The 72089-nt window shown below is 39.8% G+C and overlaps 1 protein-coding gene across 1 annotated transcript; it reads right to left on the reverse strand.

Moving 5' to 3' along the window:
* Positions 1 to 1149: 1149 nt before the first annotated feature.
* Positions 1150 to 19287, reverse strand: nkain1 (sodium/potassium transporting ATPase interacting 1). Its single transcript, XM_088933392.1, has 6 exons — positions 19156 to 19287; positions 16251 to 16331; positions 7181 to 7378; positions 5789 to 5849; positions 2942 to 3023; positions 1150 to 1267 (listed from the first exon to the last, which is right to left on the reverse strand). The coding sequence occupies exons 1-6, from the start codon at positions 19213 to 19215 to the stop codon at positions 1150 to 1152; spliced, it is 600 nt and encodes a 199-aa protein (XP_088789518.1). The 5' UTR covers positions 19216 to 19287.
* Between the last annotated feature and the right edge of the window lie 52802 nt (positions 19288 to 72089).

Below are 72089 nucleotides of genomic sequence, written 5' to 3' on the forward strand. Positions count from 1 at the left end.
AAGAATTATAATGTAGGTAATAGTGACTAAGCACTTGGAAAAGGCTGGCAGCAATAAGTTTTCTTAATGAAATTGTCTAGTCTAACGTTCTAAGAAAGACTGCTTGCAACAGTTGGACAGACTTGTGAAAGTCATTATACAAAGTGAATCATCAAAGGCCATGTGTGAAGAACTCTTTTTCCCAGTTAGAAAACACTGAACTACCCTTGGTTTGCTAACGGAGATCCCCCAGAAATGCCAGTGATAAAGCAACTACCAATTCTCTTCTGTAAAAGTTCCCATGGTTTCTAAAGTTTTTCATAAACATTCAGATGAATATAAACAAACATCTGACATAATTCTTGGAAACTGGTTAAAGTTACTGATTGACAGCACTTATACACCCAAAAGAGCTTCCAAGCTAGCTCTCAAGACCGCCATTAAAGGCCTTAGGACATACTTTGAAATTGATGTGCAAATTGATTTTAAAACGGTTTTATTCTGGATGAGAGACACTTTTGCAAATCTTGGTAAGACTAACAGATCTCAGGTTTCACAATGTCTGAGTACAGCTGATACTGAAGCATCTTCTAGACCTGAACAGGTCACTGTGAATATGACAGGACTCTGAGTATATCTTTGTGACCTGTGAGTGATGGCGACAGGAGACTGGATTCTAATTTGTGTAGGTCAGTGTCCTGGTTTACACCCATACTCTTACAAACAGCTTCATCTTTCATGACCAAGGAGTCAGAACCTTGACTTCATGTCTCCTCTGAAGGACATCCTGTATATCACCGAGGGCTGTGCATTGGAAATTATAGTCTGGGAAGAGGTTCGCTACCTACCGGTCCTTGCTGTCCTCAGAGGTCTGCTATCCCAGCCTTCCTTAGCTTGTGAGATATGATTAGATGAGATTACTAGGCAGTAGTGCTGCAGTCCAACATATAGGCTGCCTTGCAGTCTTAAAGATGCAGATATGCTTTACTACTGTATGTGACTGGCGATGATGTTTCTCTCTAAACCTCTGAAAGCCTCCTTTTGTAATTAAGTTCCTACAAAACATGTTAATAAAGCATCAGCTGCCCTGATATGTGTTCTCCCTACCTGCTTTTCTCCTGGTGCCAAATGGCTCATCTGTTCCCCGCTTGTTTCATTGTTTTAGGAGAGTCACACAAACACATCAGGCTTTGCATTGCCTGTGGGCTCCTCTCTCGACAGCAGCCTTTCCAAACCCATGGGGCTTTCGTTTAGCAGGTCTGGGGAGCACAGGAAATGTCGCTGCTGTCTGAGGACATGGGGTCCTCAGGGAGGAGTTTCAAAGCGCTGCTCATTTTGACTCCCAAAATCAGTCAGTGTTTCCCGCTGGGGAGCTAACTGCCGGAGGCTTCTTCCCATTAAAAGTCTTTTTTCACAACAAAAAAAAACGTGGGATCACATCATGTACAAATTTCCATTTTTCAGAAATATAAATGGGTATGATTGCTTAAACATATGCTAGGGATGCAAAGTGAATATCTAACTAGGACCTAAACGCAACTTATAAAAGGCCTTTTAAGCATCTGGGAAATGGACAAGGACTAGTTTTGTCATTCCTGACACAACAGAAAACCTCACAGGCTGATCTAATATCAGAGTTCTGGTTCATTTTTTTTTTTCGCTGTTACTGCAATTGTTAAAGAGTCAGATGCCCTCAGGATGCTTTTATCTCCTTCTGTCATTGAGATGTACTGCCATCACTGCCCTACAGACCCACTCAGTGTGTAGGAGAATGACGTAAGCTCATAAGGACATACAAAAGGTTACAAAATGAGAGGGGGCCATTGGCCCCTCTTGCTTGTTGTGTTGCTAGGAGATTAACGTTCAAAGAATTGTATCTAACTCTTTCCCAAAGGATCCCAAGGAGACAGTTTCTACCACAAGACAGGGGAGCTGCTTATAGAATTTCACAGTCCTATGTGGGCTTAATGGCCCATCACTATCATTAACTTATCTTAGAGTCTTACACACTCCTTTCTCCTCAATCGTGGTTTTTCATTCTCACTGCGTCAGGCGAAGCCTGGCTTGAGAGGCATTCTGAAAGCTTCTAGAAGATTCTCCAAGCTTCTTGAACGTTCTCAAAGTTCTCTCCAAGGCTAAATTCAAAAATCACGCGTGCGTTTTGCTCCATATTACCCATCACCTCTCTCCCATTTCCCAGAATCCTCCATCTCTTACCCATCATTTATTTTTTCTTCCTCGGCACAGTCGCGTGCAGTCCTCTGCTGTCTTTAGTTGGATTCGCCTATTGCTAACCCTCACCCATCATTATACACCTTGATGGACAGTGCTATAGTTTTCTCACATCTTCCTGACAATAACAAAGTAACTTTAAAATTTAAAGTGCTTTATGTTTTTTATATTATTATTATAACAGAAATATATTTATATATTATATTATAACAGAAAATGGTACAGTACTGTTTTTTTATCTTGTCACGTTCTTTTGTAATTTGCCATATTGATATCGATGCACATAGTGTATTAGGTAAACCCATGGTAAATTTTTATTTTTGTTACCTACAGACAGCTCAGGAATATATCCCCTGCAAATAAGGAGGACTGTCTGTACTCTGTTTTACCTCACCTGCCAGACACATCTCAGTGTGCAGGCTCCCTGTCACCACTGAGGTCTCTTAAATAGAGCATTTAATAAAACAGCAGGACTCCAACGATCCTTCAAATTCATACATGCTCCATCTTTTTTCCATTTTTTTCTTTTTTATGCTCACACAGTGGCAAGCATAAACACTGCCCCTCTTATTTCTGGAAAGAGATCAGTCCTCAGTTTATTAAAATGAATCCAGCCCGGACTGTTCAAATATTTGTCAGTAACAACTGTTAGAAACTGCTTAGACAGTCATTCATCCCAGGAGTCATGTGGTAAAGAGACTCAATGGCCAGAGAATAGGGAGGAACTCACGTATAGAGAGGCTGCAGCTGAAGGTGAGATGTCTTCTGAGGGGGGTGGTAGCTGTAGGAGTCGAACCCGCCAATGAAATCGACTGACAGAGGAAGAAGAAACAACAGGGGACAAGAGGTAGAGTGAATTAAGAAAAAGTCAGAAAATGTCAATCCGTACTTATTTTTGTTAACATCTTAAATGCATACAAAAAAACGAATTCCCCTCTGTTTGAAAAAGCTTTCGCTGCGTACAGAAATGTTTTTTGAAATGGTTTTCAAGTCAGTGCATCACCAGATGATGAACAGAAAGCTAGTGTGAACATTTTTTTTCTCACTTTGAAAACCACAAAATGTGTGATTATTTTCCCCTTGATGGATCTGAGTGATAATCAAGTGACCAAGCACATTCAGTTTTACAATGGGAACTCCAGCTTGAAGAGAATTGAGAAGATCAGTCCACACATGGCATCATTCAAGTCAATTGTAATGCCATGTGAAGATGATTAAATCTTAATTGGGGGAGGGCTGGCTCTCTTTACCGCTCAGTGTAACAGCAGTACTGTACAGCTGACTTGGACCTGTTCAGTTTATACCCCAATAACACCAAAATATTCAAAAATAGATATCTGTTGGGCTGGGGATTGGGAGAAATTGTCTGCATATGACAACATATCATGAGTGTAGATCATTAGGCTATTTGACAATTATTAAGAGAAATAGCATTAGAAACACTAATTGACACACATCTTGAGATAGTAACACCAAATTCAAAGCAAACCAAAGTGGGCCTCCCTGATTAATACAAATAGCAAACTGGAAATAACTGTCCATTGACATCTCTGCTGAATGGTGAGCTGACATTTTTAACTACATTATTGAAGCCTGATCCCAAACCCAGAATATCTAGAAACCACAGACAGAATAAGTCTTCTCAGTATCTCGTAGAAGAAGGGGTATGCATTGTGTGTAGCATCATATATAATAGTGAGGAGGTGTGTTTGATTATAACGCCCTTTAATATAACCCATCTGATTGTGGGGTAGGCATCTGGTAACATGGTTCTCCAGCCGATGTGACAGCACCTAGCAAAGGTAACAACTTGCTGTCAGAGGATATCAGAGAGATGGGATGATAGCTCTATTCAATAAAAAGTATATAACAGTATTAGCATCCCTCTGAAGTGAACCTTTATCAATGATAGTATCATTTCAAGCTGTAGGAAACCTTGTTGGGATTCAAAGTCAGATCACATTCTGAAGGAATGACACAGTGCTGTCCAACTAGAGTTTTCTTTTATTTAGATTTTTGTTTTGAACTGTCAGAACTGAGAAGCCTTTTTATTCACTTCTCTGGAATGTGTTGTCTGAATGATATAAGCTGTAGGCAACAAAGAGAAAATATCCATGCACAACACACTTAGCATATGCAACAAGGAAATAATTATTTAACAAAAAAGGAAAAAAATAGGCAGTAGTGTTACAAAAACTTTTAACCTTTTTTAGCTTGAATATTCAATATTGATATTCAATATGAGCATTCTATGAACAACAAAGGGGCAAGTTCTATTCTCTATTTATGTTGCCTTCAAGAGTGGGTCTGTGCTAGCTGAACACTCAAAGGCGCATGGATTTCTATGAAAATGACTTCCCAGAGCTCAGGGTGGAGTGAATGAAGGTACAGTATGTTGGAAACGATTGAAAAATGAGAAGGATAGTGCTTTAGGAGGTCTGCTGCAGAGTGAGCTAGTTTGCAGAGCAATAGGTGGTGGAATACAGAAGGAGCTCAAGCTGTTCAGGTGCAAGCAGATGGCTATCAAAACTGGTTACAGGGAGCTGGTACAGTTGATGCATATCATGAAGCCGGACATACTGTGAAATACAGTAGTTGCAATATAGGCTGAAGCAAGAAAGCAGCAGAAAAACAAAAGTTAGGACATCTCTATAACAAAAGAATCACAACAGATGTGAGAAATGTGAATCAAGTGTGGACCTACAGTACATGATGCATAAGAAATAACCTGCAGCTTTGAAATGGGCAATGAGGAGTCCAGATGTAAGCTTGATGATTGAGGAGTAATATGCAAAGGTCGAGACATTATCTTGGGATGTGTGAGGAATGCTTACAAATTGAGCTGGTGCTGAGTTATCAGCTGTAAAGTTGAAGGCAGGAGGAGGACATACATGGGCTATCCCAGCTATGTTTAACTTTGTCTAGTCCCCAAGAACTGGCACACTGCAGTCATAATACTGTTATGCACCTCAAATAAAGTACTACAGAGAAATAAGTCTGTTATTCAGGGTCTCTCAATAATTTTCACAGAGTGAGTCATTAAGACATGGAATGTATAGTGGGGCTTCATGCCTGATTATGGATCACACTGCATGAGACCTGTGAATTTCTTTTAGAAGCTTAAAGTGTTCATATTGTTCATGAATTATGAGAAAGCTTATGACAGAGTAATGGTTTATGGGAAACTCTGTCTATGCATGATGTCGATAGTTTTCTATTAGATGAGGACCATTTCTTGTGTTAGAGAAAAGAGTTTTGCCAAGTGTCCGTGAGGTCTGAATGTATTCATCAAGCAGGCTTCTTGTGTACATGACTGTCTTTGTGAAGCCCATCTGCAAAGAAGGATGTGCTTATAGGAAAAAGTGTCCTGAACTCCCTTGGCATCCATCTACAGTATGTCTGCTAAATTAGGAGGGTTGTGGGTTCAAATCATGGATTACATACTGCTGCTATACCCTAAAGCAAGGTAGTTCATTGAAACTCTTGCTGTCCTCTGCTGAAGAAATGTGCCCTCAATCTGCCCCTCTGTGTAACCCAGTTCTCCCACAGACCCCCATTCCAGAGCCAGGAAACTCACAGCTGTCCTCATCGTCCAGCAGCACTTTGCTGACGTAACATGCGTACACAAAGCCGAAGAGCTGAAGAGGGACAGAAAGAGAGGGAGAAAAACAAAAACGTTTAGAGCTTGGAAACTGGACTACTGCACAATACCATATTGCTCACTCAGAGCTTTCATAATACACATCAACCAAGAGCACTTTGCAAAAGATAGCAGAAACACACGGTTTCAAAAAATATAAAAAATAGAATTGATAAAAATGAAAGCTTGGACCAACATTTCAGAGCCAGGCTGTGCTCATAACCTACGGCATTTCTCCCTTGGGCAATTCAGGTCTTTTGCGAGACCGCTAATGTGATCCTTGCAAGAGAGCACACAGTGAAAAACAAATCCCCAAATTCCGGAAAAGCAGCTACATCACCAGCATAGAAAATGTGAAAGATGAAGTAAAATTCAGCATGATCTTAAAAAGTTGCAAGGCACCTATGACTGGATTGCTCCAAGTCATACATTTCCCTGGGACAGAAATATCTACTGTATGTAGGCGGGACTGGATAGTATTTGAAATCTTCTGAGGTAGCAGACTGGGCATGCTAAGTGTAAATCAATTTCAAGCAAATCTATGACAGCACCAGAAGGGCCAGGCTGCGTTTCCAAGCACTCTGCGAGGCTCACATATTTCAGGATGTCAGAGGCTGCACACAGCTCTCACAGACTGTACTGCTAAATTAAATTATGTAGCACAATTCTAATTACACAGAACTGCACAATGCTTCCAAAACAGTAAATATTACGCTCATAGACAGACCAGGCAACACAAGCAAAAATCCACATTTAAAAAATGTGGAAAAAACAACAGAATTAAAAACAAAGGTCTAAAGCTGTCTGGAACTAAAAGCTGCCCTGCCAGTTATTGAAGCAATTCCCTGGGAACAGTCAAGCAAAGGCTAGGTCCGTGGATTAAAAATGTATTTACAGTAAATGTTATATTTCTGTTAGCAGTAATTGTATTGTTGCTGTGTTTCTTTGCACGTGTTGTTTTAAATTGTTATAATAATTCTGTGAGATCACCTTGCATAGAGATATCTACCTAGTGCAGAAATGTTCCCTTTGTTATTAATAAAAGCACTGAAAAACTGACCAGTGGTCACAAGCATTATTTGATGCACAGGGGCATTTAGAACAGAGGCAATAGGGCTTTTCTTTACTCATAGGGTTTTGGGTGTCTGGAACAATCTACCCAGCCAAGGTGTAGAAACAAGTGGCTGGATGAGACACTCAGGTCAATTAGATATTAGAAATCAAACAAGCAAGATGGGCAAAATGGTTCTGTATTGTTTGACAGCTGCCAGATATTCTGTGTTATTAGTATATTCATTATGAATGCCCAAAGAACTGGGTGTTACTCACAGCCAGGAAGACCTGCAGAGCACTGCTGACCACCTCAATGTACTGATAGTCCAGCAGGCAGCCTGACACTGTGATCACATGGTGGTCATCTGGTGCCAAGTTGGAGTTGAGCACTGGGGTGACCAGGCAGCCTGGTCCATTCTCCATCCACCAGGACCGGTGCAATGAGGTGTTGAAGGTCATCAGGAAATCCCGATCCTGAGCAATGCAGAGAAAAAAAAGAACATGCCATTATCCACCTACAGTAGGGAGCTCCTAGAGCACTATGATTTGCCTCTACAGCGTAATCTGGGACTCACTTTGTCTTTGTCATTTTTAATTTGCAGTTTGTACCACCATCTTGAAGCCTGATATGATGAGATGTCAGAGATGCCAATCAACACTGGATGCACTCGATGCCTGGATTTTACCCATCTTCAGCCAATCATTTGTGCACAGGAGTGGTGCTTCTTGGAATGGGCTGCGTGTTCCCCAGGCATCGTTTTTCATAAGTGAATTAAATATGCTGCATAGATAGCTAATCAGATTGACAGTCCTAACCTACTGTAAGGCGTATACTGCACATACAGTAACTGTCAAAGGACCTCAGCCTTCCATTTGCAAGCATAGAGTTGACCTTGTATTACTTCCATAAATACCCAGCTGTAAGAGTGAGTGGTCATGTTTTATGCTGCTTGTTCTGGAAGAAGATCTATGGTACATATTACACAGTAGGTCAGGTTTTCAATCATAACGCCCTGGTAGCAGTGTGCTAAATTTAAATTATCATCCCTTCGAGATCCTTAAGGTGGATGGTAACAATGACAGAAGTACAGCAGAGGGTAGTGTCTGTGTGTGAGGGGATATTTTTGTTGATGCGTTCCTACAGTACATCGCAATGGGATTAGGATTTCTTACAGTTCAGTGTTTGAAGCTACAGGAGCTGATGTGGGTTAATTTGAAAGTTACTTATTCAGCATCAGGCGAAACTGCAGTATGGGACCAAAGAGGATTTCCGAGCAATAATCAAAACGAATAAATATACCCCTTTGCAGTGTATTTATTGCACAATTATTGCACCAGTTCTGTTGCCTTTTCTAGCCTGGTCTTCCTTTTTCATTAGCTGGACTCCCATGGAGCGGGGGGTGGGGCTGCTCATTTCCAAGCTAATCATAGTCTCTGGACCCCAGGCTGAGACCCAGAGAGCACAAGGGATCATCCTGCCTAGATCTTCTGCCATCTGTAATCTAGCATGCACATGGCTGCTCTCTAATCTGCCTGCACAACCGCGATAACAGAGCCAGCCGGCAGACAGGAAACCTGCCATCCCTCAAAAGAGCAGGGAGAGGCTGGGCCCCCTGCCAGGCCACGCGCACACACAGACATGCTTCAAGACGACTTCTTAGTGCCACTAAAACTGCATTACGTGGGATTTAAAAACTGAAGATTGTAACTGGAAATCCAATTCTGAAGCACAGCTACAAAGAGTTTGCTTCACTGTTAAAATAACAGCTTGGTTGGTTTTTTCTTGCGTAGGTTTTTTCTTGCTACAATCGTCGGATTCCTGCAATTTTCATTAAAAAATCGCTTCCACTGCCTGTTCCCCAGTATTAGAAGATTTGCTGGGAAAAACTTAATTCTTGTCCATTAAGAAAAAGCAAACAATGTCAGTTTCAGATTGACCCCTTCTTATCTAATTTTTGCAAAATGTGCACTGTTAAACATCCACGAGTTACTTTAAAACAGTATGATGCAAAAGACAAGTGTAGCAAAGATTCCATCGATCCAGTTCAGGGTGACGGGGGAGCTGGAGCTATTCTGGCAAGCAATGGGCATACCGCAGGGTACACCCTGGATGGGATGCCAGTCCATCTCAGGGCACACAAACACAGAAACGCACAGCCTCACACCACGGCCAGTTTTCCCAGAAGCCAGTTTATCTACCAGCATGTCTTTGGACTGTGGGAGGAAAGCCAGGGCCTCAGCACTGTGAGGCAGCAATGCTAAGCACTGCAACACCATGACTTTCATAGCAAAGATTCGTCCCATTTATTTCTCCTTTTCCTCTTTAACTCTTGTAAAAAGGCTCGGGTACATCAAAACAGCAGATTCATGAGCTTTTGCTTTTCTGCTCCAAGTAACAACTCTTCCAAATCATAAATCATCCTGAATCATCCTGATCAGTTTTCTGTCAGACGTCAGGAGCCAATGAATGACATTTTATAGCATTAAACGTTTTCCGGATGTTCATTTGTCATAATCTTGAAATGTTTCTGAGGTCTCCTTCTATGATGCCTTGATACTTCATACTCATTGTAAGTATGGAAAGTGTGGTAATGGAGCATTGTCTTTATCTGTAGCCACGTGTGCCAAAAGCAGCTCACTCTTTTTTCACCTTTTGAAATTTGTCAAATTAATTTTCTTTTTTTTCCCTTTCCCAATATGAAAATGTCACTTTTATTCAGCTCAGCTCATTGGCTGAAGCTATGGATTTGCATGGGGAGAGTGTGGGCTGTTCAAACAGCCCCCAAATCTACAAATGCCAAATGGAACAGAAGTGGCTGATGCAGGATTTGATGGCATTATGAATTTTAACTACAAGACTGCAATAACAGGGGTTAATGGTAGACGTCCTTCACCAGCCTCAATGGCTGCTACAGCATTACTTGAACTGAGAGCTCAAGGCTATTATATGGGATTCTGCGCCACTGCAGAATAACCCCATAGCAATGCTGGTACCCCCTTATGCAGCTGGGTCCTGCAAAGCAACAGTAGTTTGCTGAAGAACACAAAAGTGATGAGATTAAGAGATGTGAGGGAGATGGAGATGAGACACTGTAACCACTCAGGTTTTTAAAGTGTACTTGAATAGTATAAGTACATATCATCTAGTGCTGGCTTGGGGTGTATGAATTGGATGTGTGGAAGTGAAGGTAGAATCTTGGGTCTGACTGAAATTCTGTCTGACTGAGGGACATAGACTCCACTCTCTACCTCATGGTGTATCTGTAAGACTCTAGGAAAAAAAGGCATGATGAAATCTGGACTGTCGGTGAAGTTTGGTGTCACGGACGTCCAAAGGGACTAACCGTGGGGAGCAGGAGAGCGGAAAAAGACCCATATGCATAGAGGCGAGACGGGAAAAAGGCCCGGGCTCATAGTGCAAAGAGTTCAGGAATGCCGTATAGAAACCTATGCCCTCAGGGAGCGGACATGGGGCGCCCTGGTGCTAGGCGGATCTCAGGACATCCGAACGTCAATGCTGAGCGAGGACAGAGTGCAAGACCCGGAAATATATAGCCCAAGGGAAAGAGAGGGACAGGAAGGACAGCAGGCAGGAAACTAGGGACAGGACAGAGAAGGAGCGCCCTTTGGCTGCAGAGGGCGTGACAGTTTGGTACGCTATCCCTGAACTGCAGCTTCTGCATGCCGAACTATCCCACTCCTGCCTGCCAAAACAGAAACCTATGGATCCCTGAACTCTAGCCCAGACAGAAGCAGTACACGGCCTGAGCTCCAGAGGTCAATTTAATGATTCCTGGCCTTATGCACGCTGCTCACTCTACTCTTAAAGAAATTGCAAACCAGCCCTGTAGTTTACAGGCATTAATACGTTCTGCATAGAAAACTCAGCCTAGAGGAACAAGATTTGTGAGAGGCATTACAATAGGACAAAACAAGCTGTTTACAGCACGCTGACAGCTTGCAGCGGAGGGCTTATTTATGAAGGAAGGAGAAGAGGAACTACTCCCCAATTAACGCGTTCAATAGATACTTTGGTACAAGCCAGTGGACCTGCAACTATTTAGAGAAACCGTCGCTCACATGCCTTGTTGTCAGAAAGACAAAAGACCAGATTATAAAGCTGTCAGCGGTGGAGAAATGGCATAGCAGGAGGAAATGCACAGGGGGTCCTTGATCTCCCATGAGAAACATGAATTATTTCATTTCCTCAACACAGAAGAGCAAAGCTTCACATCTAAAGGAAGCATTAGATACCACAGAGTCAGATTTGGTCTGTGTCCTTTTCTAGTTAAGAATAAGGCAGTAATAGTAAAGCACAAATTGGATCACATTTTTATTTGTACTGTATGGCAGTTGTTGGCTGGCTTACAATACCCAGGACACAACAGGAAAGCACTGTTGCACTTTTGCTTTGAATATACTTTCCTTTTGCTGCTGTTTCCAGGTATTTAGCTGTGCTCTACTAAACTGAGCTATGCCGTAGCTTCTCATAGCATGCAACAAACTAAGGGTTCTTTTAAGAAACAGCTTTGTCTGAACCACATTACCCAGAAAGCAATGAGGAATGACCTGCTGTCCACAGTCACCTTTGGTGGGACTGGTGGAAAACGACTAGTCAGGTGACATTTAAAACTAGGAAGCAGATGCTTCCAGAGGGCTGCTGACAATCTCTTCTAGCTGGTAAGCCTCTATTATACTCTGCACCACAGGATAATGGAGCAGAGGGATATGAACCCTGGGACGTTGTAGTGTGAGTTTTGTTTTTGAGAAGTACATTTATTTTGGAGCAAAGAGTCTCAGAGAGAGACTTGTTTTTTTGGGTCCTAATGCCCCAGTGTAGTGATGGGTACACTATACTGTAAAAAGGCGCCATCCTTCGGATGAGACGTAAAACTAAGGGCCTGACTCTCTGTGGTACTTCTCCAAAACAGTACAGGTGTTACCCCGGCGTCCTGGCCAAATTTCCCATTGGCCTTTTCCAGTCATGGCCTCCTAATCCCCATCCATGAATTGGCTTCATTACTCTGTTCTCCTCCCCACTGATAGCTGGTGTGTGGTGAGTGTACTGGTGCATCACCCAGGTGGGGCTGCAGATTGGTGGTGGTGGAGGGGAGTTTTGAGTGGAGTGTCCAGAAAAAGGCCTATATATCTGTAAGGATTTATTATTATTTTGAAGCTGTCTAGGTGTACTTCAGAAAAATGTAGTTAGAAGCTAAAAAAAACGAGTCTTTTGTGGTTTTGGTTGTATCTGAATTTTTGTGTCTGTTTTGTCTGAGATTAAAGATGCCATTGCAGCACCCAGCCCCTGGTTATGCAACATGGTCTTTCTTCCAGGTTCTAGTTTTCTATCTGCTGGATTTAGTGGAGTGATTCTAGTTTTTGGTCTCTGAACCTCCAGTGCATAACAGTCTATTTTTTAGTACAGTCACCGGAAATGGATACATTACAGATATCAAGAGTTTATGCAGGCTTTGCCCCTCTTGAAAATTTACTGTCATTTCTACTGTACATTTCCCATTACCAAGACACTGATTGGTAAAAATAAACTTTATAAAACCAGCACCCAACTTCTTTTCACAGGAAATCTGCGTTTTTATCTTTACACTAGTCTCATGTTCTTCCATTTCAGGTAACATTCTGGAGACTTCTGGAGACTTCTAACATTTGGAGCAAGCAGGTGTTATCAAAGAAGAAGCGGAAAACTGTACCATCTACCCAAGTCTGGAGTTGAGAGACGCCCAGCTCTAAATTTCCAGCTGATACAGTGACAGAACGGGGATAGGTCTCTTCAGAAATGCATGAGAGGCTGTCCAAAGCATAATTAGTGTTGCCATGGAAACTCCTATTACAATGACAGAGGAAAAAAAAGGCAACATATAGACTCTGAAGAGAAATGGACAGGTAAATCTCAAGGGGCTTTACTGCACACCTTCACAAAACTTGAGGTGTATGCTACCAGTACAATAACGCTGTTTGGGTTCATATTTAAATTCTGTTAATACTTGGCCAAACATCATCCAGGTGTTTTTGCAGGATCCGACATTCCATCTTTACAAGGTCAAAAGAGTAAACAATAGTACACAGGTTTATTGTTTCACGTCTTGAATAAGGAGGATGTCCTTTATGGGCGTGCTGATGACAGTCCGTGAACTTCTGAAACTGAACTGCTCAGCACAATGAGCTGTGAAATGGCCTCAGAAACTGTATTAGAAATCGTGTCTTTGGAGAAGGTGTAATAATAAGCACCAAGGTCAGTGGTTGTTATTTTTTTATATTGAAAAATCGGTATTGGCCAATCAACTGCGCAGACCACAGTGGAAATTACTCTGTGTGGAGGAAATGCACTTAAATTTAACACTGTGAGCCTCACAGAGCCTACAGCAGAGCCAACACTGTATAGAGAACTGATGCCTCTCTTGCAAATATTAGTGCAAATTTGCATGTAACCTGGCAAACTACCTGACAGTTTGCCCCAGTAAGCAAATCTATCCCTGGGCAACTCCTGCCCATCCTGCCGCAGCATTACATACAGTACTAACTGAGACACTAAGCAGTGAAACAGCATTGTTATCTGAGAGCTCAATGGATCAGACGCAGTGTAAGTAAAAATATGCAATGCTCCCTGGACCTCCAGTGACTTGGTCACAAACTACACACAGTGTTTGTGGGAACCAAAGACCACAGCAGAAAAACACCAAATGCAATGGGCTCTTTGCAATAGTCTGCTAGTGGTTCTTGAAGAAAAACAAGGTTACATTTCACCTACTAACAAAGCCGATGAAAATCACAAGACATCTACCTACTGTACAGCTCTGGCACACTCCATCTTCTTTCGAAATGGTGTCTGCAGAGGTCACAGGCTTCACTGCGCGGAACAAAATGCAGTTTCCAAGCCTGTCTCTCTGACATGATGTCCCTTCACAAAACAGGGACAGGCAGGCCACACTGGCCTCAGAGCTTCTGTCAGCCCAGGTGAGAAGAGAAAGAGTAACGACCCATGGCTGGCAATGAATGATGCTTAGAATTTCAGCTGTATTTAGCTGATTAATAGCATAATTAACTGCTTCCACGCACCACATAGCTAGTCTGCACATTCCTCACGTCTCCTGAGCCTCAGGCATTGTGATGATAGTTCCCAACGGGCCAAAGGTATTGACGTATTAGTTTCTGTCAAATATTTCACCCGATGCATGGTAATTGTAAATGTTCACTCATCAGGTGCCACTAGCGCTGCAAAAGTTACACTGCTGAGAGCTCAGATGGCATGGAATAATACTAATTTCTTCCTATATATTTTTTTAAATACAACTACTTGAATTGTCCTGAGGATTGGACTTCAAATTATGATCAAATTCAAATTATTTCCTCTCCCCATGGTTTTCAGCAACAGGATTATAGCAGGTGGTTATGAAGTTAAGGGAAAAGTCACATTACTAATTATGATATAATGTTACAAATTACCAAGAGATTTCTAGTTCAAGTCCTGTCTGTGCTACTGACTCATCGTGCACCACCATTTGCAAGTTACTGGACATTCCTCCCACAAAGTGACTTTGAGGTATTTGTTTCTGTTGATATCTCTGTGGGTTCCTTGAGTTGAAATAATAATAAAATTCCAAACTCATTTTAATGATACCTAGCCACGCTCTTGAACTAAACAAAAGACAGCCAAGTTGACATGCCCTCATTCGTAATGTTTCTGTGTTCTGAGGGGCTCCTCCTAATTGTTTTTAAAGCCAGGTGGTTTGAGCTCTAACCCAGTGTGGAGGAAAGGTATGTGAACACTAATTTAGTGCTATCCAGTGCAGAAGGGAAAGGAAAGAGAAGGGTCCTTAAGATAAGTGTAAGAGTTGGCAGAGAGCTGCCAGGTATAAAGCAGGATACAAGTAGTGTCTTTAGCTGAACCTCAGCATTCCTGTGTCAATGAGTCGGCTGCCCACAGCAAGGTGATGCTGAAAAGCAAGTTGGAATTCCAAGAAAAGGTTTAGAGTTTTGCTGACTCTAAATAACAGAATTAACTTTGCTTTTTACCATTTGCGTAAAGGGCACTAAATGAGCTATCTTCTCTTTACCTCCATATTTGTATTACAGTAAACCATTGGTTTAACATCATTGTTTTAATGGGCTTTGGATTTAACAGACAAAATCTGTCAAATTATAAAAATATCAGACTTTCCTCGCAATATTTGGCAAAGCATAGGACAATTGATATTGGGGGCAAATTGCTTGTGATGGGTGTTGTTTGTGTTTCCTGTGGTTTAGTGCATTTAAAAAAACAATAATTAAAAATATGCTAAAATGCTCACAACATGAAAAAAAGCTCTGTAAAATGATCAAATAATAAAACAAGTTTAAAAATAAATACCACTGGCACTGGCACTCAGAGCTTCTTTCAGTCCAGGTGAGAAGGTGAGAAAATTCAGGAATATCAAGGGGGCAAGTCAATTGCTTAAGATGGTTGCTGTTTGTGTTTTGAATGCTTCAGCAAATCTTATACAGCATGTTTATGTTACAAAAGGCATTGACTGTGTCAATTACAACAGTTAAAAAATGAGTCAAAAGTTCCAGAAATCATGTATAGTATATATATTTTCTCCTGTAATTGTGTGCTTTGGGGTTGAAAAAATGTAATTTGTGACTTAATAGACATTCGGCAAAAATGGACACTCCTTCCCCTCTATCAGTCTATTAAACCAAGGGTTAGTCTATAATCTTTCCTCAGTGCAGCCTGCAGCACTGCTGCCAATTTCTAAATCACATCTGTTTATGCTTGGGGACATTCCCATATCCCACCATGGTACTGGAGCACACTATCAAGGTTAAATCAGCTGCAGTGCTTATAAATAGCTTACTATTGTAATTTTAATTTACAAAACCACATGTTTCACTCTGAGATGGGTTTCTGGAACGGCAGTGTACTACAACACACAAAACCTTTTTGGCCTTCCTGTTGGAAATAGTAGGTTGAATACACAGGAACAAATACGAAGACAACCACATACACACATATAGTTTCTAGAAATAATAAATGTAATATATATATTGCCATGATTGTTTAATTATTGTTTTTGTACATATTACACACAGAACCCAGAGACTACAAAGCTGTTCTGTAATTCTCTGAGGGAACTGATCTGAATCACAAACTATAATTATTGGATCACGCTACAGTATTTAATAAACATGCTTCCCATTCATCCATTTTCAGAAAGTATATTATCAAAAGCTCGAAGCCTATACCAGAAGCACAGGGCTCAGGGTGAGCCTGTCACATGTCCTTGCCCAGGATTTGATGGCCACAGAAAAAAACATACATTAATAGAGCTCAAATTGACAGAAGACCTACCTGAGAGAGATGTCCCACCTCCAGATAGAAACAGATGATGAACGAATTCCATCCCACCCACAGCACCAGCCACAACGCATACTACAATACATAACACGACAGACAAAATGGCTGTAATCAATCAAATTCCATTTATACTGTACTGCAAGGGACTGTTCTAAAGTACATTAAAAAAACACTAAAACAAAACAGTGGAAATGGAAAAGACTTGGGATAGTTTAAAAACTATATTTACAGATTAAGAACTTCTAAAGGCCACAGGCACAGAATTCCCCAGCTCAAAACAACCTGGTCTGGCACAAACAGCCTGTGCTAAACATATGGCGTGAGAAAAGAGAGTATAAGATTGCACCCTCAAACACAGCGGAGGAAAGCTATGCAAAGGTTTGCAAATTAAATGTAAGATCTTGAAATCCACTCTATACTACAGGTAACCAGTGAAGTGACTGCAGCAGAGAAGTGACATTAGACCTCAACTTGGTAGGATTTTGTGAGGACATGATCAGCACCTGTTTTGCACAAGCTGGAGTTTTTAATTGATTTATGCGAGATGCTGGCTAGCTGTGAAAACACCAGTCCATCCTTGAAAAAACAAGTTTGTCAGCACCAGACATAGGTAAGCAGGATCTGCTTTGAGCAATACTATGTAAATAAAACTAGGATATTTTAATGGTACTCTGAATATGTGGTTCAAATCTTTAAGCAGAGTCAAAAAGTATCCAAAAATGCTTCCGACTATTGGGTTAGAAATAAATTCAAGATTCTGAACTTTAACCTTTACAAATTGATGTCAAAAACAACCCAACCCCCACTTTATCCCTATTTAACATAAGACAATTTGGATACAGCCACATTACCTGTGCTTAGATAAAATGTGTGACACATTTTATTTGAGCATGGTAACAGAACATGGATTAATTTCTCTTTAATTTAGAATCTCTTCAGAGATGGAAGACTCAGACTTTACTCAGTGAGCCTGTGAAGATTTGTCTGCTCACTATTCCAGGAAAATCCATCAGAGATGAGAGATAAGAGACATATGTCTATTTGAAAATAAAACAATCTTTTTTCAGGTGACAAGCTTAAAGCTACCAGGATTGAAAGGAGTTTCGTTGTCAAGATTTCTTTTTTCTTTGATGTTAGCTTTTCGTGCAGATGCCAAATGTGACCAAATTACAAGGGCAGTCTTTTCGTTACACACAGTGAAACAACGCAAACAGGATAATAGCAGAAAGAGTCAAGGACGTCTGTCTAAGATAAGAGTGGAAGATTTTGGACCCATTTACACTTGGCTGTTGCCAAAGAGCAATAGCAATTAAGTGAATTCTCTTTTTTGCTGATACTGTATCTAGCAAATAATGTTCTGAATTTTCAGTGTTTATTTTTGTCATGATATCTCACTTTAACTTTGCATTTACCAATTTTGTTTCCTAGTTAAAACATTAAAACTATGGTCATTATGAAACAAAGTGAGTTCTTGAGAGTTTCAGTCTTGCAGTTTACCAGCTGATATACATATACACCCATACCTTGGTTAGCAAAGTAACCTGTTTCTTAAAAATGATTTGTATTTCCCATAAAAAATAAATTTACATTAATTTGCATGTAAAAGCTTATGACTAATTTCTGTGGATTAACAACTTGAGCAACATTGCCCATTGTTACAAGCTCTGTACTGACAGAGAACAGTGGAGCTTTTGTATATAATAATTAACTAATTTAACTTAGTACAATAGTCAACATAACAAAATATTTAAAAACTGTAAATTGTTGAACATATGCATAGCATAGCTAAATTCCAGGCAATGCAAATATCTTCCAACTGCTTGTCTTCTTCAAATATTTCTATCACTTCACGTTTTACAGTCTGGGGAATGCTTTCCTTTTTTTTGCTTGGATAACACCAATAGCACTGGTTTTAAAAAGAATATAAATAAAAAAATTATAAAATCATTACGTAAGATCTCAAGGGAAGCAAGTACGAAGGGTACAGCCTTCATTGGTGCAAAAACGGCTTTGAACGGCAAAAAAACAGGTATTGAAATACACACATTGTTAAAAAAAACATGTTAATTAATTGTTGGTGAGGGGTGGATGTATATAGCTACTCATTTATTTTCACCAGCTATAGAACAACATGTCCTGACAATACTCTTTTCAACAGAGCACAGATTTCTGTAGTGTACAATAAAAACTATTCTATTTTAAAACCTACAGTATGGCTAATTAAGCTAAAAAACTTCCCATACTCTAAAGGCGATGAACATGTTTTGCTAAATTGCCATTTAGAGAGGACAAGAAGACAGCTTATCACATTTTAAAGGGAGTTATGATGTGGTAAAAAAAACCAAAATGCAAAACACCCCAAATAAATAATTCTATGTAATATTTGCCTAGTTTCTGAATGTTTTTTTTATGATGTGTATGGTCCACTTGAAATACGTTTAAATCAAATCTGTACTACGATAAAAAATGAGTTTGATACCCCTGATATTGAGATAGTTTAATATGGAGGCTTATGTCATTTTGACATGATTTAATCTAGAGTGCAGGTACCTGTGTAAATACAGATTTCTTTATCAGAGAAGCAGATCAATTAAAAAGCAATTTCAAATTATGTAACATTTGTGCTTAAATGTCCAGACACTGAGGAGGTTAAGATATTCTATACTAAAGGAAGCTTACATTCTCAGAATTTAAGATAATGGTTTCCCTTAAAGGTAGATTTTGAGCTCATGTCACCCTGACTAACTCAAGACACTGACTCAGTATTTGTCAATCGGAGTGACTTTCTGAGCCTTGTAGAATAGTGACCCTATTCTAAGTGACTAAGCAGCAGCTACTGTCAATGCTCCACTTTACCTCCTCCAAAACCCACAGCTAATGCATTTATTTAGATACCCACCAGGATGAGGTAACGAGATCTGTACTGCATGGTGCCAAAGATGCCCAGAATGACCGCCATGATGTGGAGGAAGTTAGCCAATATCGGCGCCCACTGGTAGCCCAGGAAATCAAAAATCTGTCTTTCCAGGGCCGCTACCTGGAAAACAAAATGGGGAGGACAAACAGAGTAAAAAACACAAATTCCCAAATCGCAGGACACCCATAAAAAATGGTGAAGCAAGATATACACCACAAGATAATTCACGTTGAATCACACGGATAATTAGTTACTATAATGTTGGGCATCCGAATGATGCATGAGGTCATACATGAGGAATATACAGTATCATATAAGTGCATGTGCAAGTGGGGTTTCGCTAGTTGCATATATTTTGGTCTTTCTTATCAAGGCTGCTTTCAGCATGCGGGCTCACACTTCTCTTGCTGCTGGCGTAAGAGAGAGAGTCCACCGAACTGGGGTGAATAACTGCACATGCAGCTACAGTACAGTAAGCACAGCCTGTCAAAAGGATTGGAAGAGATCACCGTTACGATGTCATCTCATAATGATACCTCATCAAATGCAAATGCAAGGCAATTCAATGCAACACAAGGTTTGGTATTTTGTTTTCTTCACTAGCTGTGGGGCAGAGTGGTGTTGGGTGCTGGCACAGTGAACCCCATTACTAGCGCTTAGATTGGGGTTCGGCATTTTACACGACTCTGCACAGGCACTCCACCGTAGCTCACATCACCAGTGATAAAACTTCCTTATTGTTCTTGGGATTTTTTTAAGCTGCTCATGAAGCTCGGAGTCTGGTTAGCAGCCAGTATACAGATCCAAGTGTCAGTACAGACCCCAGAAGTGAACCAGCAGCCTCTGCCTGACTATAAAGTTGGTGTTGAGAAGTTAGTCAGCACATATCCCATTTTAATTTAAATTAAATTAAAACTGGAACAACCAATGTATACAATATGTACATATGTGCCTATAACTACTAAAGTGGATGGATCAAGGATTTTAGTAGGCAACTGTGGACACCTGCTAGACTCCTTGCACAGTCACACCTCCCTTTATGTATCTTTGTTTTTATAAGACTGTAAAAGAAGACTGTAAACTCCCTTTTGTGACTAAACGACTGGACAGAAGTACTTAAAAATGAGGTTTCTTAAATTGACCAAATTCATGGCATTGTTACTGGCCTGGATTACATCATACACATCCATAATACACATTTTTGTGACCAGGCCTTCCTGAACCTAGAGACACTTGGGGCTTGTTGCTAGCTGGGCATAAATTGGCCAAGTTATCTTAGGTATCACTCACTGTCGTGAAACCTAGAGCATGCCGGGAACCCACACATTGCTCCTCCAGTCAGTGCTGACTCTCCTGGAGGTCACAGCTTGTAAAACTAGTGACTCAGCAACTGCAACAATTGAGTCACAGGAGAGAGTTAGCAGTACTTATCCACTGCCTGCTGCTGCAGAGTCTCTACAGATGAGCCAAACTGATCATCAGGTAGCAATTACAAATCAAGAGATCAGAAAAGGCAAAAATCTCAATCCCAAACAAACAAATTAAAATGAATTACAAGTAAATACTCAAAAAGACTGCTCTGATATTTCCAGTGTTAATGGTGTTTCCAATCAAAAATAGTATTATGCAAAACAAAGGGTCAACACTTGGGTTTTTAATCTAGCTAGCAGGAGCAGAGCACCCAGACTACCTGTCTGCACATGTACAGCAAGTCACAGATGAAAATGGAGTCAGAGGATGGTGTCTGAGGTGTTTTACTGTAGTAAAAAGTAGTAAAAATACATTCAATACATTTTAAAAGTATTACTGACTATTTTGTACATAGCTGTATTGATGTGCCATAGAATTGCTTTTTTGACATACACAAAAATGTGTGATTTTGACCTTAGTTACATTGTTTTTCCCTCCTTTTGGACATTGAACATCTTAAAGGACTGTTTTCAAAAGCAAGCCTCTTCTCATCCAATTTGCTCTCTCCACTAAAGCAAACTGCATAGCTTCAGCCTTTATTTAATACACCCGCCAGAGGTTGCAGATGTAATGTGATTACCTTGTCAGATTCCCTCACCATCTCTTTAACTGCTCCTCACTTCATGCAAGTGGGATCCGTCAGTGGTGCTAGTGGCTGTGGCTCAGCCTGTAGTGAAAGTTAATCCCAGAGCAGCTGTGCTGATTTGTGTTTCACTGCCACAGCTCACAGCAACAAAGAACAGCCCAAGGCTTCGTTCCTATAAGCAACAGTTAGCGCTCACCAAGTGCTACTGCTTTGTCCGTTATTGCAACACTACAAGACCGTAATTGAAGTGGATCTCAGAAGCTTTCAGGCCAATTACCTCTTCGTTGATACTGCTCCGAAACTGTGCTTTTACTCCTTGTCTTCTGAAATAAAACCACCATCAACTACATTTGAGCCCCACAAGGGCTCTGTGCACTCTTCTCTTGTCAAATAAATTGTGTGGGTACTAGAAAATGTATTCCTCACCATCCTCCAACAAAGTAAAAAACAACAACAAAAGAAATGAGAGGAAAGGCCTCCAGGTTAGTTCAGCCAGCAAGAAAGCTCTTTCAGTCTTGCATTCCCCACCGAGTCTGGGTTCTTCGTTAGCCAGTTGTGTCAAATTTCCCAAGCAGTGGAGCACACGCGCAGAAACATGCCGCCAGAGTTAGCTGCTCTGCAGTCAACAGGAGAGTTTCCAGCTTGCCGCAGAACAGCGACACCCTGTGGTCACTCGTGAGTTTGCGGAGATGTCAGGGAGCGATGCATCAATCCTCCGACGGATGCCAGCTTTCCTCTTGGCACTGTGGGACTCACAGTGTGAAGTTCTCAAATCTCAAGTCTGTTGCAGATTTGGGTCTGGGCTCTATTGTTGGCATCCACCCATAAGTTTTCTAACCACTTTATCCAATTCAGGGGTAGCCAGAGCCTATCACAGCAAGCAGCAAGCACAAGGCAGGGCACACCCTGGACAGGATGCCAGTCCATACCAGGGCACACACACAGACACAAACACACCAGAAACAATTTTCCCAGGAGTCAATTAACCTGCCAGTATGTCTTTGGACTGTGGGAGGAAACTAGAGGAAACCCAAGCGAACATGGGGAGGATATACAAACTCCATTCAGATGAGTCCAAAATTGATCCCAGGGCCCCAGTGCTGCAAGGCAGCAATGCTTCTATCATTAGCAATGACATTGATTTCCCAAGCAACGGCACAGGACTGAGTGCCATCGGGGTGAACTTTAGCAACATCCGGCACCAATTGAGTGAAGGAATGCAGAAGATTTCTGCTGCATGACCAAGTCATGGTCATAGCCTTGAACATGCATACACTGCTACACCTATAAAGCTGTAAAGCTGCATTTGGAAGACATACAGATACAGGCTTTAGGTCATTGCCTGTATACTGGGAAGTATTTTCCCCGATCCCATCTGAAAAGTCCAATAAAGTTACATAAAATCCATATACATGAGAGAGTTCATCTGTGTTATTGGTATACATAATGGAAAGCCACCTGCAGTCTTTGAGGATCCTGAGGAAACTCTCATTTTCATTCCACCTCCAATCATAATGACTTAACTGGTCTATTTAATCTTTGGAATAAAAAGTGAATCAGTGAATCAGCTGCTAAGTGAAAAACATCTGGAAAAGCGTCAGTAAGTCAGCCCTGGAGGACTACAGCCACCCGTCCTTGATACAGACTCTGCTGGCTGAATGAAAAAGAAAACCCTGCAGGTCCCTATCTTCTTTATCAGCTCGTTATGCTAAAGTACCTCCGAAGTTTTTTAGTATTTGCAACGTAGGACTCTGCTCTGTAATGCCAGTCCTCAGGGAAAACAGAATTGTCTGTGCTTCTGTGCTCATAATTAGGTAATTAAGTTGATCATTTCTTAACTGAAACAAGTTAATGCATTTTGAAGGTCTAAAGAAGGTGTTGCTTTAAGAGAAGTCCTGAAGGACTGTATTGAAGAGGAATTTGTACACTTTCGCACAATTTTTGCTTTATCTGTTTAACGTGTTTTAACTCATTATACAAAACCCTGACTTTTCCCACAGGTCGCTTTCCAAAATACCATTCCTTCTAAAGAGTAATTATGGTTATGTAATCATTACACATTATCTTCTAACTCTAGTAGCTGTGAGGTTAATCTTACTAAATGAATATACTGTATATGCTAAAGTGTGCTTCTGTGTGTTTAAAACACCACAAAGGTGTCAACAAGCTAATCTGGTTTCTACTGAAGTGGCAGACTATTTGACTGAATACCACTCCTTGTGCCAACAGGCTCTAGTGACAAAGGAAAGGAAGACACAAATTTAATCTATTTAATGGAAGCGTGCAGGCATAATAACATCTGGAGTAGCAACAAATGAGCCATGCATGCATTTAAAAAAAAAAAATCAAATCTTCAACTTCTTTATTTTTGAAGCTGGAAATAAGCCAGTGGCATTCAGTGAGTATTACTCACCAGACAAATTGGGTATTCTAACACACAAGTCTTTCTGTGTTATTTTCATCGTAAAGCTACTTTGTTGAAAAAAAATGTGACTGTATAAATCCACTACTGCTGAATTAATTTGAACTCTAGTATTTTCATAAAAATACAGAAAAAATGCCATCCTGATCTCTTTGGAGCAGCCGGGAAAATCACATTTCAATGAGACTGCCTTGTTCCTTTATCTAATTGACACACTGGTGTAACAGGGTCAAATACACCCCCTTATCATATCCATTTCCTTACCCTGTATTTCCATGTGTCTTGATTTGACCACATTTACATTACTGTCTAGAATTCACCACTGCTTTTATGTCAGCAGAAATGTCAGCGTTCTGCCAGGCAGTTTTGACAAAATAATGTAAAGAGCCACAAAAGACAAATGTGACCACCACCCCTCTCCCCAGTCACTCTGGTCTGTCACTTCGCTGCTACTCCCTTCGTCCAGCCTTGTTCAAAGTTCTTTCATTTGCTGCTTATTGACCTCAACATTAAGCAATCAGTAAGCACCTCTTTATAAAAGCGTGCTGTTTTAGCGACAGGGATGTGTTTGTACAGTATGTGCGTGCAGAAGAGAGGCAGAGAGAGGTGAAATGGGGCTGCAGACAGCTGCTGTGGAGTTACAGGCACATGTAACATGTAAGTGCTTTTTTTAAAGTGAAATGATGGAGGTGGGTGCGTTAGTTGAGATTTGACTTGGCACAAGCATTGCACGTCTGTGTCATTTAACTCAGTAATACAGGTAGAAAGGAGAAGAAAAAATTAAACTTTGGCTGTGGAGCTTTCACACACCCAAAGAAAGTTCTAACACCCAGATATTTTTTTTCTTTCCACTTCTCAACATGGAATTAACCTCTACTTGTTCGTTTTGGACACCCTATAACATGACAATTCCAGTGCTTCACATGTTGCTTTTCAGCAATTAAGCCTGAATATGTGCCTATATGTGACGCTCATATTTCACTTTTACTCTTTTGCTTTGGGTGCTGTTTCTGCAAGAATCACAACAGCCTGAAAGATCAATAGTGTATCTTTCATGAAAAGCCACTGAATTCCAAATCTTGAAGAAGCGTAATGTTAGATGAATCAGTTGAGACATGCTCATTTCAGTAGCTAAGAAAGATTTGGTGGTGCGGCCTATTCTCATATTCAGAAAGCTACTCTCAGATGGGTGAAGGGAAATGAATCTTTTTAGCCTGGAATAGAGAGGATTAGAGAGGGCCTTGATTCAGCTATTTAAAGTCCTGAAAGCCATTGGTCAAATCAATTCAATTCAAGTCAAGAGACTTCAAAATTCACAGAAACACAAGGACATACTGACAAAATGGGCATTATGTTTGAAAGAATTTGTAAATTTTGGAAAAAAGATGGATTAATATTTTATATAGGAACATAAGAAAGGTTACAAATGAGAGAAGGCTATTCAGGTCATCTTAGTGTATGGTTGCAAGGAGCTTAATAATAGCTATCCAAAATTCTTGTCTAGATGTATCTTAGAAGAAATAAAATCAGATCACACATCATGGCTCACTGGCTTGTTCCATACCCCCACAATCCTTTGTGTACAAAAGGGCCTTCTGTTAACAGTTTTAAATGTACTTTCATGAAATTTTCACCTGTGTCAACTGTTGTGTATTTCTTGGTTGATTCTGAATAACTACATTGAGTTGGCTTTATTAACGTCTTTGATAATTTGAGTTCCCTCAATATCTGGTCAAGATTAAAAAGATTAAATCTTTTTAGTCTGTCAGTGTAAGAATGTTGTCTGCAAAATTGTGTGCTATATTCCAAATTGAGGTTGTTAATGGGATATTGTAGAATTTTAATTTTTGATTTTAATCCTTAATTTTAACTGTATATCCTAACAATCTGTTGGTCTTTTTTATTGCTATTATTGTTTCGGAATAGGAGTCTAAAACTTGATTATTATGGGCTACTCAATTACTACTTGGTCACACATTTGGTCTAATTATTTAATTAACTGCATTGAATTACAAGTTTACCACTTGCACCCAAAATAAAAATAACTAAAGAAGTTACAAATAACATAAAGCCTGCTTACTGTTCCATTTATCTTACTAAAGAATAAAGAAATTTTCACTGCTCCCCAGTCTTCCTGTATTTCCTTATAAAAAAAACTCACACTGATTCCCTTTTACAACATGAGGTGTTAAAAGACTCCAAATAATGCTGGTCTTAAGTCACCCTAAAACCTGTACCAATACATGAAGGGTTATGGAGAACCTGGAACGACTGCACAGTCACTTCACTTCAAGAAATGATGGGATTCTGGGATCATTTAGCTACTATTTAGTTAATAAGCAAAGAAGAGTTGAATTCCTCCTTTCTATCTGTGACCTTTCTGTTATTATTGCTTGATTTCAACAACTGCCCACAGACAGGATTTCTCGGGGTTCCCTGGGAACCTCACCTTCTGGTTTCCTTGCTTGTTCCTGAGAATTTGAGTTCGAGTTCGAATCAGAATAGAGTGTTAGCGGCAGCTTGGGAAACAGGTAGTACAAATGTCGGGGAAAAAAACCTCCAGCGGAACAGAAAGATCAAAATTTCAGATACCGTATATAAAACAACAAGAGGCTCAGCTCTCATCTCCCCAGGGAAGGTGGCAGTCTCAAATTTTGCTTTATGTCAGAATTCTGAACTCTGCCTGTCAAAACTAAATTACAGCAGTTTAACCCCCCCTGGAGGGGAACAATCATCAGTGTATCGGGAACGCATGGCAAATCTCTTCAATGGAGGCACAAAACATTATGAATAATACGAATCTCTGTCGTGGTGACAATTTTATGTGTTTTCAGGGTATTTTGCAACCGGCCTGTTTGTCAACGGTTTGAACACTGAACTAATCTGATGAAGCCCAGGTTTTTCACATGGCATTCCAGTGCTGCTTGGGGACGGTACTAACTCATCACCATGCATGGGGTGATCAGACACCACTGCCTCAGTACAGGCCTTTCATGGCGGAAAACAGTCCCTCCATTGGCACAGTTTTCAGAGCCATCAATCTGACACTTGGGCACACTCACACGTGAAATTGCTAAACTTGCAATCTGGGGTACTAAATCATTCTGATTGCCAAGCCTCAATCTGCACTGTGGGCCTTTAAACTGAAGTTGCACATATTTCGGTGATTCAACGGGATTTATTCATACACAAAACTAGTAGGTGGCGAGGCTCACTTCTTGTTCTTGTGCAAGTTGTGCTTGTGACTGAGTCACATTTTTTTTTTAAGTCAGAAGGGCTTGAATCTCATCGTTCTCATTCCCACAACCTCCCACTTTCCCCTGTCCGCCAGCTGGAGAAAATGAACTTTAAAAACCACGCTGAGGTCATGCATTTTCTGCTTTGGAATTATTCTAGAAGGCATCCAGGTTTTTTAAGCGTTAAATCCACATCTTGTAAAATACCGTATGTGTTTCTCTCTTAGCACCAAGCCGAATTTTAGAACATCCTTTGCATAAGCTTTGTCAAAGTGACTGGTACTGTAGGTTAATAATTTTGATTTTGAGTTAATGTGGACTCTTATTGGCTTTTGAAATGCAATTCATTAATCCTCCGTGGAAAGAATAAATCTAAATGGGTCAAAGTCACTTCTGATGACCTGTAAAGTCTTTCCAGTCTGTACTGAGCAGACTCAGTCTCTATTAAGTAAAAAAAAATAATTTAGAAAATCATAAGCTTTTGAAATTTGCATTTCAGGTGTCAACTGCCAAAAAAGACGTGATCATCTTAAGAATACTTAATTCCAGCAATGTAAATAACTTAATATGTAACTCTGAATTCTGTTGTTTTCTGATAATCGCAACAGAGTGGCACTGAAGTGGATTCAGGATAATAATACTTGAAAGATTAAGGAAAAAAAAAATGGGAAAATCAAAAGATAAATGATCTTTTCAAAACCTCCCAGAAGGGAAAGCGTTAAAAAAAAACATCTGTGTTTTTTGGTGCATAAACAACAATGTCGATGTGATAAAACATTAATAACAAATTGCTCTGGTTAATAACTGTCCCAGTTATACAACCTCAAAGAAAATTCCCTGTGCAATACAACAATTTTTAAACGAACTATACACCCTAGCTACTTAAGTTTTCCCCATTTTTACAACCAAGGTGCTGTGTTCACTGCATTAATAAAATTGTCCTACTTTTGGAGAGGTTGGGGATAAAGACAATAAAACATATAAATAGATATATTGTGATTTATTAGTTCCTGGACACAATGTTATGTTTAGATGAATAGATTAGGTAGGTTTATACTTAAGAAAGCCCCAGTTTTAAAAATGAAATACAGTACATCAAATCTAGTCTGCCAATCCTCGTTTTTGACAAACCAGGGAACATGATTGATTATTCCATCTGCAGTTATTTTTCTCTCTCTCCCATCAAGCTCATCCTATAATATTCAAATAGATTTAATGTCAGGTGACAGGAGCTGCACAGCATAGTCATACCTTGCTATTCTTCATCCTAGTGTAAATGATTTCAGTCTGGTGGTGTGTTTAGGATCAGGATTATGTTAAAAGAAGTACAATTGTTTGTGAAGGGACTGCGCAACACTGAAGAATGAATACTGTTTTTAACACATCTTCTGTTTTAACTAGGAGAATAAACATATTCTTTTACTTTTGGAATTGTCTACATTGCCTCCATAATGTTTCTCTGCTTTTTTGTTGTTCATCACCTAAGAGTCCAAGTCACAGATTCTCAGAAGAAAGGCTGCCCTGATACTGATCACTGAAATACCTCATTAATTCATTAATTACCCCCACTCCAGACCGAACTTTCAAATTTTCTGTTTTCTGCCACAACAAAGTTTTATTCCACACATATGGTTTGTAATACATTCTACTGATTTCCAGTTGAGGAGCTATCCTGTCTCCTCTGGCAGTGTTAAAATATTTTTGGAAGCCTTCAGAAAGTTTAAAAAGATAGATTAAAGTCTTTTTTTTTCTTAAACTGAGACCTGACTGCTCTACTGATTCATATCTGTTCTTGTGTTCCTGACAGACTGGAATATTTACAGCAACATTGGATAAATGTTATTTGGCACACTATTAAGAAGCTTAGCCTGGAGGGAGCTGACTGTGATGACTGTCATTGAAATAACTTTCTGTCATTTTTATGTCCTGCATAGAACTAATGGGAAGGAGACACAGCTATAGTTAAGAGTCTGATGTTTCGGAAAAAAATATGTAGAATGATCACTTAAAAGGGAAATTTGCATAAAGCGCTAGAGCAATATCTACCAGTTACAGGCAATCTGTAATTTTCCACTGGGATATTTTGTGTATTAAAAAGATTATTTCAAATGCCTTTAAGATCTCAATTTACTTAAAATGAAATATAGTAAAAAAAAGTAATTACTTAAAAAAACATTTACAAGCTATTTTTTCCAAAGCAAAGCTGAATTTCAAAACAGACATGTTTTCTCATAACTTAAGGAGTTTGCAAAATTAAAATAAGCTCCTGGTAAATAACAGACAAACACTGGCCCTGTAATTTTCAATATATTATCTGATGAGTACAAAAATGTACTGTATGTTAACAGATTACTGTTTTCTCTATTGTATTGTCTTTGAATAATTAGCATGCAGCAGAAGAAATAAAATTCCTGTATCAAACAAGACATGCAAATAAACCTCCTGCTATATTAATTGATAACCATTTTTGGAAAATTATTTCTGGTAATTAAATATGTTTCTAATTGTAAAAAGATTATCTGATTGTGTTTATATTTCATTGTAATTTATAGGTAAACCAGCCATTCATCTTTTGAAAGATGTTTATCCTTGTAAGGGTTGTAGCAAGGTGGAGACTATTATCAAACACAGGGAACATGGCAGGATAGACAGCACTCAGGCCATAGAGAAAGGGTTAATTTAGAAAAACCAATGTCTTTCGGAGCTCCGAGCAAAAATTCATAGTAAAGGAAACATGTAAACTCCACACAGAAAGACATACTAGGGTGGTATCAAACCCAGGACCTTGGATCTGTGAGGCAGAGAGAGAGGCAGAGACTTACTGACTTTCCACTGTTTTACACATCATGTCCTGTAACATGTCAAAATGGTCTTAATTGTACATATTTGTTAATGTCGGTGTCTTATTATATAGAGAATAAGCCTGCGTTACAATAATCTGAGAATATCAAAACCTTTTTTCCACTCAAGCATTATACTTTTTTGCATTTGCATTTTTTGAAAGACAAAATGCAAATCAGTTGTGTTACCTTGTCAAATTAATCTCTCCTTGTTTCCAACACAGTTGGTTGGCAGTGGCTACATTTTGTCACTGCACAGAATTTTATATGCATGCTGGGTGATGATTTATAAAACACACAGTGCAGTACAATGGTTGGGCATAAAGTAAATGATCCCCACAGACTGATCAGGGCAAATGTAAAAATATACTGTAGGTTGCAAAGTGCCCTGATGTTTTGGTGACAGTCCAAATGTTCAAAATAGCTTGGTGCGGATATAAAATTCTGAATGCATGCAAAATATGAATTCTGAATGCACAGCTGCATTCTGTTTTGCACTCTTAGCTATAAAAAACACGAGCTGCTTTCAAGAACATACTGCAGTTATAGAGTTGATATTTACCTAATTGTCCAAATGTAATCCAATCCATGTTTTTTGGTTTGGAAACCTCCAATTTTCTCACATTTTCCTAGGGCCAAAAACATCTAAGATTTGAATGCTTTGTGAATGTCTAGAATACGTCAAGATTTCTAGACTTTCTTCTCTTTCTAAAGAAGAAAGAGAAGAAAGTGTTCTCTTTCTTCTTTTTTTCAGCATGGAATAAACCTATTACTTGTTCCTTTGCAGCCTACGCATGCTGACGCAGCTACCCACCTGAACTACGTCAAGAGATAGGTTTGGTTTAACCCACTTGGTTAAAGGGTAGCCTCCTGGCCACATGACGAGGAGGTTCAAACCCCATGCACAGTGAACTGAACCAAGGGGCAGCTCTAAGATGGGGATGGGGGGAGGAGGGATGCTTGAGACAAATGAAGAGGGAGGTGTTTGTGTTCAGTATATGTATTTACTGTAGTTTCATAATGATGGTGATTAGGTACAGCTGTGTGTAATTGACTTGTCATTGTTATCCCACCTGATCTTCAGTTAATAACTTCCATTTCTACCACTCAGGAGCAAATGAGAACTACGAAAAAGGCACAGAAAGGATCTGTCTTGTGAAGTATTGAGAATTTTGTGTTCTTGCCAAAAGACAAGCTGTTAGTTTCTACTTTTGTGCTGGAGCCAGTTTGCATGTAAGATATAAGAAAGCCTTGCCAAAGAAACCTTCATGCCCATGTGGATAAACAAGCTAATTGCACCCAGGACTGCAGTCACTATTACACGGCTGTGAAATCTCATTGCAGGGGCAGTGCTCGGCAGGGGGTGAGAGTGATGCATAACAGGATCCAAAATAAAAAGCTGCAATAGACTAAAGGTTTAACAAAAGCATCCAACAAACCTTAGTTACACACTAGGGGATCATGCACAAAAAATAAACATAGTGTAAGCAAGAAATAATTATGCAAAGAAGACTTTTATTTATTATATAGTGTTTTATGGTGTAATACTATGTTGCCTCTTGGAAAAGACAATTTTTCATCAGCTGTCTTTGCTACATGCAGTACATAGGCAGCTATATAGAGAGTGCACATTCCCCAGGGTGTAAATTATTTCAGTTGGAAACCTAACACAGCACCCCGGACTACCTCACTGTTCAGCCATCCTTTAACTGCCAAATGCAAGGCTGCTATTCTGTTAAGTGACACAGTGCTCACTAAACATACTAAGGGCCAATCGCACTGTAAGAAGCTGCAATTCAACAATAGCTGCCGACATGTAAAAACAGAATGGGAGGGACACCTTTGGTGTATCTTACTTGTTTGGCGGCCAGAAGTGGACCACTTCCAGAATCTCTTCCTGACAGATCTTGGAGGATTCCAGACCTCCATTACATTCAGAAACAAATGGCTGCATGAGGCTTTATATGGCTGTACGGCTGTATAAGGCGGTTTGCATCCAGACCATAACCCTGAGTTGGCCCGTACCCTGAAACCCCGAAATGGCATTCGGGTGCTTGTCTCTTTGTAGCATCTTAAATGAAGAGTGCAAAATAATCATCTGAATTAAGAATTTGAGTAAATTAAATTAGGATTTTTTTGGGAGAAACTCTAGACACATTAGGACTGTGATATGAACATTGTTTAATTGCATGTTGTTGTTAAGAGATGTCTTTACACAAAGAGTTGTAAAGTCTGCCACACACTGAGCATACAGTATGAATTGATAGGCTGGGAATGTCCTAAAAACAGATCTTCCATTTTCTTAAACTGACTATTCAAAGAGCAACCAAACAAGCATTGCTTCCCCCCTGTTGCAACATTCATTTTTAATCTTTCTTACCTTTGATATTCTAAACCATATAAAAGATTAAATCTGCTTGTCAAAATTGTCATTTGCATTACTAAAACATCACTGACTACATTGTCTTCAGCTGCCTGAGTGCTGCGCCTCTGTGCAGGATAGAGGCTCCCCTCTCTTGGAAAATGCCTGATTTGACCCACAGACATGCACAGCCTTTCAACAGCAGCTGAGCAGCTCTTCAATCGACTCGTCTAATCAGTCCTCGAAAGAGGAAACGTGGCCTCTCTAATTTCTGGAACAGTTTATCAGAAGAGATCTGTAGGCTCGTGCTCAGGTCCAGTCAATCAAAGCAGCCAGTGTGGTCCAGTAGTACTGCTCATTAGCTTTGCAATGTACGACTATCATACAGGACCATCTGCCTGCTGGTCTGCAACCCACCTACTGCCTTCAGCACTTCAGGACCAAGGACAGCAGCCTCATCAATATCTCAGCTGTGCAGTTTTCTGTTCCTCACAACAAACTGTGGGCCAGGGTCTGCAGTTTATTTCCAAGTGTTTTGATTCCACTGTATATTAAGTATTTAACATTTTTTCTTCTCTATTTTTTTTACAAATGGTTTCAACAGAAAAACTGTTCTAAACTGACAAACAATTGCTACACAACTGAAATGCATTGCCTTACAAAAGTAGCCCATCTCACTTCCACCGCTGTCTCACTTGCAGAATTATAAAGTACACGCGCCATGTAATGGATATTTTAATGAAATTAATGCTCCAATAGAACACCGTTGTGGTTCAAAAGCAACATGTTGGCAAAAAGGAGCAAATAAAAGCAAAAACAAACTGTAATGTGTTTCAGATTAGAAATGTTCACTTTAAAAAAACAAAGCATTGTAATGAAGTCAATACTTCAGTTATATTACATAAATGCAGTGGCAGCCAGCCTAAAGTATGTGTTTAGTACAAGGCAACCGCTATACACTACAGAAGCAGATCGGGGATATGTTGAAGTGGATTATGTAAACTTGCCAAAGAAAGACATTTACAGCTTACTTTCCTAATTTATTAATGAGTACACACCTGCCAGCGGTGCCCTCTAAACACCCAGGAAGAAAAGAAAATCTTTGACACATCCTTTCAACAGCGATGTCTGCAAACTGTTGATTTGATGAGCTCACTTGTTTTTCGACAGGCTTGCAGGTAAAGCAGGATTTGTGAGTGTGAAGTGAATTCCCAGCTAAGACCACACAGCACCAGCAAAACTACTCCAATACCAGTCCTTGGAAAAGCAACACTTTCTGATGTGTGGCAGCAATACAGTGAGTAAAGCAAATCTAGAAATCAGGTAATATTTGTTGGTTCATTTTGTCGTGACTACATATGCGGCAGGCAGGAAAAAGAAAATGAAAATGTTTGATGTTTCCCTGTGTATCACTTCATTTGTATATGCTTTAATCGGGGATCATGTAATTCCAAAGTGTACAAGCATTTTTATACCATTCTGTGCTCATGCTCCAAATCTTTCATGCCTCCTGCTGCAAACTCTCCTATGGTAATCATTTCGGACTTAAAACATTCAATAAAGAAGAATCTGTCATGGTGGGAGTAAGGGTTAGTCATTGAGGTACAATGGAACGATTACAGTGTGCATTAAGGCTTCCCAAAGGGACACTATCCTTCAGCCACTTAAGCATAATTTTTTTTTCAAAAAGGAGTAATCTAGCTCCTGGACTCTCTAGTGGGATATTACAATTTGTAGAAGGTCATCGCTCTTGGATCACAAAGACAGAAAATGCATGCCTCATACATAACGATGCCCAGTAATTGGGCAATTAGCTGGAAATGTTTGCTCTTTAGATTTCTGCAAGCCATTTAGATCAGGTAGAATGAAGCACACAAACTAGGCCCCCAATTAGCAGAAACAACGCATACTTCTTCTCATTTGATCTTCAGAACAAAAGCAAGATCACAGAGAAGAAAAAAGTCTGGTTCATTTTTAATCACAGTAATCATGCCAGCCAAGTTAAATTAAAACATGTAACAAACTCGGTATATGTTTCAGTATGTTTCCTTTTCTATTTGTTATCAAGATACTGGGATAGGATAACAGGAAAAACATGAAAGAAACATTCAATTATTCAGATTCGGTTTGCTGGGAAGAGGTCAAAATTACTGCCAGGGAGAGTTTCTGTGTTGATTTTCCTCTGTGTTAGTTTTGGTATAGGCAATTAAAATAATTCGACAATCAAGAAGAAACTGCAGTTTCGGTTAAAAACAGTTTAGCATATAATTAGCTTCCACATCTATTAAAAAAAACATGTTCTCATAAAAATGGGTCTTTCTCCCTGTCCTCCCTGGAGGAAGCTGTATCCTATAGCTGCTCTTCAATGTTACACTAGTACGCAAATGTGCCTTGGTCAGCATCCATCGATTACCAGAAAGCCTATTTTCCTGGTAATGGCTTTAGGAAACCTATCCTGGAAAATTATGGTGCTTATCTCATTTTCACTCATCCTGGCAAATAATCTAATAATCATTTTCATAGGAGCATGGATGGTAACAAGAATAGTTTCAAATAAAATAAGAGGCTGCCATCTGGTAATTCTGTTTGTAATTGATCCTAGGATCTTGCCCAGAGAATTCTTAGAGGAGGTCAGGGTATCCCCATTGACAACATGGCCAGGTAGCTTATTCCACACTCCCACACCTCTCTGTGTATAGACGTACCTCCAGTTTTGAATGAACCTTCCCCTTGCCACCACTTTCAGCTTCTGGTCTCTGAACCTCTACGTCTAGAGATTTACTGATGAAGTGGGTCCGCGTTCATGCTTGCCCACATGTGTGTGGGAAAAAAAGGGGGTTCTTCTCATTTTCGTCCTTCTTGATTTTCTGCTTCAACTTGTGCACTAATTCAATCTGAAATGCCAATTATTATTTCATAGTATCCATTTCTGGAGAGTGCCTTGATGCATGTGGTAAGACGAGAACCAGAAGCAGATGAATAGATTTTCAAAACACAAGTTTCTGTTCTGCCTGAACTGTTTTTTTCTGCAACTGCTAACCATTGCGCCACCATACCGCCGTGCTAGAGTAACATCTTTTAAATTTGATAAACACTGCATGGCCTAGGAACTAATGCATGACACCTAATGAATGTCTCAAGGAGGAGACTGCTTCCTGCATACCACTGTGACCTTGGGGATCAGAGATAATATTCGTGAACATCACTGGAAAGGGACCCATCGCTAAGTTAAGTGAAACAAAACGAAGGAGGCGTGTGGATCAGGAGAGAGGAATGTGGCGCTTCACAAAGAGAGAGAATGTGAGAGTCTGACAGCTTGTTAATGTGCTGATACACCTGGGACTTGCCAGTTAGTGAACTGCTCTGTGCGCGGCTCCTGGAGAATGGGACAGACTACTGTGCTGCAAAATTAAATATCTGAAAATGAAATGGGTGGTGAGGTGCTATATTGCCAGAAAGGATCTGAAGGGAGAAACAGAATCAGAACTCTCCACACGTCCTGGCATGTCTCCCTCGCATGCTTACAAGAAATAATTGTCTCATACCTGCTCTGCCCCCTGCAAAACACCTCTTCTTTTACTACAAAACTACAGCAAGCCTGGGTATTTTCACAGCCTATGCATGGACAATACTAATTCTGTATATTACTGTCCAAGAATGCATTATGCTACTGCTTTTTAAAGCATGTAGAAACACTTTTGTAAAGAGCAAGAAAAACTAACAGGGACAGTGGCACAATCTTAAATATCTTATACAAATAGAAAGCAGTTTGAAATGTTAATATGTTTACAATGTTATGCCCTTCTTTGTCTTTATTTACTAACATTCATTTAGGCACTGTATCTGTCTCCATTGTAACATTTAAGCCTACGTACTCTATATGTATTTGACTTGATTATACCACACAGTAACCTCAAATCAAATTAAAATTCTGTGTATAATATGAATTCTAAAGTGCTTCTATGCATTACAAGCAGATCTTTGGGTCAGTCTGAGCAAGGCTTTGTTACTATGCAGCCTGCTAGCCTGAGAGGTGACATTTCTCTCCAGTTCCGGTCACTCTCTGGACAATCAGATGACCCCTGTGTAAAGGCACATTACCTAAACACCTCCACTGTCCCACTGAGGGAGGACACCAGGTCTTTGTTAAAGCTGTAAAGAGGAGCTTCAATAGAACCCTGCACTGTCACCTTACACTTAACACTTAACACGAACTTTTTTTCCTGTTAATATTTATCATCCTAAATATTTAGTAAAAGCTGTGGGGCTGTCAACACAGTCTTCTACATCCCTCAGGGCTTCTAGAGACATGACATTCACCCCCCTCTCCAAACATCACTAAATAGATAGGGCAATAGGTAGGGCTTTCAAAGGCTTCCAATTTCCAACATTAATAGAATAATTAATAAAGGACATTTAGAAATATGAAACGAAGTCCCTATCTTCATTAACTCTGCAGTTCCCGTTTTACTTTGCTAGCTAGCATGTCTAAGAAGGAATGGAAATAAAAACCCCATTTACTCACCCTTCTTTAAACGTCAAAAACATTTGTTTCCTAAAGTTGCTGGGGAAAAAGGTTTAGAAGATTGTTGCCTTCTCTTCTCCGGGATAAAGGATAAAGAGGGCTGCTTTGACAAGGGTGTTTGAAATATCAGAGATAATTCTTATTCATATCAATGTTTTATAATGGCACACGCTCCATTAGTTTTTATGCTCCTGCACCTGCTTCTGCTTGAACCTCCTCTGCAGCCCTCACTTACATACACTAAACACGCACCAGGATCAGAGAACACATGAGACCCAGTTGTGTCTTCAATAAACCTGGCCCCTGCAGGGCTGTTTGATCAGCTCCAATTTCCAGTTCCGCCTGGAGTTTTCACGAGAGTGCAGTCAGGCTTAATGACACTCATAGGTCCCATCCCTGCTGCACAGTCCCAGTTCCCTTCCCTGGCTGAAAGCCCAACAGCACATCCGGGATAGAAGGATATTAAATTATTAGCCAGCAGCTACTGTATATCACCCTGCAACTCACAGCTGGCAGCCCACTGAAGCTCGGCAGGTCTGAGCCTGGTCAATACCTGAATGGGAGACCACCTGGGAAAGTTAAGGTTGGTACTAGAAGAGGTGTTAGTGGGACCAGCAGGGGGTGCTCACCCTGTGGTCAATGTGGGTCCTAATGCCCCAGTATAGTGACAGGGACACTTTACTGTAAAATTCTGTGGTTTCAAATTCTTGTTTTCTTCCAAAAATGTTCTACCTTGATTCTCCTTAGGTTATGCTTGTCCAGACCAATCCAGGCCTCTTAACGTGTGTGACCAGACTTCACTGTGCTATTTTTCCTCATGCCCTGGGTTTTCCTCATGAATCACCATAGACAAAAGGCTATGTCTCAGACAAAGAGAACAGAAAGTCTAATTCCATATTCCCATTTTTCCTTATGCAGGAAATATTATTTTCCCTCTTTGGGTATGCAGCATGGACCAACAATAAGGAGCCAGTGTTATCTAAAAGATCACTGTTGGTGTTTCATACACACTTACCTGACATCACCATAATAATGGTTTTTATATCAGTATGGCTGCGATGTGAGCAACAGCTGTAATCTGCTGTGTGGATCTAGAATGAATGAGACTTTCAAGCCATTCAGGTATAAATCCCTGAATCCCTCACATTCCCTTTTCTATTTAACAAAATAATCATCTGTTGTTGTCACACATGGCTAGCAAATATTTGTGACCGGTTACTTCGTGTCTATAAACACCACACAAAGCTGTTTCTTGGTTCTATTATACTGTAGCACATGTCTTGACTCACACTGCTTTGTGACCTGTGGGAATATCACACAACATTAAAAAGCTCCAAGTCAGGCTTTAATTTAAAGAGCTTCAAGCATGGATTCAAATAGAAAAATAAATGGAATAAACTTGATTTTGCTAATTATTTTCATGTTGATTAAATAAAACTGGATTAAAAAGCCCAGACTGGAGCTTCTCCTCACTACGGCAGCCTTGTTTCTTCTCTCTATCATACTGGCATTCACAAGGAAGCTAAAATATCGGAGGTCTAGTGGCTCTTAGAAGTATGAAGACCCTGTTTGTGTTTTCATTTTCTAATACGTTGAACCGCTGTGACTTACATTGAAAATAATTTGCTATTACGCAACAATTTGCATAATGCAAAAAGATACAGAGTGTAGAACAACAAAGATGAAAACATATCAATCAATTTTAAATTAGGCAACACAAGATGTGATGCAGTAATTATTGCAGCATAAATTGGGCTTTATTGGTGCCATCTGGGGCCAGTGCGATGGCGCAGTGGTTAGTATTGCTGCCTCGCAGCACTAGGGCCCTGGGTTCAATTCCTGGGTAACTGTCTGTGTGGAGTTTGTATGTTCTCCCTGTGTTCACATAGGATTCCTCCAGGTGCTCTGGTTTCCTACCACAATCCGAAGACATAATGGTAGGTAAATTGGTTTCTGGAAAAACTGACCCTAGTGTGAGTGTGTGCTTACTCATGTCTGTGTATTATGGGCTGGCATCCTGTCCAGGGTGTATCCTGCCTTGTGCCCGTTATTTGTCAAGTTAGACTCCAGCTTCCCCCTGACCCTGAATTGGAAGAAGCAGTTATAAGATGAATGGCTGGTGCCATCTGAACACTTGGACGTTCCTGCAGAGACCAGACACAGGGAGGGAGGGGAAGGAGCCACACAGGAGAGTGAAGAGGAGGCACCAGCAGGTGACGAAACAGGATGATACAGGCGTACAAGGAAAGATGAGATTGAGGTTGGTGAGAGAAAGAGTGATCACTGTTAGTCATCCATGATTACTCTAGACAACCATGTCTAAACATACTGGACCACACTGGTACCAGTACAGCATCAGGCTCTAAATAGCAAAGTGGCAAGATCTCTTATTCCAGGCCATTCATGACAGGTCAACAGGTCTCACTAGTGCTTTCATGAGCAAATGAATGTTTGTTATGTATAGGGCCAGAGGTCAGATATTGCCATTCTATACTGCTCTTATACCTGAGAATTGTATAGGAATTTGTACGAATTTACAGAGTCTGAGACATTCTGTCACCCACCTAAGAAAAAAAAATGTATGACAAATGTAAAATACTGAAAACACTTAAATTCGAACGTTTCTGTTACAGTTTCCTCCTCCTGTTTATTTTGTTAGTTGATATTCTGCTCAGTACAGTTGTGCTTAACTGTCGTGTTTTCTGCTTTAAACTACTGTTATGGATGGTTGCCCATCTGATATTCTATATGTGTTGTCTCAGTGCCAACTGTCAACTTGCACCAGTCAGCAGCAGTGACTGGTCGTTGCTGAAAGGCCAGCAGTAAAGAAGAAATGGTGTATAATATGAAATAAGGGGTAACAGGGCTACACAGCACAGAATACAATAAATGAGGTGTGAGCTTTATTAGTTACCACAGAGCATAAAGGACATTGCTGCTCTGGAAGGAGCTCAATTATACAAAGAAAGACCAGAAAATTCTGATGCACAAAAGGTACTGTATGTCATAAGAAAAGAAAGGTTAAATGAATAGAGTGTCTTTAGCCAGGAACAAAGAAGGCCTCGGGGAGGTCTCAGTGCAGTATTCAAAGCATCGCTTCATTCCGACAAAAGGAAATAAATTGTGAGACCATGGGAGAGCCAGTCAAGCCTGAAAAATCGCATCACACATACAATGGTGATTTTTGGGTTGGTAAGGACGTTTGATTTGAGTTCCAAAGTAAACCGAAGAAAGCATTTTTTAAATTAAATGTCCAACCATTTTCGGCTACCACTTCAGTCATGGTGAACAGGAGCAGAGCAAAGCAGTACAGGGCTCATGGCCGAACTACACCCTGGACGTGATATCAGTCCATCAAAGGTGCACACACACACTGGAGCAGGCAATTCAGACAATTTCATTAACCTGGAGAACAGGTTTCTGGGATAAGGGAGAAAAGCCTTGTGAACATGGTGAGAACATGCAGACTCCATAAAGACAGGTCCTAATTCCACCTGGGACTTCGGAACCAAGAAGCAACACTGCTAGCACTGTGACATCATGCAGCCCTTAGGTAGTCACAGTTTAGGAAAAAGAGTTGAATGTTTTACAGTGTCATATTTTCCCAATATAAAAGAAAAACAGAATTGCCTTCCTACATGTAATAAACCAATCATACTCATATGTGATGGATTTTCCATGTTTTGTTACAGTCAAGTTCCAACAAGAAGCACTCCTTGTTCAGTGTCAAGCATCCTGCACATGATGCCAATCTCCAAGCCTCACAGAAACCAAGTACTTAAAAACATCCAGGTGAAAGAGAGTTGTCTCAAACTGTGGTATTTTTACATTCCATGACAAATGTCAAAATGTCCTTTCCTTGACACGTGGAACCCAACACCACACACGTGGAAAGATGAAGCATAATTAATAATAATATTAATTCCTCACACTTATATAGCACTTTTCTGGACACTCCACACAAAGCGCAATACAGGTAAAGGGGACTCCTCTACAACACATCCCACCTGTGATGTGACGGCAGCCATAGTGCCCCAGTATTCTCACCACACTATCAGCTATCACTAGGGAGGAGAGCAGAGTGATGAAGCCAATTCAGAGATGGGGATTATTAGGAGGCCATGATCGGTAAAGGCCAATGGGAAATTTGTCCAGGATGCAAGAATAACACTCCTACTCTTTTCGAGAAACGCCCTGGGATTTTTAATGACCACAGAGAGTCAGGACCTCTGCTTTACGTCTCATCCAAAGTACGGCACCTTTTTACAGTATAGTGGCCCTGTCACTATACTGGGGCATTAGGACCCACACAGACTACAGGGTGAGTGCAACCAGCAGCAACATTAGCTTTCCTAGGAGGTCTCCCATCCAGGTGCTGTGCAGGCTCACACCTGCTTAGCTTCAGTGGGCTGCCAGTTGTGAGTTATAGCATGATATAGCTGCTGAAATAACATGTCAAACATTGAAAAAGAGAGGTAGCCACATTGAATGCAGCTTCCTGAGAGTGAAGGCTCTTTAGAAACACACAGTACCTGCCACAACCACCCTGAATGACCTGTCTCTGGGAGTCAGGCATTTGTATTTCGATTAATCGTTAAAAAATGAGCTCCAAAACAATACTGGGAAAAAATGCTACAATAAACTTTGTAAAGTTTGTGGATTTGTGAGGTGTGACTGCCTACTGCTCTATTATACAGAGCTCATTAACAGTGTCTGGAACAAACTACCCAGCCTATTACCCTGGCTACCTTTAAGTAAAGGCTACAAGAGATCCTTGGATCAATTAGCTACTGACTGGAACCTCCTATTAACCATAGCCCTTTGAATGTCTTGAGATCTTACTACAGGAAAAAAAACATTCCGCATCATACAATATGTTATGCCAAAAATCTATATTGAAATAATCACACAGCAGTTATTACTGGTCTGCCTGACCAACATAGCCTAATCAAAATGAATGCGAAAATGAGCTGGCGGTTCTGACTTGAATGAAATCCGTGCTAATTAGGGCCAGTGTAGATGGAAAATATGCTAAACAAAAATGTTTAATGAACGAGGCCATTAAAAGATCATATGCAGGACTTTCTGTAGCTGTAAAGAGTTGCAACACACTTTTTACTCTATTTTATTACACATCATAACCATTTACATACAGTTCTAAACAGTTCACTATTCTAATCTCAGCTTGCACCCACAATCTGTTAATGTTTGCCTCTTGATTGTGTTCCCTGTTAAAACCGTGCAGAAAAGCAAACTCTTAAACAATGAAACAGTCAAAAAGGAAGGTAAAATTGACCTAAACTCATCCCTGCTTTGGTGAAGTGCTTAAGTAATTAAAAATGTCAATCTGCAAGACAGAAAAGTATATAATGTAATTATCCTGCTACAGTGAAGATTCTTCTGAGCACATAGATATTGATCTTTTGTTTCTTTTCTTACCCTCCTTTATTTTTTTAACCTGATTAAATCTCTAGGAGTTAATACACTGACACAGAATTTAAGATAATTATCTGGAAGGATGTCGGTTTGTGGATTATCATCTTTTTTAAAAAAAACAAGACCAATTAGATCAGATTAAGTGAGTAATTGAAGACAAAACAAAGTTCCTGATGCGTGATAGCCTTGTGAAATGCCACTAAGAGACAGAACACCAGTACTTATGTATTTGAGGAGGAGTGCACTTGGAATGGGAAGAGATACTCATCACAATGTGCTCTTTAAGATGTGTTCTTTGCAAGTCTAGATTATAGCAATTATGGGCTTTGGGTGAGGCTCAATGACACCAGTGCAGTGACCAGGACTCTACTATCATGGGATGTGTGAAGTTCACAGGCGGAAACTCAAATTAATTCCCTAGTACGTTCATTCAGCTGCCACCCTACATAGTGCATGAGACAAGACATCTTAAAAATCAGTGAAGGAGATTTCAACCTTCTGTTGTAAAAAAATATAAGGGAGATTTTTTGTAAAGACAACCTACTAGTGTCTTACATTTTACCCATCCGTCTATTTTCTAACCACTTTATCCAATTCAGGATCGCTGGGGTGCCAGGGCCTACACCAGTAAGCATCGGGCGCAAGGCAGGATACACTCTGGATGGGACGCCAGTCACAGACACAAACGCACACACTCACACCAAGGACAGTTTTCCCAGAAACCGGAGCACCCAGTGGAATACCCTGCGAACACGTGGAGAACATATAAGCTCCCCACAGATAGCACAATTCTAATCACTGCCACCCACCTGATCTGACTCTATAACTATAAAAGTGTAAGAAGTCCACCGTAATTACTTAAATATTGTATTCTGGAATAAAACAAGCAATTAATGATGTGTTTATCCCATCACGGTGTAACACCATTACTTTAATTTAATGAACTCAAATGGTGAGGAATTTACACTAACACTTTGCATTGTATGGTATAAGACAGTGGAAGATTTATCAATTTAAAAAGTATAGGTGCAACAACATTGGGTATTCTCATCAGGAGTAAAATTACATTTTCATTTTGTCTCAGATTTTTTGACAACCAGGGATAATTTGCACTGGAACCTGAAGTAGCAAGTGAAATTTGCAATACAACAAATCATTGCTAACACGTTGTCCCTTTTTCTGACATCTTCAAGGGTTTTTATTTTGTAGTGCAGTGAAAGAGATGACCATCAGAGGCACAGTATCCTTAAGATACTTTTTAGCACAGTAATGCACCAAACCGACAGAAGTCACCTTGCAATCTAACATTTTGAACCTAACGATAGTTTAATGATATGATACTCTAAGTCAAAAATTAACAGTGCACTCACTTTCTTTAGATCTATACATGTCCACATGTAAATTCGACTTCCCATTAGTCACAAAGCAGGGCACTGATAGTGTATTAACCTCAGTTATTTCCTCAGCTTCAACAATGTTCACCATTGTTGGGGTACAGTTCCCACCTACAATCAAATATTTTATATAAGACATCACCCAATCCTAGGTTGCATATAATTTTCAACATTTTTGTAATACGTATGACCTTGCTCTACCTTTGATGTGCCTTTTTATCAGCATGACTCAGTTGTAGAGTTTTGAAAACATTCTGGACCTATTATTTCCCTTAATGCTGCTTATTAACTCACAAATAAATGTATAGTGTTTTTCTTCTGCAATGTACTATATCAAGAAAAGAGCTGTGTATATAAAGCAGTGCTTGAACTGGCCCCAGCATCAGGCTTATTATAGAATCCCCTATGTAAACTACATGATTCATAGCTGAGCATTATTGCAGCAGTTCTGTGCATATTTATTACAGCATCCGTTTGTCATTCATTTAGCTTTGCTGCACAACATGGTCTGATTTTAGCACGAAAATTAATTGTTCATTTTTGCTAACATGAGATTCCTTGCCTGGAACCATTTCACATAAGTGAAATGCTCTAGTTAAACCAGAACTATTGCTTTTGAGCATTAAAGATGACTTGTAAAGGTCACTTTTTTAACATTTTAAAATGTTAAAAAAGTTAAATGTTACTTAAAGTTACAGAACTTAGCTTCTCAGCAGCTTCTGCTGAAAGGAACATGGGTTCTGAAAAATCGGGGAAAATACTACTTAGGCCTGTTGAAATTCTCCTGTCGACAGATAAATTACTCTATTTCGAAATTCTTAATACTGCTATCAAAACCTGAGGGGCTGTCCAATAACTGATTCAATGACAGACCAAGTCTGTCCAGAGTCCACAGAGAGTTTGCAGCTGCTGAGGCAGCACCGATTTCTGTACTGTGCAAAAGGCCAATTCACACAACTGCTGTTAATAAGACACGTGTTAAAACGAACTGTGTAAACACACGTGTGAACATACCTGTTTCGGGTCCCAGAGGAGATTATGGAGCCAGGAGGGAGCACATGAAAAGAAAAGGAAAAGAGGGAAGAATTAGTCATTCGTGGTCGAAGGAACACCAAAAAAATTCAACATAGGTAGAGGGCATGGGTGGTTGAGCAAAGGTATAACTGTAGTGTAAAAGTAATGGGCATCTTGTTGCAATGAGGTCCAGACATCCCAACACAAACTGCAGCTCTTGGTGTGGGTGAGGGCGCACTCATAATGACTTAATTGAATCAAGTGCCAGCTGTTAAATTACAGATTATATGATCTTTAATTCAAACTGTTTTCAAGTCATCTGCCACTATGAGTCCCCTATAAAACCTGCTGGACTGTGGCTCCTGGGATCACTGCTCGTGACAGCTAAGACTTAATAGAAATGTGCTGCTAAAGGTGTCGAGAGTGTACAGTTTACAGCTGTGATTGCCATAACAATAAAGGATACTTGGATGAGAAGACTTGCAGTTTAGTCCTAACAGAAAAAACCCACCCTCTCTTTCAATTCCTTGAGAAGGTTAATAAATATTTGTATAAATCAATAATTACTGCTGATGTTTCATTTCTTCGTCGGATATGTGCCCGTAATAGTGACCACCAGTGTACACAGAAGAATTTATGAGATTTGTTGATCAATAAGTTCAGATCAACAGGATACTAAAAGGCAAGGCTGAGGCCTGAAAAGCCTTCTCTCATCTGTAACCTTTTTCCTATTTGTTGTGTTGTCAGCTGTGCTCTTATAAGGACAGGAATCTGATAACATGCATGTAACAAGTCACCTGAACATGGCAGAGTGCTGTTTTGGGGGAAAAAAACACTTGACTTTAAAATGATTAAAACGGCAGGATATCTGGCTTTGATGCCAACATGCTTTAATAGGTTCCTCGGAATTACAAAGCAATACTCAACTTCCCCTAACATATTCAAGGAGAACTTGATAGATAACAACAGTAACAGGAATGTTAAAGGGAAACCTCATTTACTGTACCATGAAAAATACTATCAATAATACTAACATTACCTTAAGTTCTGTGACGTTAGCTAAACCTCGGTTGCACTGAAGGACCACTGAGCTCATAATATTTTTGTGTGCATGTAAATTCAAATATTTGATTACTGGATATCAGTAGAATATTAGATAGAACTGGGATATAAGCATATTATGCAGAATGCTGAAGCATTATGATTACTTCCTACAAAGCATATGAAACGATTATAAAAATTTAATTTGAAAAACAATCAACGTTTGGGAACATGACTCTTAAAAAGTAATCCATTACAGATGCAGGTTAATTGTGGGTTTACACAATTACTTTATAAACTGAACGAAAATCATTTTAAATTGTCATCAGTTAGAGAGATGTATGAAGTCATTGCTATGTAAAATAATACATTGCCTCTTAAATGCAACTTCTCCCAGCTTGTTAATTAAAAAAGATACCTCCCACAAAGTTTAATGTAACTGTAACAGGTTAAGTTAACACAGAAATCAACACATTTTACTTTTTTAGCCATGGGAGGGCTTAAGCACTTCTATGCCAAGAGTGAACAGTGAGGTTCTAGGTATCCAGATGGTTTCAGAGACACTGTTTCTGCTTTACATTAAAGCACAAATATGAAACTAGTGGAAAAAAGGCAAGTGGATACTGAAACACGTTTAATTACAGCCAACCATGACAGAATTGTTGCAGTTTCCTCGCTGTTTTATCATGCATATAATGCACATTTGGCTTTGCATTATATACTTTGCATATTTTCCCATGCTTGCCATACTTCTCCATGCTTTGCTGAATGTTCAGTATTCTTTTACTGTAGCATTTCACAGGAATCACAAAACCGCAGCACTGAACCATTCATCGTTTTTGACACCACTTTCCTCTATGAAAGCTGCTAAAAAGTTTGCAAGCTTGCCCAAATTAAAATACTAAAGGTGCTTTAGTGCTTCTTGGATCTACAGAGGTTCCCTCCCAACCAGCTTCATCAGATTTCATGCTCAAGATCCTTGTGAGCTTCTTTTTTATCTGAAGAGGCATAGGACTATTTTCAAAGCGAGGGGGCACCTCTTTACCCAAAGGGTGGTAGGAGTGTGGAACAAGTTACCCAGCATGTGTGGTTGAGGCCCATACTTTGGCTTTGTCCAAGAACCTGCTGTGTGAGAGACTTGTTTCAATCCCTAACTCATTATCAAGTGAGCCCAGTGGCCTCCTCTGGTTTGAAACCTTTCTGATGTTCTAAAAAGGGGAAAACCGTTTCAATTGGGAATTAATTAATGACGAGATAGAATCAGGATGCCTACGCTCTGCCTGAATTACATTTGGGCTCATAAGGTACTAGCCCAGCTGCAAAGCTGGCTCTATCAGTTAGTGTCTCATCTGGAAGCTGACCAGTAACTGACTGCCGATAACCCTCCTCCTATCAGCTGATGCCATAAATATGCCAAAAGCATGCCCGAAGTCCCCCCAGGGGGAAAATCACAAAGATGGCATGGAGCCCTGCCTGCAGTCTGGCCCCAGCTTTCTGGAGACTTAACACAGCCTAGCCATCAACTGTCCTTCATTCATTAATACAGATTGTCTTGAATCAGCAGCTTTTTAATAAGGCGAACACACAGGCAGGGCTACAGAGAATCTATTCATTACACGCCTAATAATTACCAGCTCTGGAATTCACCCACTGATTCATTCTGAAGGATGCCCCTTATTTTCGCACCATTTTGGAATGCAGCTGGAATCTAAAGAAAATATTCTTTGCAAAACTAGGGTGTATGCTAATTTAACAAGTGTAATAAATATCGTCAGTCACACTCCATGATACCTCCTGAATGTTCACTGAACACCCATTCTCCCTGGTGATAGGTAATTAAAATGTTAATTAATGAGAGACTGCCAAATCTTGTGTCTGCAAATGAACATTCTCGGTGTGAATCAATTAAAAAATAAAACATTATTACACAGACAATATTTCCCCTTTCTCCATGTAGACTGCTGAAATAATCTATAGCAGGGGTTCCCATTCCTCATCCCGGATTCTTGCTCACCTCCGGGTTTTCGCTCCAGCTGAGCTGTCAGAAACATTAATGAACTCTTAATTGACCTAGTAATAAGAGTAGTTTGAACTCTGTAATGGTTTTCAGTTCCTAAACATGTTGAAGGTCTGACTTGTAACTATTGTGCCTCACAAATACCTTAAGATGTCCACCTTTTGAGAAGAAAAAAAGAAATACACTAGCAAACGTTCCAGTCAAGTTATTTTAATCAAGTTAAGGATGCAATTAACCAAAGGCCTCGGCTGGAATGAAAACCCGAGTCCACAGGGAGTGGATTAGGAGCCTTGGAAATATAAACCTGGAGATTTAAGTGACTTGTATTGTAAATTCGTTTACTACAAAATCTTCAACTTCCTAGAAGGAATAAGCTTAACGGGGTCTATCACTGTCAACAGTCGACATCTTCTAATATTAGTTCCAGTAGGGAGCTGCGTCAGCATGCGTAGGCTGCAAAGGAACAAGCAAAGGTTTATTCCCTGCTGAAAAGAAAAGAAACCCAAAGTTTCGGTAGTGGAGCCTTCTTCTTTGCATCTTCTAATATTGATCATGCTTAATGTAAGAGTGATGAGACTTGTTTCATTAACAGGGCACTATATCTGCTCTAGGGGAAGTGCTTCTGATGTTGGAGGGGTTAACAGTACTGATAATGCAAAGAGGGATGTAAAAACCGCAGCTAATTTAGTGCGTTAATTTATTCATAAACCTTGGGACTTCGCTAGACGTTGCATCATTTCAATTAATTAGCTATCAGTAGCTGATTGCTTGGCTTTGGGGGAGAAATCTACCCACAAAAAAAGAAAAACCAAGAGGAACACATTTTTTATTGGGACTGAAACACCATGCTGTTTCTGCCCCTCCCACTCGCCGTTTCCTTCACCGCTAATGAGCTGTCTTGGATTCGCCACCATCTCTCACGAGCAATTAACTCATCCCTGGGGATGTCTGTGCTTTCCTTTCCCGTTCTTTAAAAAGAAACACACATCAGGCTTTGTTTGAAAACAGATTTGGAGGCAGGGGCAGAGGCTGGGGGGGGGTATCCTGTTCATGAATTTCAAGCAATTGGAAGGCTGGGAGGGTGGGGGGAGAGGGAGGAACTGACAGAAGCCGAAAAATGCGCCTGTCTGTTCAACCAGGGGCGACTGAAATCAGGTGCCACATGCAAATAACTGCTTAGCGTCTGGATAGGAGGGAGGTCCTTTTTGAGGGATGAAGAAAGGCGATGCAAAACCTAGCGCTCGCAGAGTAATAAAAAGAGACAGCGAATATTGGATATTACACATGGGGCTAAAATACACTAGAAACATATACAGTCTGGAGATGTCTCTCGAAACATTTTAATGTCACATCCGTGAGCTGAGCAAAATATAAAAAATATGATCCACTGCAGCAAAAGAATCATGCTGATCTTCCAGTGCACTGAGCACATTAAACTGTGGCACAGTAGGTCCAATACACTAATAAATAATTTGAGCTGTTTGCCAAGTAACGTTTACAGTCTGCTGCCTTAAAAGCCCAGCACTGGTCTGAAAAATATCTCCCAATGAATGACATTCCTTCGCATTTCTGTGAATTGGTTTTATGAAGTTAATTAGTGAATGAAAGAAACTCACCCCAGTGGCTGAAGCTACAGTACATGGAACTGTATCAGACAGGGGCATCATTGAGCCAAAGAAAAGTGCAGCTGTTTAGCTATTGCAATGGTTTTGAATAGGTATAGTATAATGGCTAATATACTATATAGTATGACTATAAACTATAAAATATACTATACTTTTATACTACAGCATATAGTATAAGTATTAGTATAGCATTTAATACTATTATAAAATGAGTATACTGTATACTGTAATAGGCTTTTAATTCACAATTCCTTTGCCATTATACTGTCCATTGTTATACACCAGTAAACAAGATCTATCCATCATTTCTTCTGTTCTCTCTTCTCTTCTTCTCCATGTGCTGCTGAGTCTCCTTCCTGTCACTCCTGAGGTGGAACCAGGTACCTTGTAGAGTCAAAACTGGTCCATCTCTTCACATCTTCCAGCACCTCCACTCCATCATTAGAAAATGTATTATTGAGATTCCTATGCCTTGTAGTGTGATGTTTTCTTTGTGATTACTTTTAGAACCTAGTGTTTTCAGATTTTTGTCAACATCGGTATAATCAAGGACAGGAAATTCACACAGAAACCTACTATACCCACAAAAAGATGACAAGAACATGACTACACAATAAGGTTATGAGCGAAAGCCAAATTTGACATTTATAAATACTTTATCAATGCATTCTTCGGTGTTAACAGGTGTGTTTTTACGCAGTGTGTAATTAGCACCCTAAAAAATAAATTGTTACCTATTATTTGCACCTAGGTTTTTTCATCATATTATAAGACCTTATCATATTATGTATTTTCTCTTGTTTATTCCACACTATGTGCTGTATTTTGTTCAGCTAATATTTTATAGTTCATTGATTGTACATCACCTTGGATAAAGGTGTCAAATAGCTAGATGCAGCTTTGAATTAGAAAAGAGCTTGATGAGGAGAAAGTGCTTATTGCCACTTCAAGAGTCTAGACATATATGCTGCATATATATTACAGAGTCCAGTTTGCCTAAAGCACTCTGCTGCAACTGTTTCCATGGCAACTGCATGGAACACCAAACCTAGACCCTGTCTTTCCAGTCAGCCAGTCCTGTCAGTGGGGGGTGTCAACAAGAAGCATTTCTGCAGAGGCCACAACATGTCCATTCCCCAACAATTAGGACTGAGCCCTGATTAGGCCTTATGCAAAAAGCAGCTTTTCCATGGTGAATGAACAACAAGGTCACCCATTACACACATTACAATCCATTAACCTGAAGGTAATTGGCACCCATGCCAAGTCAGTTAAAGCTAATTTACAACAATAATATGCTGAAGAATAACCATTAGGGACAGTGAACACACCCAACCAAGACAAAGGCTTTTCAAACTGAAACAAAACAGATATTCCTGGCTCAGGGGCACATTGGAAATCCTTTCCAATATGCCAGTGTAAAAGCAATACATTTAAAACAGTATTTTAAAAATACACACCTGCTTCCGTAATCTTTGTAGTGTACTCAAGATCAGTCGGCATTTAATGGAAAGTGACATTTTGAACACAATGGTTTTGACGTAGAACTGTAAAGGCAAAGCTATTCATTTGAACACACACAATTAGTCAACTCGTTTTTATGATAATAGTGAAATAGTGAATAGTGAATCATAGCAATAGACGATTTTATGAAAAACAAACTTGAAATAAACAAGAGGAAAGGTTGTAACACAAATCTCCAAATGTAGTTAAACACTGACACAGGTTGACTTCTCTAATGCAGCTATCACCATTGAGAGTCTGGACTGTGCCATTAGCACAATACCCAGGAAGTGGAACTCCATAATTGGCACCTGGAGTGTGTGGACTTGAGTCAGACTGGGCGTCATCAATTTGCCATGAAGCATCCCACAATGTGACATGCCATGGGTCTTATCTTGCTCGGCTGAAAGTGAGCACAGCCCCATATTTAACTACAGTAACTGTTGTGGGGAAAGTAAGACTTGAAGCATCACAAAAACTAAAAGACAGTTTAATGGTTCAAATTATGGAGAAACTACCCTACAGATGATCTTTATTCCTCTTGTGCTGGTACTGTATAAACAGAACAGCAGTAAAGTTGACTGGATAAGCAATAGGCAGTAAAAATGTTCACCTGATGAGCAACAAGATTGACTGTTCAAACAAGAGCCCATTTAGAGGTTTTAACTTCTAGGACCGCAAATAAAAAACACATGGAAAATAGAAAAACTGACCAACCTGGAGGAATTTGTGCAGACTCTCAAATATCAGTTCATAAAATGACAGCAAATCAGTAATTCGACAACAAGACACTAAGAGCTGAAGGTCTGTGTCTCAGCTTCTCCCAGATGAAACAATCAATCTAAATGCACAAAGTGTGCCAAAATACACACTGACAAGCCTAATGAGTTCTTTGGCAACATTTTATCCAACATTTCCATGCAGATAAAAGGTGAGACCTACAACAAGTACAAGTCCAAGTCCTGTATCTCCGATCTAACACAGGCATCACAGTGAATGCAAAATCAAGGTTGTTAGCCCTGGCCTGGCTATCAATGATACCCCTTACAATGGGATTGATACCACTGCTGTCAGGACTGCCTCTAACCTGAGAGCGCTCCGAGCTGCTGGCACTGGAAAAAAGTAAATATAAGCCAGATGTCAAAAACCCAGGAATGACGACAAAAATGTTTGCACACCTGTGGTAAGAGCCAGAAAAGCAGGCACCCACACAGAGGTTTGAGTGGAGAGGCTGCATCAGCACGCAGGCCTGAGGAGCTTAATTTCATGCTGGCCAGTAGAGACCTTCAGTTGTTAGTCTTCAGGTATGAGGGAGAGAGAGAGAGAAAAAGGGTGCAGGGATATAACACAAAGGAGAACAAAAGAGACACCCTTTTTCACCTACTGTGCCTAAATCGCATGCTTATTCTTTTGTTCTCCTTTGTGTTATATCCCTGAACCCTTCTTAACAACCAGAACATTATGTTTTTTTAAGTAAACAACCTCCCCTTGTTCATTCACTCACATTATTCTGTCCATGACAAATAAAAAAACAGTTAGAACACATTGTTTTGATATAGTTTTAAAAATTACATTTAATTTGCAAACGAGACCTTTACCTTTATGCTGCATAGTTCTCTATCTGCTTAGCTTATGCAGGATTTAAAATCCAATCATGTTTTGGTGTCATGGATAAAAATCACTCAGTAAAGATTTGAAAAGGACTCCAGTTTGTGGACTAGGAAGACAAAAGTAAATGTATTTTTATCTGCTCTGAATTTCAGTCAGCTTTGCATTTGTTGCTCAGCAAACTGATGTTACATCTTTAAACCAAACAAGACATCTCCAGCCCTCTTATTAAAGTGGATGGGAATAGCAACTGGTGTAATTAGAACTTTACACACTAAAATGATACCTCTGCATGTATTAATTAATCCACTTTCACTTCAATTAGATATAGACTCCGCCTACATCTATTAAGAAATCCAATTCAAGTCAACAGAGCAGGAAAATCAAAAAGAAACCTCTGTAGACAAAGAAAGTCCCCAAGAGCCATATCTGCTGTAACAATGTATCAGGCTGTTTGGAAAAACTAAAGCTCCATGGCCACTAATTTAGCAAACTCCTGCACTCTTTTTCAGACATGCACAGACATGACAGGCACAGGATGTTCAAGCCTATGAGCCTGTACAGACCCCAGAGGGGTCAGGAGAGCAAGAAATACTAACAGAGCCAGACAGCATTACAGCCGCTCAAGTTCAGCTCGCCTTTGTGTGTCAATAAAGCAGCAAGCCAGCTACAGAGCACCTGCAGCCAAGCCGGCCAACTGTCAGGCAGACGAGTAGTTGCACAGTAGCACACGCAGGTATCAAGAACGTATGTTGTGAATTTTAAATGGAGGTCGCTGAGCCTGAAGAAGTTACTAACGCAAAATATTTTGGTGTTGATGCAGAACGCTCCTGCTCTAGAAACTGAGGAGACCCACAGCAGTAGATGATAAAAGTTCGAATATTAGGAAAATCAGTAAAATACACTGCAGCATTCAAAGCTGGTTTGAAAAATAAAATGGAGAGCTATATCATCATAACAGGTAATAAGTGATGTTACTCCACCACGAATATGATTCACCATGTGTATATTTTGAGAACTCTATCTCACTATACCTTCCAATATTGCAGAGGATGTGAATGAGTTTCAGCTTTAAAAGTGTTGTTACATCATGCATATTGAGACACCAGCCATGACTTATAAGGTATTAAATATTAAAACCTAGAGAGGTTTGAAATTGAACCACTATAAGGTATACATTTAACAGATAGCATGGGCAATCCATAAGTACAGGGCATGCAGTAACTTTGATCCAGCTGCACGCTAATTTATGTGATAGCCTTCTGACAGGGACAAAGCTTAAGCAAACAAACACTAGAAATCTCAGTTGTCCAATTATATATAGAGGGAAATGCCTGCTTGCAGGAAAGAAAACAAATATTTATTTCTCTTGTAAAGAAAATCAAATAAACACCACCAGATGTCTGGAGAAATAGAGACAGGTTGTGTATATGACAAGAGCATGTACCCAACAAAGCTTATGTGGACCTTACAGTATGGTTTCAACTGAGAAATATAAAAAACCTGCTGGAAACAATGAGGTGCTATCAGGTACAGGGATTGCAGATTGCAAATGGTGGGCGTTTGTACATTTAGATTTCATTCAGACCTATAGAAACGTGTAGGATGTCGATCTTCTTCATAAGATAAATTTTACCCAGCAGTCAAGGATCAATTGGTTCCAACTTGCGAAACATCCTCCTCCTTCTGCATAAAGGTAACTAAAGGATTAACTTGACTTTTTTTTTAAAAGCCTTCGAGCACATAGAACACATGCACTGCTTCTTCATATACTGTATACTGTATATAGAAGGAATATTTTCAATATGGGAATAGATTCGAACTTCATCCAGTTAATCTTTCAGTGTGATGTCCACACAAAATAATTTATTATTGCCGTATTTGGATTGCACCAGATCAGCAGACTGCCAACGGCACCCAGCAGTAATTTATGTTATCACTGAAAACAATCTTAAAATGTTTGTAGTGTTTTGAAGCTTACACAATAGCAAACAGAAATAGAAGTCGAAGGTAGCCTTTTCTTTGTTTCTCTTCAACAGTGCAAAGAGGGAAGTTGCAAAAATGAGGCATCAGTTCTGGTGTTCACAGGTAAATACAAGCATTTTGTTTCCTGAATAATTCACTTCAACATGGTAACTGCTACTAGTAGGATGAATTAACAATCAATAAAAATAGAATAGTTAGACTGAATAAAGAACTATTGGCCCTACTTTAGTCTAGATAGATCTAGAATAAAGAACATTTATTCACCCTAAATAAATTCAGAAAAAAACCTTGTTTTCAATAAAGAATACTGGTATACTGTATACTGTACTTCAGCTACTGTAAAAACTATCTGAAAGGAATACCAAATGTCTATGAGACAGAAACAAGATCTAAGAAGCACCTGAGAACTATTACACGTCTTTAAAAATAAGAGAAATAGTTCATTAAGAAATTAGTACAACCTGTATTTAGCATAAGAATGAGACAAGCTCACCTAACTTGTGTAGATATTTATCGCTTCTAGCTTGACTCTTCAGACTGGACGATTCCCCTATGATATTCACCATGTAAATAATAATACATAACACTTTTTGACATTGAAATTTAAATGTTACTATTCATCTGTCCATACCTGGATGTGGTCCAATTTGAAATGACCAATTGTCACATGGCTTGGCTCTGTGGGAGGAGCTCCTGCACATACTCAGGAGAATATGAGCAATGCTCCTTGGACACGTCTACCTGCAAAATCTTTTGTCATTTGGCCCTGCTGCAGGCTCCAAGGAGACTAGCATGAAAGTTAGTGCCAACTGAAGTGCTGGCTCATCAATCTCTGATGTCACTGCACACCTGCAGGCACTCAATAAGACACTAAAGATTTCTGTTTGCCCTAGATCCAATGGATACTTTATGATATATCACATGGTAATTGTGCACTGCTGATTGAGTTATCTCATTTGCAGCCAGGTAGAAAACTACTACTTTTCAAAGTCCTGCCATTGTAATATTTGGTCACCCTGTTAAATTTTGATTCATCTGCACAGTTTTTGCACATTTACTAATTGTACAACAGTCTACATTATTGCCAGAGGACAGTGAGCCTAATACTGATCCTTGTGGTACTCCACTGTACCATATCTGTATATTTCATTGACAATTTCATCTTGACTATAATGTCACGGACTGCTGTGGTCAGAATATTACCAGTCAGACTTCACACTTCTTTTCCATTTAGTTTCAGATAGATTTCAAGCCTGGGCAAATATCTGGCAGATGATACTTAATGTAGACAAATTGCAGAGCTTTACAAGCAGGTAAGTATTTGTATGGACACACTTTAAACTTTTAAAGTTTAAAGTAAGGTGGTGTTCAAGACTGGAATGTGCTAACACCACCACTGGCCCTTCACCAAATCTGAATTAGCAGAATAAAGCTTACCTGTACTGTATGTAGAATTTAGCAGACAGATAATTAGGATACTGTATATTTCTAAAGGTGAAGAATTAGAATCAAAGTAAGACTTTGTTTGAAATGAGAGCTTATTATTGTTTGTTTCAAGGAACAGCACTGTGAGATCATCAAATCAATTAGCTGCTAAAGGCAAGCTGAAAGAGTTGAGTGGCTTCCTCTCATTAGCAAATGTTCTTGCATTCTTATGTCAGTCATCAAGGCTCATCATTATGACCCTTGAGCCAGCAGAAGGGAATTAAGAATCATGAATGCTGACATGCCCACTGTTATGCCACTCACCATTTGACATACTGTAGTGGAAACTCAACAGCACATTACAGGAGAAATGGCACTGTACAAAGGAAAAGCACATATCTCACTCTCAGTACACCTGAAAGTTTCCATGTCACCTGGAACTTTCAGGATAATCATTAATCCTTTAAAATTAACAATAATTACTCTATTTTCCTGGTACAGGTATGCTGACGAAACCCTGGAAGATTTCATTCTAATCATGTTGAGTGGGGTTCTCCCAATTTTAAGTTTATCTCAGGTGGATTGAGGCCAGAGTGGTCTAATAATGTGTTCCAGGCTAAAACACATTCTCATCTTCGGGACTCAAAATTCACCCTAAACAAACTCCCGTTCTGGTTGAGAGACTCGGGCGCCCATATTTCTGAAGCATTTTGCCTGACAACATGGACATCCTGTCTCCCACAGTAGTTTGGTTGTAATCTGCTCTGGTAAAGTCAGCAGAAAATCAACAGCCCCTGTGGGATTTTGCCAAATTTAGCTCCTTAATTGCCTGTTGGATTTCTCTGAGCTTTGAGCTGCCCTTCACTGATATGCTATCTTCTCTATCTGACAAACAGAAGGTTTATAACTGACTGAAAGAAAAAAGCACTGTTATATTTAATGCAGCAACTACATAAGCATGTTTGAAATATGATACGCTGCTACAGTATATTACAACACAGCCAGACAGTAAAATTAATAATGTATATCTGAAGGGTTTAATCTTTTTCTTATTTTGCTTTACTTTTTACTGGTACATTCTGTTGCTTCATCATCATCCTTCATAAATAAAAAAGTAGTGAGATCAGACAGAAAACAAATGCAAATCTGTTTTCCATTAGTAAACATTTCTTTTAACTCTCCATTCCATGCCCAGAGCATGTGATCCATTTAAACTGTGGTTTTAAAAAGTCCATCAGGCTAAACATCACTCTCATTTTCTGCTAATTTGACCTTAACCAGAAAGCAAAAGGAGATGAAATAGGTTTATAGATACTTACCCTTAAATCTGGTGTTTTCCCAGTTCCATCATATCAATGGAATTTCCATAGTCTACACTCAGGTAAACTTTATTCATCCAAATAAATAGGTGCTAGCAAGTGTAATCCTTAAATGTTGACACTACTTACTCAATGTTTTTATTAGTTATTTTTATCCAACACAGCTTGCTTACTTTACTGCAGTTTGTAAGTCTGCCTTTAATGATTAAGAAATATGAAAATATCTGAAGCCTGAAAGGGTACATTCAGCTTTCTTAAGGGAGCATCTGTTTTACCCTCCAGTAATATCCGGATACAATACACAGGACTATATCCATTTTATCATTTGACTCCATTACCTGACTCTGTAAAGACTAAACCAAAAACTCCAGCTTCCAGGTTTTTAAAGTGTCCCCCCCCAGTAATTGTCAGTAGGTCATTCATTTCTTAATCACTGAAAACTGTAAGTAAAGCACACAACACAAGACAGCAATTCCTTTTCATTAATTGCCTTTATATAACACTTTTTCTATGCAAAAAGGATCTCAAAGCACTTCACATAGGGGATGCAACACACTTCATCCGCCACTGAACTGCACAGTGCTCACTACCCCTAGTAACATTATATGTTATCACTACAAAATATCTCTTTTTAAAGTATTTGAGAGACTTTGGGCGCTTATTTCGTATTCCTTTCCTTGTCTTTTATTCCCCTCGCCTCCCTTCATGGTTCTGCTCTGATTTGGACCTCAGCCAGAGATCTCAGACAGCCAGAAGCTATTCTTTATTAACACTGTCAAACGCTGCTGGCCTCCTTTATGACGAGAAGCAATTCTGATTGCTATCAATGGACACTCTGACAAGAGAATTGCCTAACATATTCTTTTTTCTTGAAGTAGATCCTCAATTGTAACAAAACAATGGCGCTTTAGAACCGCGTCTTGTGAAACGTCTTTAGAAGGAAAAAAAAAACAATCTTTCTGCCATTCATTTCACTCCTTTGCTGGCCCTGGGTACTGTCTGATTTGCTATGCACTGCTGAAAGCCGACTATGATTTGGCAAAGGCATTCATCTTTCCTAGTGATTCATCCAATAAACATTTCAGAAAATCCATTGTGTCCTTTCTCCCCCAGCTATATGGGTCTGTGTGAATCCCCAGGCAATCTGGAGAGCAAAGCTGAAGTACATAACCCTTATTCATGATTGAGGGCTTCACAGAGCAATGTCAGAAGGAAGCAATTGGGCAAAATCTAAGAATTGCTAGGATGATTGGCAAAAAAGTGTTAAAATCAAATCAAGGCAGGTAATGCTACTTAGAACTATATAATTTGCTACTTTAAAAAGGAAAGGGCTATTCTCCCAACAACAGTTATGGAGATAAGGATTATGATCTTGCTTATCCACCCAGCTGTAACCCTATTACCACTAACATATTTATTAAATGAGGAGAACGGGCTACTGTTATTGAAGTTATCCATCCACCCAATTTCTTAATGCTTTATCCAGTACAGAGTCGCAGGGAAGCTGGAGCCTATCCAGGCAAGCAATAGGCACAAGGCAGGATACACCCAGGACACACAGCCACAAACCTGCACACACTCGCACCAAGGCCAATTTCTCAGAAGCCAATTAACCTACCAGCATGTGTTTGGATTGTGGGAGGAAAATGGAGTACACAGAGCAAACCCAAAAGAACATACAAACTCCACACAGACAGCACTCTATGCTAAACACTGCGCCACCATGCTGCCTGGTAATTGATATTATTTATAATCATAAACATAACAATTGAGCAAATAAGAGATATCAACAACGCCAACTACACAGTGGCTGAGTGAGTACCAACTCCTTTCAAAAATTAGTTGACCCATAAATTTGAAATTGCTAAATGCAATGAAACTTAATGCTACAACTCCCATCTCACTCTGTGACAACAAGCTTTTCGAAGCCAGCTTCCAAATTCTTTTAACACTGCAAGGACAGGGAAGAAAATAGCAAAGATTTTTCCACTGGGCAGTGGACTGACAAAGGACTTTCTCAAAGTGCCAGAATCTCGTAGTAATATGATCACATTCAAGGCACTCCGGTTAGCTGTAATTTTAGAATTCCTCAGCTGATTTCAGTCCATCTGTACACCGTTCACTGCACTCTGTCATTCAGCTGCTACAGGTTTAGAAAGCTCAGTCTTTGCAGTTTTCAACAGCAAAGCAGAGTGAAGATGTGGTCAGGGTTTCAAATCCTACACAAGTCATACTGCTGCATACTGTATGTCACTATATATGTCATTATTTTATGGCTTTTTCTGATTCCGAATCCCTTATTACAGTGCCACCTAATTTTGAAACCTTCCATGTTATTGTATTTGCAAATAACTGGATCTACAAATCTCTGTTAAAAAATCTCTATCAAGTGTTTTTTGCACTCCATAATGACATTTCCACGATACCAAATGTTTGATTTCTGTATTAATATTTTATGCTGTAGAAAAAAGTTTATTTGCTGCAACTACATCATCATTCCTTTCAAATTCTTTTGAAAATGTCAGATATAAAAGATTACCGGAGATTGCAACACTGTAAAACGATGTCATTTGTAAGAACAGCTATCTCCGTAATAACACAAATGATTCACATCTTGCTAAAACGTTCTTGCTAGAACAAAATCATGACAAATCGAAAGATTTCACACCGTTCTCGGGAAAGCAAGCTGCTCAGCATTAAACTTGATTATCTTACACATGAATACACTGCTGCACTGACCGAATAATCCATCACAAGAGTAAATTCTAATAAACAGTCTTGCAAAGTTGAAATCTCATAATGCTGACTAAAACTGACTAAAAGACAGGCTGGGATTTTACACAAACAGACTACAATTATCCAGTGGGTTGGTTTATATCTTTTTCAATACACTTCCCTTAATAGCACTGTGATCAATAGGTGCACAGCAGTGAGTTATTATGATTGCAATGGAGATGACAGTCCAAATAAAAGCCCACACCCAGGAGTACAATGGTGCAGCATCACTTATGAATGTTTACTGCTGCAAATTTGCACATTACAATAATTACAATGTCTTCCCTTGGGTTTCCAGTGCTTAATCTATTCATGTAGTTTGTTTTCTCTTGGAGTCCTACAGTTAACACCCTGGTTTAACATATACTACTTCTGTGCACTGTATCACAGAACTTCAAATCCTTATACAATGGTACAGAGTAGGATCAAAGCCGCCTTTCTCCGGACAACTTCTGCCCTGTTGTTTTTTACCCATCTTGCCTGTCTGGTTGTTTAGTAGCTAAGTGATCCCGTTTGCTTTTCATATTGCTTCCTCGCAGTGCCTTGATGGGGACCAAGAAGAATCTGCATAAACACCTGATCGCTTTCTCCAGCTGAGAACCACCCGTGCGACGGGTGTAGTGAAGGTTCCTATTTCTAGAGCGGGATACTTTCCACGCTTCCAGGTTTAATTTTGTCAGGTGTCTTCCCAGCCCATGACTGTCTTTTATAAGCTCCTTGCTTCTGCTGTTGCTGCCACTTGCCACTCCCTCTATTAGTGTATCATCTGCAAACCTAAGTATAGTATAAAATACACTTCTGCTGTAAGCCTATGATTGCAGTGCTATTTATAATAACTATCTCCAATGATTCCCAGGTAGGTCTCGCTAGAAAAAATAATGCCCAATTTTCACAAAATAATAATGATTGTCAAGGAACCGATAAATGTCACACAGGTCTTCAAATTTCATAAAGCTCTGACGTTCAAGCAAACATTATAGTCTGTGCCTTTCAGTTAACAATGGAGTAGAGTTTCTCCAGTCTGTGTTTTAAACTCATCCCACTTGGAAGTCATACCAGCGCGGGGTGAGCAGGTGAGGGCCATGATCCAGCTTTCACATTGGGCATACAGGAGGGCATAGGAGGGCTAGCGTTCTTTGCAGGACTGCTACAATGCTTAATAGAGATTCAAGCGTTCCAAAACAAGCGATAATTCACACAAGTGACAGGTATGGTTTGGATAGCCATACCATTTTGCATTAAAACTTAAATATATCAGCATTTCCACTGCTAACAACAGAAACACACACATATAATCATGCCTACATAGTTTAAAAAAATAGAGCCCGCATGACCTCAACTTCTCTGTTTTCAGCTGGGACGAGTGAATGATACTGTTCATAAGAAAAAGAATATAAAGATTACACATGAGAGGTGGTCTTTAGGCCCGTTTAACCCATTAGTTAGTTAACAGCTAATTGATCCAAGGACATCTTCCAGCCATTACTTGATAAACACCAGGGTATCAAATTTAACAACAAATCTGGCCAGCTTGTTCCATTCTCCCACCACCCGTTGGGTAAAGAAGTGCCGTCTGTTCTAAAATTTAGTCTAAATTTCAGTCAGAAAAGTTTGAGCTGCCTTCTAGTCACACTTCGCATTCTTGCTGCTGTTGTTTTGGTATGTCACTTCTCCAATATGCACAAATAGTCAAGTACAGTTTATGAACACCTGCTCCTACTGCTTCTTGATTTCGCACCATATGCCCAAATTCACGGTTGCCGTGACAGCCGTCACGACCATGACACAACTGTGCCCTTAGTAGCGTGTGATTCAGCCTGCCAGAGTGGGCTAAAAACTGTGGTGTTAACTAAATGTTACAAGTAGCTTCAGGAAATCTAAAGGAAAAGCGCTGCTGGTATATGAAAACATAACTCAAAACCGATAGATCAGAGGGCAGCAAATAACTTAAATTGACAGTGAGTCGAGGTAAGGCTTTGTCTGACACAAGGCCTTGTTTATCAGCAAATCCTCGTTAAACCAACACAGACAACAAGCTCTCTCTCAGAAAGCACAAAAAGGAGTCCTTTAACTGCGGTAGCCAAGGAAGGCAGTACAAGGCTGTAACCCCGACAATTCACCACCAAAATTGATTTTCTGGCCTTTGTTTTGACATGACTTGACCTTGGGGTCACACGCAGCGACTCAGAGCAATTAGGTTTAGAGAAAGAATTTGAAGCAGATAATTGGTGTCTGTGTCCCGAGGCTGACACTCATACTGGGGCTGCTTTCTCCCTATAGTGCCTAAATCACACTCACACACAGTGAGGAAAGACCAATCTACAGGTAAAAACAATCCAAACAAATGATAAAGATGGGGCTCAACAAGATATCAAATCAACTTCCCCCATCCTGTTCTGTAACTGCAGTCTGTGACAAACATTTTTACACCCTGTTATTTTTCCAGTCCAAATTGCTTAAGCCCACACTGATGCTGCCACTGCTTGTGGATAGATATGTACAATTGAAAATAATTCTTCACAGTACCTGTGGTTTTAAATTATGCTGAGAATTACTGTATTTGACACTATGAAGTGAAATGAAGGCCAACAAATGTTTCCAAATAAAGCATGCTGCACAGAGAAGAGAAGGAAACCGAGTCAAAACTATAATTTCAGTGGATTTCAGATGGCAGCACAAGCACAGTGCTGGGGTAGTTTAAGTTGCTGCAACAAATTATTGAGTCCTGGGTTTGATTTTTGGTCTGATCTTGGATTGATCTGGCATATTTTTCCTGTGTGCAAGTGTGTTTTCTTTCACTTTCCCTGCTTCCCTTGCTTGTGTATGCCGTAAGGTGGACTGGCTCCCATCTAGGATCTAATACTACCTAGTGCACTAGTACACTAGGCTTCCAAGATGGGCTCATGTTCACCAAGAACTAGAAGCTTTCTGATAATGGATGGATTTCGGATAGCATGATAAAATGTCCATTATTTCTCTGCAAGTTATTGAGAAAAAACACCCACTATGGAAGAATGACCTACAGAGAAGTGCTTGTGCTTCTGGAGTTTGTAAGTGGTAACAAGATTTCTTTATGTGTTGTAATGTAGTATTACTAAATAATACAACAATGTTTTAATGTGTCTGCTGGTAAGTATATACTGTACGCAAGTATATAGAACATAGTTATTCCTGAACACAAACATATACTGAGAGAATTCCTGCTAACATGCAGGATTCTTACAGGAATTTTGCAGGGAATGTGTTACTAAAATCTCTTCATGGAGGGCAATAGAAACATGATTCCAGCAAGAGATCCCCAAAATCCTGTGAGTAATTCAGCAGAAATGAACAGATTCTGTTCTGACTGGCATCATTTTAAAATTGCGATCCCTTTCTGTCTTTTGATTTTTTAGATTGCCTCTGCCGACCCAAGCCCAGGCCACCCTGAACCTTCACATCTCGTTTGGCCGTCTCCCTTTCTCAGTTTGCCTTCAATTCTCATTTCCTTCCTGCCACTTTCAGCCCTGCTGGTGCTCATCCCCCCCAACACGACTGTTTCTCTTCCCACTTCCTGCCTCCCTTCTCCAGACTGGAGATTTCTCCTCGACCAGCCTCCTGGTCCTCTTTTCAGTCCTGCTCTTCCCTGGAAAAACTCCCAGCTGGTCTCCATTTTTATGCTTCTTACCCTACTCCCTATCCCCCTCTCTGTCCTCTTTCTCGTTCTTCTCCTTTTATTCAGTACGGGGAGTATTACAAACGCCACAGAGTTCGGAATAGGTCTGTCCAGAAGAGGACCTTCCTGAACACCTTTGTTTACTTTCAAAGTAGAGTATTTTATAAATGCGTGCTTGCAAAAACAGACCAGAGACATTTTCTTGTAGCCGTGAGGAACTGAACAGGCTTTCATTGAGAATTATTTGAAGGTTAAAGGCATTATCTAATGTACTACTTACAGCACCGTGCATCAGCAGTGTGCCTGTCGTGTTGCTTTGTCTTTACCAAAATCTTGGTAAAAGGAGTAAATGCTGTTTTGTCTAATAGTGTTAGTGCAATGTCATTCCATTTCACCGACAGAACTATCAACATACAGATATTCGGAGTTAAGAAGTCCATGTAAATTAGCATGCCACCAGGAATCTGAGGGGAGAATATTGAGCATTTGAGAAACTGCTGCCCACCAGAGGTATTTAGAAATTGAGCACCATAATTCCATCACTCCACCCATCTCAATGTAGTATTTCACAGCATTTCAACAGTTACTCATACATCTTGTGTAAATCAGATCCCTAGTGGAAAGGTTTTAAATTTCGCTTCTGCTTAACTGTATGGAGATTTCTTCACACTGACGGAGTTGGAAGGTGTCTAATTTATATTCCATTGTAAAAGGGCTCAGTGCTGGACCTTGGGAGGCTCCCAGATGATTTATGATTGATTGCCTACGAGGCTGATTAAAAAGAGAAAGTTAATTAAAACTGAGAAAGATGTTAATTAGGAACCGAGCTAACCGATATTCTTCAATATCGTCTGTCAGCTGTTTTTGAATACTTGAGCAGAAATATAGAAAGTACATTCCAAGCAAATGACTACCTTTATTTTCAACCCTTTTGGATTGAAGGTGTGCAAACCAGTTACGGGGATATTTTGGAAAACCTCCTGAAGTCCAATTTAAAGCCAAAGAACAGAAATTAATTCAGAAAAGGATAAACCTTTTCTGCCCTGGCAGTTTGGGTCTGCTTTTTGTGCAAAATATACTTCCTTGTTTGTAATCACAGCTGCACGTAAGTTGGACATTCTATCACACAGCATAAAGCATCTATTATATCCTTCCCTTCCAAATTATATCTTTCTGAATTCAATTTGAATTGATTGCACTCCTTTTTCCACACCACTATCTAAAACTTCAATCAAACTACTCAATAAATGAGCACACAATCAAGACGTACTGGTTTATGGAAAAGTGCAATTAGTGGTTATGTGCAAAAATAAAGGGGTAATATTCGATTAGAGGGGCTCGAGGTGGTTGTGGGGGGTAAACGTGCAGGTTCTAGTACTCTATGTGGATTTCTGTAGGAGTGGTGTGTAATGACTATGTATGGTTTGATGTCTTTTGTTACATTTATTTTTAAACGTAGTGTTTATTTGAACTGTCTGGATGTTTTTTTTCCATACATTTCTGTGTGTGTGAAGCATAGCTGCTAGGATGCAAAATATTATATTATAATGATTATAATTTCTGTGAAAGCTGATGTTTTTGTAACTTATTCCACTGCATTTCAACTTGCTAAGAATCAGGGGACAAAACAAAACAGTGCATTATACAAAAAGGTTTTTCACCTTTCTGAGGTACAGTAAGACATTTCGCTTGGGAATCGTTCTCACACGGAAAAACAAAGTCCTGCTGGGAGTATGTGGTGTACAGTTTGCCCCAGAAACCAATGTTTGTCTTTGGATTTTGGTCAGAAACTCGTGCGAACATGGTGAGAACATACAGACTCCACACAGATAGCACCCCAGGAATTGAACCCAGACCAAGGCAGCAAAGCTACCCTCTCTATTTTTCACTTTCACTTTACAACACACAGCAAACAAGTATAGAAATGTTTAATATGGGGAGACTACAAAATGAGATTTATTAATCATCTAAAACTAATAGTACAAAATGTGTAAATATTCTCATTTTTTGCTGTAATCTGAAAATGGAATTTCTATAGCTTTTAACAAGAAAAACGTCTACTCATTTGCTTCTTTACGGACTATAATTGACCATTTATTGCCTAATTTTCAAAACACATAGGAAAATCAACAATGTAATAGCTTTTATAAGCAAGGAAGCTGTAAAAATAATTCACCAGGCTCCTGCTGAGCTGTATAAAAATAATGCTTAAAACCCTACTACACTAATTTTATAAGTTAGGAGAAATGAATTCTAAACAAGAATGACTGGCTTTTTTGGTGACATTCAGCATAAAAGTCTGCACGGAAATAAGAAACTAGACTGAAACTATTTGGAGAAATAGTCAATCAAGTGCGAAAAGAAATGAAAGACAAGCCAGGAACGGATTAATGTGAGAACAACAGCAGAGAGGATGACAGCTGAGGCCTTTGTTCCCGAATGTCACTCAGGGAGACGCTAAACGGGGTGCATTGAGTGAAAAGTTAGTTGAGCATGAATATGAAAAAAACAACAACCATAGTACAAACCAAAAAAAATTAATGTGAAACATTAAACAACCCTTTCAATTTCTAAGATGGCTTAGCAACATCTTGTTCACCCTTTCCCCTGGGATGGAAATGAACAATGCACGCACATTTCTTTGCTGTTGCTAAGCTAGGATCCATTAAGATCCATTTGCCAAAACCCAGACCTGAGATTTCAACTCGGCTTGAGCAATACTGCAGAAGAAAAGAAATGATGAAGAAATTGTCTACCAACCTGGAAATATAGATATTTGCCTATTGGGCTATGCTGGGTATACCGGGGGTGCCCAAAGTCATGGCCAGTTTCAAATGGTTTTATTGAACCTGTTATCCATCACCTGCTAAGGACCAGAGAAATATTTAAATTGTGACCAATTAAGTACATAACTTGAATTTCCATCCTAGTGATGGGGTACACACTGGCCTGCCGAACAGGGAACATGGCAACACTGAGTTCATGTCAAAATGGCGGAAACACACAGTGGTAAACTTTCAGAACACTCACAAAAGAATACAAAATTGCCAAGGAGCTGTCAAGAAGACAAAATGACCATGAAGCAGGGAAAGAACAGACTGCTGCTCAATAGTGACAGGATCTGATTCCCAGTAAGTAGCTGCTGTTTCTGAGGTGTGAGCGCTTTATAACAGATTTCGCAGACATGCTTTCACAAATCAAAGAGATGGTTAAGGCAGCAAACGCATTCTTACAATGACACACATCACAGAGCACTGAAGCACAGTGCCAGTGCCAGTTCTTTCCCTCTTACCACATGCGTCATCACACCTCCCAGTGATTAATGTCACTCATTGGTAAATTAATAAAACGGGAGACATTTTCCTGCAGCCCTGAGTTCACCCCCTTCTCCCCAGCTTCTGCCTGCTTTTGAGGAATCTGTCGAATAAGAGAGAGTGATAGCACACTGTTGCACTGTTGCCCTGCTCAGGGATTGTTGCTTGTCAGCTTTAAAGGGTTGCTAGAATGACAGCGGAACCTCAGAAGTACAGTACAGTACGAAGAACAGCAATAGAAAGAATTGCAATGCTTAATAAACATCTATTTGCATGGATCCTGATTGAAACAGAGCTTGTTGTATATGCAGCAATAACTGGGAGTATGATTACGCCATGAATGTGACTGCACTCAGTGACCCAAAACCACAAATTTGAGTATTTGCCAGCAGAGCCAGTATAGTACATGTCTTTGAAGCACTTGACTCCAAACACACGGTTTTCTGAGTACCAGGGAATGGGAAGCCCATAATCAGCTTGTGGAGGTGGACATAAAAGACAGAACAAACCCCTTTTTTGTCACAATGTCCCACAATCAGGCAGGTCTTCTCAGTTCTCCAGTCCCTAGTGTCTGTTGAGTGAGCCTGCTGCCTACCTTTGATGGTCTTGGTTTTTGTTAGCATAATGAATCTCTGCATTTGTTGTAGTTTCAGCTGTGACAATGATCTGTTTGCACCGAGGCAAAATCGAATCCCTGATAATGAGCAAAAGCTGAGACAGAAATGTGTAGAACCGCGGTATAGAGGTGCAGTCAGAAAGGTCTTTGTAAAAGCAGAAAATGCTAGCACTGAAGTGGCATAGGAGAAGTGTAATTTTCTCCTGATCTCATACAACACAAACTGCAGCACTAATGGCTCCATAAATCTTTTCCACAGACTACCGTAATATGCCTATAACTTCACTTCCCACAGTCACATGACAATTGAGAAATTTTATTAGGTGGAAAAACCACACTACTTACTTCAAATATATTCTATTATTCCCTATTCCGGCTGTGACAATCGCAGTTGTTCTCCTATTTCAGTGTATTATTAAGCCATTTCACAGTGGAGTGATTTACATAGAACATCTGGTTTATTCTGTTCTGTCTCAAAGTCACAGATCACTTTCACAGTACATTATAGCTACAGTACAGTGCCACAGTTCTGGCAACAAAACTGCGATTGATTCAAAGAGGAGAGGACAGCTTTAAATAGATATTTATATGGATACGACATTGGTAAATGCTCCTTACAATATCAACAATCTTCTTAAATTTTGCTCATTTACAGCAACAGCGTGTGTCATACAATTATTTAAAGGTGCTGGAAATTGGGGACACTGTGGGCTATGGGCTTCTTCACTGTTTGGCAGAAGATTGCTAACATAATGTGAGTCCTTGTCCTGTGGATCTTATGTGCCATAGAACATCCTCTTCTGTTTTCCTGGACATACTGTATAACAACAAACCCTTCCGTCCATTAGCAGAAAGCTGCTCATTCCTGGTGAGGATTGTGGAATCGAACCCAGGACCCCACAGCTTTGAGGCAATAGTCCTTAACACCAGACGGCTAAGCTAACAAAACTGTATTTGCTAGAAATATGCAATTCACTTCGGAGCACTGTGGGATTTTGTTTTTCTAAGGCAGAGGGAATATATACCTTTTAGGCAAATTGGGAAAAGTTACCATTATAGCACAGATTAAAAGAGAAGAAGCTACATAAAACAGAGACTAAAAATAGCAGTCATAAGTAAAGATCCCAGCTCCTGAGACGGGAAATAAAATCAAAACCAGCCACATGCCTATTAAAACAAACATCAGGAGTAGAATTACCTTTTTGTACACTAATAATTTTAGAGCACATATGGAGATTTAGCCACCCTAAGAAAGACACTGCTAGAGAACATGGAAAAAGTGAAAAGCCTTGTGAAAGATATTTGAAATCTTGCACTGTATGTTACCTGAAAATGTTTGTTTGAAATACAATATACTGTAATATGCTGAATGGTAAAAACAGCAGGCCAAAGATGGACCGTTGCTAAACTCCAACAGAAGATGCAGATCAAGCCATCAGCCACTCAATGGACATTGAGGAATCCCAGTCACCTAATGACACAACCCAGGCTTCAACCTCCAGCGTCCAGACTCTGGATTATAGGGCTCAACTGACATTCTAAAGAAGCACCTTCACTGGGTTAATCTCTCATGACTCATGACTAGGATGACTCAGGTGCGACAGGAATTCCTTTCAAAGTTCGACATGTTTCTCCACTCTATAACAGTGTATGTTTATGTAATTAACATCTGCTCAGATGCCCTATTTTGGAAAATGCCTAAAAAATCCAACGACTTCCCAACACTTGGCCACAGGAGCCAAACCCTAGCTGCCAAAGTTCACCTGCCAGTGTAATTCCAAAGTCTGTTTTGTTCCCTCATTATGGAGTAGTTCATGTTAAAAGCTCAATTTCTAAATTCTGTGTGACTAATAATATAGAAAATCCAAAGCTAACATTTTCTCAGCGTGCAGAGGGAGGCTGGGTTACTCATGCCCCTGTACTTCGAGTTATACATTGCAAAGGCAACTCCAAAAGAAGCCTTGTGTAATTGTGCAATTGTTCGATAGCAATTCAGCATACTACATGTCCTCAGTCTTCACTCATAATGGCCAATATAAAGTCAAAAGAGAGGACAAACACCAGATTGCTTTAGAGATATATAAAGAGTTATGGCTCCTGGAATAAACTACCAATTTTGTCAAAATTCTCCACTGCACTTTGGCATGGATTCACAATGCTCTTGGATCGATGAGCTGCTAACAATCAAAGGAAATGGACTGAAATGCATCATCTCAGTTGTGACAATCTGAATCATGTTCTGTTTTCTGAAGTATCCGAGTCAGGCCCATTATACTCCAGTTCAGTTATACTTGTATAAACACTTGTTCACCCTAAAGAGTTCATTCTTTGCTCTCTGTATTGCCAAACTCTTACTGTATTTTGAAAAAACACAATTCTAAGAGACTTTCTGCATGTAAACAGACTCCACATAATTCGCTTTTGCAGGGTAACTTTCCACCTACGAGCAGTGATCTGATTTCTGCAGTCCTCTCGGACACAACAGGACTGAGGAGAAACTGCACATACACCAACTGCAGTGAGGGGGACATTTTGCATTCTGAAACCCATGCTTCCCATGTCCTCTAGGCTGAAAGTGACAAAGTACGGAGGTAAGGCCTTAAGTCTTACAGCTCAAATCCAATATAAAGATTTCTCCACTGATGTCTGAGCAATAGATGTTCCCTTCACATGTCCTAGTGATTGAAGCTGATGTTGTTGCTATAGTAACTGTTGCTAACTTACCTTTGGCTTTGTACTTAGCAACAAGATTCTTCCATTAACTAAACTAGTACCAAGTGACATCAGGATTCAATGGGCACTTAGTGAAGCTTCCGAGACATGCATGTAGAACGTTTGTACTTCATTTACCAAAACAAATGACAACAAGCCATTTTTACACCAGATCCTGGAAGACCTGAACATTAGGAGTGCAGAAGATTTAATCTGAATATTTTTTTATCAAGAACATAAGTTTAAAAAAAGCTCTTATCTAACAGACAAGTGAAAACAGACATATTTACTTTGTATACAAATGCACATTTAGGAAAATGATGCAGTACATTATCAACCAAGGCTACTTTGTGGATTAAGGAATAAGTCTACAAATACTGTATATTTGACATATTATTCCTTAAAACAGATTCTAATATGTACCATTTATACTATTTTCACTTTTGGGATGAGGCATTTAGATCAGACATGAGCAGAATTTCATCATGGCCAAGTATGGTTATGAAATCCAAGCTTTCTGAAGTATTGACACATTCACTGCACTGAATTTTGCTTCCTGATGCAACCTTCCTTGAGAACAGAACTTGATATCAATGTTATACCTGTGTTAAGTAGGTATACAGACAGTTTATCATAGTATATGACAACAAGAGAAGGCTATCAGGGGACCTGAGTGTTCAGAATCCTCAGAGGCACTGACAAAGTCAAACCCAATGGACTTCCATCAGTGAATAATTAACAGATGGCACATCTTCATGCAAAGATTTGTGAGATTATGGAACCATGCTACCCAGCCATGTTGGCAAAGCTGATACACTGGCATCTTTCACGAAACAACTGGATGAGATCCTTTGATCAATTAGCTACTAACTACCAAACGACTCCAGTAGCCTGAATGACCCCATCTCCCACCTATGAACAGTTTAGGCTCTTTGTTCGTGATACTGAAAAGTCTACTGAGGTGGTGTTGAATCAAGTGCCCTCGTATACACTGCTCAAGAAACGAGAGGTCTAAGAAAACAAGAAGTAAAGCAACTGTCAGTGTATGACAGATTAGTGTAATTAAGGGTCTGCTCTCTTTCTCATCTTCAGCTATAGATTACTGCAGTGAAGAACTGTGCTTTTCCAACTGACAGAAAATTCATTAGTAAAATCAAATGTAATCAAATTTCAAATGAAAACCGGCAAGCAAAAAAGACAACTTAAATAAAAAAAAGACCACGCTGTAAATAACCTTTGCATCTGTAAATAAAATCCTCACAACATTAATGGACTTGAAGCAGGTTATGAAAGAAAAATACTGTTTTTTTTGGGGGGGGGAGTTAATAAAATCCCTGGTTCTCTTCTGCTTCTATAGGGCTTCAGGAGGGACACATGAAACGGACCCAGTTCAGGCCAACAGAAACAGATGCTGGCAGTGACTGAACAAATCTGATTGTAGCTGTAGGTAAAGTTAATCAATTTATCATTATTTTTTGACACCTGGGACTAGACTGAGGCAATGGCGTTATTTAGCTTTCACTTCCAGAGCAAGAAAACAGCCAACAATATAACCATGTCTGTAACTAGCACACTTTCAGGCAGGGTCCGGAAGGACAAGGACAAGATCAAACTGTAACCCAGTTTCAAACGCTGAGCTGGAGCAAAGGCCAAGAGGAACCAAGGCACCTGCAGATGACAGCTCTCAGAACGTGGCGCAGCGCTGACCCAACCCACGGAGGACAAGCGACGAAAAAAGAGCAGCGGGTAGAGAGATCAGCGGAGCCAGAGAAGGACAGAACAGACCTGGCACCATTTCAGGGACAAGAGGAATGAGGCGAGGAGAAGACTTACAGCACAGCTTAACTGGGCAATATTTCATGTTTCTTTGTGTGGGGCACAAAAATTCTCCATGCTTCTTCTATTGTTAAAAAGTGATTACTATCAGAATGATACCTGAACACTCCACCTGGAGCATCAGCTATATCTACTGAGTTCACAGGCAATGCTCCTTTCTGGAGTAGAGTAGAGCAACAGTCATAAAGCAGAAACCTTA

Source organism: Atractosteus spatula, chromosome 14 (assembly GCF_055471065.1).
Source record: "Atractosteus spatula isolate fAtrSpa1 chromosome 14, fAtrSpa1.hap1, whole genome shotgun sequence".
In the NCBI taxonomy this organism is placed as follows: Eukaryota; Metazoa; Chordata; class Actinopteri; order Semionotiformes; family Lepisosteidae; genus Atractosteus; species Atractosteus spatula.

Excerpts from the sequence above, each read along its gene's own strand:
- nkain1 (XM_088933392.1), bottom strand. The coding sequence starts at position 19,215 with ATGGCGGTCATTCTGGGCATCTTTGGCACCATGCAGTACAGATCTCGT. Across the intron at positions 5,850-7,180 it reads CTCTGCAGGTCTTCCTGGCT|CTCTTCGGCTTTGTGTACGC; the intron begins GTGAGTAACACC and ends GTCCCTCTTCAG. Across the intron at positions 3,024-5,788 it reads GCTGGACGATGAGGACAGCT|TCGATTTCATTGGCGGGTTC; the intron begins GTGAGTTTCCTG and ends TTCCTCTGTCAG.